This window comes from Gallinula chloropus (assembly GCF_964237585.1).
Source record: "Gallinula chloropus genome assembly, chromosome: 1".
NCBI lineage: Eukaryota > Metazoa > Chordata > Aves > Gruiformes > Rallidae > Gallinula > Gallinula chloropus.
In genome coordinates, this window is record NC_140085.1 from 188,475,708 (window position 1) to 188,544,729 (window position 69,022).

At 56.2% G+C, this 69,022-nt stretch overlaps 4 protein-coding genes across 4 annotated transcripts; all 4 read left to right on the plus strand.

The window, feature by feature from the left end:
• Positions 1 to 10,826: 10,826 nt before the first annotated feature.
• LOC311203990 (proteasomal ATPase-associated factor 1-like) lies at positions 10,827 to 24,059 on the plus strand (the record flags this gene model as incomplete). Its single annotated transcript, XM_084278829.1, has 12 exons — positions 10,827 to 10,873; positions 10,964 to 11,004; positions 12,183 to 12,286; positions 13,165 to 13,254; positions 14,287 to 14,385; positions 15,623 to 15,773; positions 17,485 to 17,679; positions 19,265 to 19,356; positions 20,843 to 20,958; positions 21,598 to 21,680; positions 22,514 to 22,596; positions 23,613 to 24,059. The coding sequence occupies 12 exons, from the start codon at positions 10,827 to 10,829 to the stop codon at positions 23,688 to 23,690; spliced, it is 1,179 nt and encodes a 392-aa protein (XP_084134955.1). The 3' UTR covers positions 23,691 to 24,059.
• A 636-nt stretch (positions 24,060 to 24,695) lies between these two features.
• LOC311198549 (dnaJ homolog subfamily B member 13-like) lies at positions 24,696 to 29,015 on the plus strand (the record flags this gene model as incomplete). Its single annotated transcript, XM_084272523.1, has 8 exons — positions 24,696 to 24,763; positions 25,051 to 25,154; positions 25,437 to 25,598; positions 26,103 to 26,260; positions 27,488 to 27,601; positions 27,785 to 27,898; positions 27,996 to 28,072; positions 28,805 to 29,015. 8 exons carry the CDS (start codon positions 24,696 to 24,698, stop codon positions 28,956 to 28,958), a joined length of 951 nt encoding a protein of 316 aa, XP_084128649.1. The 3' UTR covers positions 28,959 to 29,015.
• Positions 29,016 to 36,332: 7,317 nt separating this feature from the next.
• Positions 36,333 to 49,524, plus strand: LOC311204028 (proteasomal ATPase-associated factor 1-like; the record flags this gene model as incomplete). Its single annotated transcript, XM_084278870.1, has 12 exons — positions 36,333 to 36,379; positions 36,471 to 36,511; positions 37,688 to 37,791; positions 38,670 to 38,759; positions 39,792 to 39,890; positions 41,129 to 41,279; positions 42,991 to 43,185; positions 44,767 to 44,858; positions 46,335 to 46,450; positions 47,092 to 47,174; positions 48,008 to 48,090; positions 49,114 to 49,524. 12 exons carry the CDS (start codon positions 36,333 to 36,335, stop codon positions 49,189 to 49,191), a joined length of 1,179 nt encoding a protein of 392 aa, XP_084134996.1. The 3' UTR covers positions 49,192 to 49,524.
• A 669-nt stretch (positions 49,525 to 50,193) lies between these two features.
• On the plus strand, positions 50,194 to 54,481 carry LOC311195613 (dnaJ homolog subfamily B member 13-like; the record flags this gene model as incomplete). The annotated part of the gene is made up of 8 exons (XM_084269021.1): positions 50,194 to 50,261; positions 50,549 to 50,652; positions 50,936 to 51,097; positions 51,602 to 51,759; positions 52,987 to 53,100; positions 53,284 to 53,397; positions 53,495 to 53,571; positions 54,304 to 54,481. 8 exons carry the CDS (start codon positions 50,194 to 50,196, stop codon positions 54,455 to 54,457), a joined length of 951 nt encoding a protein of 316 aa, XP_084125147.1. The 3' UTR covers positions 54,458 to 54,481.
• Positions 54,482 to 69,022: the final 14,541 nt, after the last annotated feature.

Here is a 69,022-nt window from a genome sequence, read left to right on the forward strand (position 1 = left end):
CACGGGGAGAGAGTCAAGAGATGCCGATAGGCGTCCCGAGAGAGAGCCCGGGGAGCCCACAGATCCCAGCCGAGCACGCGGTGACAGGCTGTTCCGGCTCTTTGTGTCCTCGTTCTCCCTGCAGACGAGGAGAGAGAAGAGACTCAGTTTCAGCTTAGACCCTCTGGTGGGACCCCTGGGCAGCAGCCCCTCCTTGGCCAGCAGGTAGGCAGGGATATCTGAAATGGGCAGGGCACAGGTGGAGAGTCTGGGGCAGGAGCTGGGAGTCTCCCCAGCACTCACCACATGTCCTGGGGTGAGAGAGGCTTCTCTGCACCTCCGTTTGCTTGGGAAGAACCTGATGAGGGACGAGACATGAGTCAGAGGCTGGCAGCCCCCAGCACAGACGCGTGTCTGCGCTGCCATGGGGTATCGCCCCTTTACGGCGTGCTTGGTGCTGGGGCCACTCACTGCTCGGCTGCTCCTCATGGACCCTGGCCTTGCTCTTCCCAAATATCTTCGTCCACCACTTCTGCAAAAACCCCCAGAACGTGGGTGAGTGTGGAGCAGCTGCCAGCGCTATGCTACAGACCCACATGCTCCCCCCACACCACTCTATGTCATGACATGTTGTGGCACAGTGTGGTGCAGAGCAAGGGTCACCTACCTTGGGTCTGGTGGGGGAAGGCTGCACTTCCTTGGGGCTCTGCGCCGTGTCTCTGAGCAGTCCAGGTGACTGCTCTTGGTACGTCTCCAATGGCCGCTCTAGAGGGAGGTCTTGGTTAAGGACTGGCCCTGGCTCTGTCACCAGCCCCTCAGCAGTTTCAGGGGTCTGGAGGGCTGGGGATCGGTTCAGAGCTTCCAGCTCCACCATCGTACCAGCACTGGACTCGGGGAAGGAGTGGAGAGATGCCGATAGGTGTCTCGAGAGAGATCCCGGGGAGCCCAGGCGAGCACGCGGGGACAGGCTGTTCACGCTCTTTGTGTCCTCGATCTCCCTGCAGAGGAGGAGAGAGAAGGGACCATTTGCAGCCTGGGCCCTCCTCTGGGACCCCCGGGCAGCAGCCCCTCCTTGGCCGGCAGGCAGGCGGGGATGCCCGAAACGCGCAGGGCACAGGTGGAGAGTCTGGGGCAGGAGCTGAGCACTCACATGGCCTGGGGTGACGCAGGCTTCTTTGGATTTCCAGTTGCTTGGGAAGAACCTGATGAGGGACGAGACCAAGTGAGCGGCTGGCAGCCCCCAGCACAGCCCCGTGTCAGGGCTGCTGTGGGGTGTCAGCCCTTTCCAGGGCGCTCGATGCTGGGGCCACTCACAGCTTGGCTTCTCTGAAGACACTCTCGACCTGGTCTTCCCAAACCTCCTCCTCCACCTCTTCTGCAAAAACCCCCAGAACGTGGGTGAGTGTGGAGCAGCCCCCAGCCCTATGCTACAGGACTCCCCCATGCTCCACACTACTGCATGTCATGACATGGTGTGGCACAGTGTTCTGCGGAGCAAGAACCTTTGCCCTAAGAAATGCATAGAATACGTGTGATGTCACCCAATAAATGGCTTCACCTAAAATTCATATCGAATTGCTTGTTGCTCATCGCCGGTCTCCACAGCAAGACCCCCAGAACGTTGGTGAAATGGGAGCAGCTCCCAGCCACCCACACCCCCCGACACCACCCCATGTCAGGACTCGGCACGGCTCAGTGCGCTGCAACGTTCTCCTACCCGGCGCTTCCTGTCCCGTTGAAAGGTGGAGATGAACCGGAGATACATCGCCAGCATAATGAATGGCATCAGATCACCCACAGCCAGGGCGCCGAAGCAACCCATGGCTTGGGCTGAGCTACAGCTGTGTCCCTCCGGTCACCAATGAGTTCCAAGATCTCCAGTTATCTGCCAACCAAGACACTGACAAGCAATGGCTGAGGCTGCAGTCTGCAGTGACGCTGACAGACGACAGTGTCCAGTGCCAACTGCCCTGCGCCCCCTGACACCTGCCCGGCAGCCACACCCCCCTTTTGTGGCATCAGGGGCATGCTGAGCCCTCATTGGTGCTGAGCCCTCATTGGTGCCCTCAGAGGCAAGCAGAACTCTGATTGGATAAATCTGGTGGCACTCCAAGGCTCTTCCTCATGCCACTCCTGTCAGCCATACTTGGAAATGTGTCCCACCTGCGTAAGGAGAAGAGCAAGCACATCACGCCTTGCAAGAAACGTTTCAGGAGAGGGAAACTTCAGATTGCTCCTGACACCCCACAACCAGAACAAAATCGTTACCTTGAACACCCAAGATCCCACCTCTGGGTGCTTATTCCTTGGACCAAGCACCCTGCTTCCGAGATACAGACTCACAGAACTGTAGGGGTTGGAAGGGACCTCCAGAGCTCATGGGGTCCAAGCCCCCTGCCAAAGCAGCTCCCTAGGACAGGTCGCACAGGTCGGCGTCCAGACGGGGCTGGAATATCTCCAGAGAAGGAGACTCCACACCCCCCTGGGCAGCCTGTCCCAGGGCTCCCTCACCCTCACCAGGAAGAAGCTCTTCCCCAGATTGGTGCAGAACTTCCTGTGCTCCTACAGTCTCCAGTCTGCCTTCATAATTCATCTCTGCCAGTCGCTCAGGGCTTTTTATCAGGCAACGAGATGTCTCATCTGTAGGCCAGGCTCCATCTAAGGTAACTTCAGCTCACCTGCTAACGACAGACAAAAGCATACGAGATGACAGGGCTTTGAGGCAAAGCTGCTCCATGCAGGAGCTGGGAGCTGAACACGTGGCTCAAACCAGCGTCTAAACCCAGTTCCAGGCTCAGAAACCTGCAAGGTTAACTGTGTAACCCTCAGGTTTGGGTTTGGGTAGCTGTCCCCTCTCCCACCGCAGACAGCCAGGACTGTAAAGCCCATCCTCACTCGCCGCCGTCCCCACACAGCGCAGATTTAACCATGACCTATTGAAACCTTCACCAACAGGTGGTTTTCTTTCACCATCGGGGTAAACAATCACTTCTTTCCTACAGATATCTCCAATGTCCTCCAGATTTGAGTTAGATCTACTTCTTCTTCAAAGTAAATCGACCTGTAGCCTGCAAAACAAGCCAAAGCATCACAACTTGTCCATGAAAAGGCCTGCGTTCCCGCTATAGTCCTCCTCCTCCTTTCCCCACCTTGCCACCTAGCTCTGTCACATCTCCAGAACAGCACACTAGTGATGACCTTACTGGTGCCAGAGTGCAGAAGGCGTGTTACCAGCTTTGTTATACCCAGTTCTTTGGCACAGACCGATGGTTTTTGTTCTTGCTTCACACTGCCAACACAAACGCCAAGTGTGCCCTCAGCTATATAGCAGGTTTAGAAAAGGCTCTTTAAACCCAGTGTGCACCAGATGATTTTTCTTTCCTAAATAAAAGCAGGGAATAAGTCAGTTTGTGCTGAAGGTCCTTTGCTAGAGCTCAGCCAGCTCCAGCAGAGGCAGCAGCCGAATCAGAAGCAGCGATGATGGGTCCTGTGCCCATGCCCCACCAAGTCTGCACATCCCAATTTTCACATTTAAGGACAGAAAGTGTCTTAAAAAGCTACAGGCACCGGTGTTCTTCTCAAGCTTCTCAAGTCATCCCATACCACAGGCTGTGCGAGCTACCAATCCCAAAGATGATGAGCCTCAGATGCAAGCTGTTGGTGATGCCAGGGCACTGTTTGCAATCCTACTGAGTTCTGCGTGCTCAGACTTGGGTTGCAAAGCTCTGAAATCCCTGCTTCAACTTGAAGGAAGTAAGAAGCTGCAGGTCCCCCTGTGTCCCACACTTCAGGACCTATTGTGAAGTCCATCACAACACATTAGTTTCTGCCATTGGTAAATGTCTCCTGCTCCTCCATGGATGGGATGGTGTAATAGGACAGTTCTCAGGACAATTCCTGCCACAGAATCACAGACTCACAGAACCGTAGGGGTTGGAAGAGACCTCCAGAGCCCATCGGGTCCAACCCCCCTGCCAAAGCAGCTCCCTAGGACAGGTCGCACAGGTCGGCGTCCAGACAGGGCTGGAATATCTCCAGAGAAGGAGACTCCACACCCCCCTGGGCAGCCTGTCCCGGGGCTCCCTCACCCTCACCGGGAAGAAGCTCTATCCCAGATTGGTGTAGAACTTCCTGTGCTCCAACTTGAGGCCATCGCCCCTTGTCCTGTCCCCACAGACACTGAGAAGAGGCTGGCCATGTCCCCCTGCATCCCACCCTTCAGATACTGATAACCATTGATCAGATCCCCTCTCAGGCTTCTTTTCTCCAGGCTGAACAGCCCCAGTTCATTCAGCACTGAGAACTGGGGTGGCTCCCAGTGGCCAGCTTCAGTGTTCCAGAAGATTCACTCCATTTCTTTTGCAAGCCCCACGGACCCAAACGAGCCGAGAATCGGGGTAACAAAAGCAAGGGTGGAAATCAAAACACCTTAATTCCTTCATGGCAAATGTAAGACCGTTGCTCCAGCAGGATTTTCCCACCTAGCGACCTGTCCTCAGAGATCAGTGGAGGATGGGTGAGAAGAAAAATGCAAACACGTACGGCAACGCCTGACAGATACTCTCCCAGCTTTGATAGCCTGCAGGCTCAGGCGCCTGCTGACCAAGAGGCCTTTAATAGCCTCCGGTGTCTTTTCATCTACTAAATGGTCTAACAATCTTTAAAATCCACAAGAGCTTTCTACACCTTCAAGTTCTTGCCATTCGGACTTCCCAAGGCATTTCTTGTGGACGTGTCATAGAATCATAGAATCATAGAATGGTCTGGGTTGGAAGGGACCCCAAGGATCAGAGAGCTCCAACCCCCCTGCCACAGGCAGGGACACCAACCTCCAGGCCTGGAGCTACACAAGGCTGCCCAGGGCCCCATCCAACCTGGCCTTGAACACCTCCAGGGACCGGGAATCCACCCCCTCTCTGGGCAGCCTGTTCCAGCACCTCACCACTCTTTCTGTAAAAAACTTCCCCCTAATATCTAATCTAAACCTTCCCTCCTTAAGCTTTAGTCCATTCCCCCTTGTCCTGCCATTATCTGCTCTTTTAAAAAGTCGAATCCCCTCCTGCCTATAAGCTCCCTTCACGTACTGGAAGGCTGCAATGAGGTCCCCCCGCAGCCTTCTCTTCTCCAGGCTGAACAAGCCCAGTTCCCTCAGCCTCTCTTTGTAGGGCAGGTGCTCCAGCCCTCTAATCATCCTTGTGGCCCTCCTCTGAACCCTCTCCAACAGTTCCACATCCTTCTTGTATTGAGGGCCCCAGATCTGGACACAGGACTCCACGTGGGGCCTCACGAGGGCAGAGTAGAGAGGGACAATCACCTCCCTGTCCCTGCTGGCCACTCCTCTTCTGATGGAGCCCAGGATACCATTGGCCCTACGAGCTGCAAGAGCACACAGCTGGCTCATGTCAAGCTTCTCATCCACCACAATCCCCAAGTCCTTCTCAGCAGGGCTACTCTCAAGAAGCTCTTCTCCCAGTCTGTATCTGTGTCTGGGATTCTTCCGGCCCAAGTGCAACACCTGACACTTGGCAGTGTTGAACCTCATTAGGTTCCCTCGGGCCCATCTTTCCAGCCTGTCAAGATCCCTCTGCATGGCTTCCTTTCCTTCTGGGGTGTCGACCACACCACTCAGCTTGGTGTCATCCGCAAACTTGCTGAGGGTGCACTCAATTCCATCATCCATGTCATTGATAAAGATGTTAAAGATCACCGGTCCCAAGACAGACCCTTAGGGGACCCCGCTTGTCACCAGCCTCCACCTGGACATAGACCCATTGACCACCACCCTTTGGCTACGGTCTGTTAACCAGTTTCTTATCCAGTGGACGGTCCACCCATCAAATCCACTTCTCTCCAATTCAGAGACAAGGATGTGGTGGGGGACTGTGTCAAAGGCCTTGCACAAGTCCAAGTAGATGACATCGGTCGCCTTCCCTCTATCTACCGATGCTGTCACTCCATCATAGAAAGTCACCAGATTGGTGAGGCACGACCTTCCCTTGGTGAAGCCGTGCTGGCTGTCCCGGATCACATGCTCTTCCCTCATGTGCTCCAACATGTCGTCCAGGAGGATCTGTTCCATGATCTTCCCAGGCACAGAGGTGAGGCTCACCGGCCTGTAATTCCCTGGGTCTTCCTTGTTCCCTTTTTTATAAATGGGAGTGACATGACCTTTTTTCCAATCCCCAGGGACCTCTCCTGACAGCCACGACTTTTCAAATATGATGGAGAGCGGCTCGGCAACCACATCAGCCAGCTCCTTCAGGACCCTGGGATGCATGTCATCCGGCCCCAGAGACTTGTAGACATTCAGTCTCATGAGGCGGTCTCGGACTTGCTCTGCTCTTACAGTGGGGGGGGATTTACTCCCCCATTTCCCACCTTGAGTTTTAGGGATGCAAGGTTCTGGGATTTGAGAATTATGAGAATCCTGGCTGCCAGAGAAAACCGAGGCAAAGAACTCATTCAGTACTTCAGCCTTCTCCTCATCAGTCGCAGCCAATTCTCCTTTCTCATTTACCAAGGGGGGTACGTTCTCTTTGGCCTGTCTCTTCTGGCCAATGTACCTGTAAAATCCCTTCTTGTGATTTTTAACATCCCTTGCCAAGTTCAGTTCCATCTGCGCCTTGGCTTTCCTGATCCCATCTCTGCAAGTCCGAACAGCATCCCTGTATTCTTTCCAGGCTACACACCCTTGCTTCCAGAGCTTGTATTTGCCTTTCTTTTCCCTCAGTTTGACCAGCAGGTCCTTGCTTAGCCATGCTGGCCTCCTGCCCCTCTTGCCCGCTTTCTTATTCAGGGGGATAGAGAGTCTTTTAGCTCTCAGAAAGGCATCCTTAAAGAATAGCCAGCTGTCCTCAACATTTCTGTCTCTAAGGACCACCTCCCAGGAGATCTTGGCCAACAAGTCCTTAAACAGCCTAAAGTTTGCTCTCTTAAAGTTCAGTGTCCTGGTCCCACTTTTCGCCAGGCCCACATTCCTTGAGATTACAAACTCAACTAGGGCATGGTCACTGCAGCCCAGGCTGTCTCCAACCTTAAGACCTTTAATGATCTCCCCCACATTGGTGAGCACCAGGTCCAGCAGTGCATCGCCTCTGGTCAGTCTATCCACTATTTGAACCAGAAAGTTATCATCTACACACTCCAGGAGTCTCCTGGACCTCTTGCAGCTCGCCATGTGGTTTTCCCAGCAGATATCCGGGTGGTTAAAGTCCCCCATCAGGATGAGTGCCTGTGACCGTGATGCCTCCTGCAGATGAAGGAAGAAAGCCTCATCGGTAGTCTCTCCTTGATCAGGTGGCCTGTAGTAGACCCCTATCACCAGCTGCTCTTTATTAGCCCCATCCCTAATCCTGACCCACAGGCTTTCAACCTGCTCCTGGCCACCTTCCAGAGAGAGCTCCTCACAGTCTATCCACTTTTTAACATAGAGGGCAACCCTACCACCCTTCCTTCCTAGCCTATCCCTTCTAAAAAGGCGATACCCTTCTACGGGGGTATTCCAACTGTGGGAATCATCCCACCATGTTTCCGTGATTGCAACTAGATCATAATTCTCCAGTGACACCTGTAAATGTATTAGATGACACATTCTACCTGAAAGGAACAGCAAATCTTTTCCTCTTCACCTTCTGCAGATCACTCAGGAGTTTAAAAACCTAACACAGGCCCTCACCTCTTCACCAGCTACAAACTCGGTTAAGGGAAAGGTTCTCAAGACCTCTCCTCATGCTTTCACACTTCTTTATCTCTTCCAGCTTTTCTAAACCCTGAGACCAGCACTGAAGAGTGCTGAAAAGAGAGATCTACAGAGACTACCATCTACGGTCCCTTCCCAGTAAATTCTACAGTGCAGTTTGCACGTTGGTAACTCCTGAGCATCACATTTCTAACTCTAAGGTCTTGCTCCTCAACAACAGACAGTTACAGCTTGGGTCCTCCTCTTTCTCTCCCTTGCACATCTCACCATCAGGCCAAGGGGGATGGAGTGAAGCTGAAGAAGGGAAGGGTTGGGTTGGATATTAGGGGGAAGTTTTTTACAGAGAAAGTGGTGAGGGGCTGGAACAGGCAGCCCAGAGAGGTGGTGGGTGCCCCATCCCTGGAAGTGTTCAAGGCCAGGTTGGGTGGGTCCTTGTAGATCCATGCCTGGAGGTTGGTGGGCCTGCCTGTGGCTTGCCTGTGGCCCCCAACCTTTCCCTCCCCTGGTTGGGTTGCGAGCCCCTTAGTGCCCGACTCCTGCGAGCACAAGCTGGCCCCAGGCACCGCTGGCACCCCCAAAAGTGGGGTGGAGGTGGCTGGTATCCCAGTGGGTTTGCTGGTGCCTGGGGGTGTGGGTGGGCTCGGAATGGGGCCAGCAGCACCCACAGGGGACCCTCACCCAGGCCCCCTCATGCTGAGCAGCGTCTCAGGGGCTGCAGTGGAGATAGGCCCTGAAGCCCTGAGGCTCGACCCAGAGGCCCTGAAGCAAGGCTGACCTCTAGATGAGTCTCACACCCCAGCACCGTGTTCCCTCCACAGCGGTCGGGATGCCGCTGTCTCTCTCTTCACATCTCTCTCAGATGGGCTTTCACCAAGGCCCGCTACTCCTTCCCCGAGCCCTGGCCCGGTGCCATGGAGGAGCTGGAAGCTCTCAAGCCATTGCCAGCCCTCCAGACCCATCAAGATCCTGAGGGACTGGGGACAGAGCCAGGGTCAGCACTTCACCAAGACTTCCCACTGGATCTGCCACTGGAGACTGACCAAGAGCAGGGCCATGGACAGGTCTGGGACAGGCCATGAGCAGCACGGACATGGAGCCTTCTCCTAGCAGACACCCAGCCATGGACATGGACAAGGAGTAGCTGGTCCTCGAGGTCATCCACACTCTGTGCAGCATGGAGCGAGAGTGCTACAAGGAGCTACAGGCGTCTCTGGTCCTGTGGCAAGGGGCTATAAGGGGAGCCTGCAGTGTGATCCCACTTGGGGATCCCTCCCTCCAACCAATAGGAAGAAGGTGCTTGGCCAGATGAGTCTGCTGAAGCCCAGGCTGTGTCCCCGGTGTCTTGGAGAGGAGCAGCCAAGGCTGGACAAGGCTGCAGGGGAGGACTCAGTGAAGCAGGAAAACACATGTGATCCCCTGTGTGCCCAGCACCGCCATAAACAATACCTGCTGAACAGCCACCAAGGCTGGGGAGTTTAGATTCCTGCTTTTCAAGGTATCACCCTCAACTCGGAGTCCTGTGCCTGTTGTGATTTTTGGCTGGCAGCCCCTGTACCCAGCTCCCAAGGAGATGCCCTCAAAGTTTCTGCCCCCCGGGAGATGCCGTGGGCAGCCTGTCCTTTCCAGCTCCCCCAAATGCCTTTCTCTTTTCTTTTTCATAGCTTTGTTCCATGGAGGCAGCATCAGAGCAGCCTCTCACTCCTGAAGAGCACCTTCCCCACCCCCACGCGGCTTCCCACGAGAGAAATTCTGCCTTCCCCATTCCCCCCTCCCACCCCAATCCTCTCCTGTGGAACATGAGGTTATCACGCTGGAAGGACGGGATGCCATGCGGAGGGACCTGGAGAAGTGGGCCCAGGGGAACCTCATGAAGTTCCACAAGGACAAGTGCAGGGTCCTGGCCTTGGGTCGGGGAAATCCTCACTGTCAATCCAGGCTGGGAGAGGACGTGGTAGAGAGCTGGTGAGAGGTGTCCCTGCCCATGGCAGGGGGTGGGACTCAATGATCTTTGAGGTCCCTCGCAGCCCTGAGCAGTCTGTGACCGTTGCTGGAAAAGCTTTGGGACAGCACAGGGAAGGACACAGAGTAGAAATCCGTGGTAGGGCTGTTGCAGAGCCGAGCCTCAGCTTGGGTACCCCAAGCGCTCCCAGTTTGGGCTATTTTGGACCGGAAACACCCATCTGTCCCCAGAAGCATCCCCTCCCCCTGGTGGCACAGATAGAAAGGAGCCCTTTGGCCACCAACAGATTTAATTCCCCAGTGCTGCTGCCAGAAAATCGGGGTCAGGGGGGTGTGGCTGTCCCCCACACCTGGGCCACTGGGGGTGGGCTGGGTGACAGCACCAGCACCAAAGGTCCCCAGTGATTTCAGTTCCCAGGTGGTGAAGCAGGGTGGGCTTGGTGTGAGCCAGGTGCTGCTCCACGGGGCTGGGTGTCACGCTGCCGGCGTGCCATGCACTCGCCGAAAGCACGGACCTGGGGCTGGCAATGGCGCCAGTCCTGCCGCGCCGCCATGCAGTCCTGCAGCTCCCGGTGCTGCGCGGTGCAGCCCGTGCGTGAGATCAGGGCGTCCACTGGGTCCTCCTCCTCCTCAGTCTTCTCCAACGACGGAGAGTTCCTGGCGTGCCCGGGTCTCGCCATCGCTGAGCCAGGCTGGAGCAAGGAAGCAGGGTTTGGGGTGCTACCTTCCCCTTCTTTGGGGGCACAAATTTCCGGGTGCCCAACACCCCACCCGTGGGTGCTCAGCACCCTCCTCACCCCCCACCTGCCCTTTCGCCCCAGCACGAGCCGTGCACTTTCTATGCCACTCCCGCGGGGGTCCAGCACCGGCCCCCACGGCCCCCCTTTCCCTTTCCCTTCCCCTTTCATTGCCTGCCCCCTCCCCCTCCATTGCCTTGCCCGCGCCCGCCCCCGCCCCCGCCCCCGCCCCCGCCCCGCCCCCGCCCCCGCCCCCGCCCCCGCCCCCGCCCCCCCCCCCCCATACCCCTCCCCGTGCCTACCCAGCGGCGCAGCGCGGCCCCTTTAAGCCCGGTGACGGGGCGGGGCGCGGCTGTGGAAGCGCCCGCTCACTGGCGGCGTCTTTCCCTTTGCGCTTGGCGGGGGGCGGCGGGCAGGCCGGAGGCGGCAGAGGCGGCGTTGGCCGCGCTGGGATGGCGGCGGCGCTGCGGGTGCAGAGCGACTGGAGCCGGGCGCTGAGGTGGGCGCGGCCCTCGCCGTCCCCTTCCCCCGCTCCCTTCTCTGCTCTCTTTCCTCCGGCTCCGCTCACAGCCGCTCTTCCTCTCCGCAGGAGGGACGAGGGTGAGGCCTGGCTGAGCTGCCGCAGCCCTGGTGAGTGCTGAGGCGGTGTGGGGGGGCTCAGGGGGTGGCGGGCTGGGGCGAGAGGAGGCACACGGGGACACAGCACGGGCAGTGCTGTCAGGGACCGCAGAGATGGTTGAGTCCCGCCCCCTGCCATGGGCAGGGACACCTCTCACCAGCCCCAGCTGCTCAAGGCCCCATCCAACCCAGCCTTGGACACCTCCAGGGAGGGGGCAGCCACCACTTCCCTGGGCACCCTGTGCCAGGGCCTCACCACCCTCAGAGGGAAGAATTTCTTCCCATTATCCAATCTAAATTTCCCCCCTTCCAGTTTAAACCCGTCCCCCCTCGTCCTGTGTCTCCCTGCCCTTCTGAAAAGTCCCTCCCCAGCTTTCCTGTAGCCCCTTCAGGGACTGGAAGGTGCTGTAAGATCTCCCCAGAGCCTTCTCTTCCCCAGGCTGACCCAGACCACCTCTCCCAGCCTGGCTTCACAGCAGAGGTGCTCCAGCCCTCTGATCATTTCCGTGGCCTCCTCTGGGCTTGTTCCACCAGTCCCATGTGCTGCTTACGTTGGGGACTCCAGAGCTGGATGCAGTATTCAAGAAATTAATTAGGTTTTTATCTAGTATAAACAGGGCAAGTGAATAGTTTTCAACTCTGTGCTCATGTTTTGTTCTAAAATCTGTCTCTAAGGGCTAAATTATATGAAATGCTCCAGGCTGGGTTGGTGTAAAGAATTGCAGCAAAATTCCTTTCAGGTCCAGCTGAATCCATAACTTTTCCTTGTGTTTGTCAGGTTAATCAAGATCTTACTCACTTTTACAGTGCTAAACCCGAGGTTGAAACTAATAGCATTTACAGGATCCTAGAATCCCCTGGGTTAGAAGAGACCCTTGAGTTCACCGAGTCCAATCAGGGCCTGGTCCACCTCTAGATCATGTCCTTAAGCTCTTCATCTACACCCCTTTTAAATACCTCAAGTCTGGGGCTTAAGGGGGTGGAGGGGTGCTGTGGGTTAGGAGAGATGAGGGCAGTTGGGGGGCTGTGTAAGAAGGAGTGAGGGCGGTTGGGAGTGTTTCCTGTGTCTCAGGGAGGGCTGAGGGTGGTTGGGAGGGGTGCCCTGTGGTTTGGGGCGGGCTGAGGGGAAGATAAGCTGGGGAGGGGGTGGGGTTGAGACGTGGCTGAGCTGATGGCTGTTCTCCCCACAGGGAAGCCCACCCTGTACGGCAGCTTGACCCGCCATGGGCTCAGCACTGAGGGCGTCCCTGACATCGCTGCTTCCGAGGGCTTCGTGGTTGGGGAAGTCACCGAGGTGCTGGGGTGGGCTGGGGGATCGGTAACTGCCTTCTGTGTGTGAAGGGGTGGTACTGTTATACCAGCCAAAATAAGAGCCTAAAACTGTTTCCCAGTTCCCTGCATGGATTATCCAGCTGTCCTTGGCACCTCGCCTGTGCTGGGTCCTGGAGCTGGTCCGTAGCATCCGCTCATGAGTCTCCCTCTCTGGAGGTATTCAAGACCCATCTTGAGTTCCCAAGGTGAACTCAACTACAAGCCCCAAGCTGCTGTTCCCAGACTGCCACTGGTCACACACAGCCAAACTGGTGAGGTGGAACAGGTCTGGAACGAGGTGTACAGGGAAGGCAACAGCTCCCAGCAAAACAAAGTATATGGAGCAGGAGATCACCAGTATCTTCTCATGGAAGAACTTTTCCTGGTGAGGGTGAGGGAGCCCTGGGACAGGCTGCCCAGGGGGGTGTGGAGTCTCCTTCTCTGGAGATATTCCAGCCCTGTCTGGATGCCGACCTGTGCGCCCTGTCCTAGGGAGCTGCTTTGGCAGGGGGTTGGACCTGATGATCTCCTGAGGTTCCTTCCAACCCCTGGGATTTTGTGATCATGCTGGGGTCGTGTGTCCCATAATCTTAGCATCTCCTGACTTAGAAGGGACCCACATGGATCATAGAGTTCAACTCCTGGCTCTACACAGGCCCAGCCAACTCCTGTGGCCATAATGGCCATCACTTCCCACCCCAGGCTTTGTGTCTTGCAGCAGTAGAACGAAGCAAGCCCAACACTCTGCTTCATCCCTCCTCAGGCTCTTGAGAGACCACAGCCAGGTCCAAACCACAGTTCCACCTCGACAGCCTGACGGCCCTTCTAACTCTTCTTCTTCCCTTTTCTTCCCTCCTCTAGAAAAGCATTCTCATTTCTTGTCCACATGAAAATGCATCCACAAAGTTTCTGGCTCCTTACACAACTTTTTCCAGGATTCATCAGAAAAGTGTAAGTAACCTTGTGAAATGAGGTGGGGGGGAAACACATGGGACTGACCCCGAGCTTTCGCAGCGTGTCTCAGGCGTGTTGCATGCTTGGTCTGAGGGTTGACCAGCAGTGTGACTTCATATTTGAACTGGGTCATTAAATGTTATAGGATCAGAGAAACTTGGGGAAGTTGCTTGTGATTGGGAAAGCTGGAGAGCTGGGCAGGGAGAAACCAGGTGAGGTTTGATAAAAGCAAGTGGAGAGTCTTGCACTTGGGAAAGAATTGTACAGGCTGGGGGTGAGCTGCTGGAGAGGAGCTCTTCAGAGAAGGACTTGGAGGTCCTGGTGGGTGACAGGGTGGCCATGAGCCAGCAGTGTGCCCAAGGAGGCCAATGGGATCCTGGGGTGCATGAAGAGGAGCGTGGCCAGCAGGTCAAAGGAGGGGATCATCCCCCTCTGCTCTGCCCCGGTCAGGTCACACTTGGAGTGTTGTGTTCAGTTCTGGGCTCCCTGGTATAAAAGGGACAGGGATCTCCTGGAGAGAGTCCAGAGGAGGGACACGGAGATGATGAAAGGCCTGGAGCATCTCCCCTGTGAGGAAAGGCTGAGTGAGCTGGGGCTGTTCAGCCTGGAGAGAAGCAGCCTGAGAGGGGATCTGATCAATGGTTATCAATATCTGAAGGGTGGGACACAGGGGGACATGGCCAGCCTCTTCTCAGTGTCTGTGGGGACAGGACAGGGGGCGATGGCTTCAAGTTGGAAGTTTCTTGGGGTCCCTTCCAACCCAGACCAGTCTGTGATTCGATGATTCTTGTCCTTGTGTAAGGGTGTTAAGTGTTAGAAGAGCGTTACCAGGCTGGAACTGTGAAGCCGTGGTGATGGAAACTCTGCGAGGTGCTTTAAATCCCCCCAGCAGTGTATGTCTGGGGGTGACAGTAGCACCCGGGGATGTACTTAGCAGGTCTCCCCCAGCAAGGAATTAGGCTCTGGAGCAGAAAACCCTATGTAGGAGGTGACACAAAGCTAATGTTTGGTGTTTCCACCCTCCTGCAGGTTACCTGTCTCGACATTTCCAGCGGCGGTGGGCTCGGCGTGTCAACCAGCACAGATGGGACCATGAAAATCTGGCAGGCTGCAAATGGAGAAATAAGAGTAAGAGCATCTAGCTTTGATGTTGTGTGTTGGCTGTGACCTTAACAAAGTCCTTTGACCATGAATTCAGTCAGGCTACCCATACACTGTGGCCTAGGGAAGGTGGGAACCTGACTTTTGGTTGCAGAGCTAATTGAAATTATCCACCTGGGAGGTTTGAAGTTCAATCTCTTGGAAAGCCTGACTGCTCCCAAGGGAAATGATGGCTGGCAATCCAGAGGGAAATCCCAGGTTGAAAACGAGAAAGGGTGGTTAGGAATGACAGCTCCTAACCTGTGTGCTGCAAGCCCTGAATTGGCTTCTGCAGTAGAGAAGAGGTGAGGAAAAAGACTCCTGCCTGTGATGAATTAACTGGGTCGTGGCTAGAAACACCGGTTACTGTGGTTCTTGTGCAGCTTGACCTGTCAGCTGCTTGTTTAGCAATGGATAAAGACATTTCACCCGTTCTTAGAACCAAATGTAGCATCCTTTGCTGTGTAATTAGCGACTCCAGCAGTGGAGGGAGGCACAAAGTGGACCTGCCAGCTCTGTGCCTGCCTCAAATTGAGATGAGTTCCCTTGCAAGAACCCAGACCCAGAGGATTTGAGCTTAATCCACTGCCCACGTGGGAACACCAAGTTTTAGAATCCCAGACTGATCTGGGTTGGAAGGGACCCCAAGGATCACAGAGTTCCAACCGCCCTGCCACAGGCAGGGCCACCAACCTCCAGGCCTGGAGCTACACAAGGGTGCCCAGGGCCCCATCCAACCTGGCCTTGAACACCCCCAGGTACAGGGCACCCACCCCCTCTCTGGGCAGCCCGTTCCAGCCCCTCACCACTCTTTCTGGAAAGAACTTCCCCCTAATATCTAATTTAAACCTCCCCTCTGTTAGCTTTAATCCACCCCCCTTGTCCTGCCATTAATTACCCTTTTAATAAGCCATTTCCCCTCCTGTTTATCTGCTTCCTTTAGGGAAGGGAAGGCTGCAGTGAGGTGCCCCCAGCTCCTTAAGTCTCTCTCCGTAGGGGAGGTGCTCCAGCCCTCTGATCATCTCCATGGCTCCTCTGACCCCTCTCCAACAGTCCCACATCTTTCTTGTGTTGGGGCCCCAGCTCTGGACACAGGACTCCAGCTGGGGCCTCCCGAGGGCAGAGCAGAGAGGGACAATCCCCTCTTCTCCAGTGTCACAGCTCAAGAGTCGCTCTGTGTAAGGGTGATAACAATGGAACTAGCACGTAGTTCTTTGTTTTCCAGAGACTGTTGGAAGGCCATGTGTATGATGTGAATTGTTGCAGGTTTTTTCCATCGGGCCTGGTGGTTCTGAGTGGAGGAATGGATGCCCAGCTAAAGATCTGGTCAGCAGAAGATGCCAGCTGCGTAGTAACATTTAAAGGTCACAAAGGAGGTACAGAGTGCTCAGGCTTTAAATACTGCTTCATCTGCCATGTGTATAACTGTTTTGTGCCTGAGGGGTAACGGTCAGTCACCAGCCTACTGGAACAGGCTGCCCAGGAGGGGAGAAGCCTCCCTTGTAAGGCAAGACAAGACAACCCCTTTTTCCTTTTTCTCCTTTGGGTTTTGGGGAAATATTTTGACTCCTCCAAGTCTCAGGATGTCACCATGTGAAGATGCCCTGGCTGCAGGGCTAACCAAGGGTCAATAAAAGCTGGGACTTGGCTACAGAAGCCCAGCCAGAGGTAGATTTTGAGTGGCATGTGGTCAGGGCTGTGGGCTTTGGCTTCTGCCCCCTCAGAAATCTGAAATGCGTTTAAAAGATGTGCCGGTTCTGAGGATAAACCTGGCTGGACCTGTGTGGAGCCAGGAGTTGGACTCGGTGATCCATATGGGTCCCTTCCAAGTCAGGAGATTCTGGGATAAACAGCTCTAGGGTGAGGCTGAAGGCCACTCTCTACAGGGCGATGACAGGAAGAGTTTCATCTAGTGCAGTCACTACAGATATTTCTATTTGAGTTCTGGGAGCTTGATAGAATCACAAGGCTGGAAAAGACCTTAAGATCATCAAGTCCAACCATTCCCATCCTAAGCACAACCATAACCCTAAGTACCTCATCTACCCTTTTTTTAAAACACCCCCAGGGGTGGAGACTCAGCCCCCTCCCTGGGCAGCCTGTTCCACAGCCCCACAACTCTTCCAGGGAAGAACTTTTCCCTCCCATCTGAGCTGACCCTGCCCTGGTGCAGCTTGAGCCCATTTCTCTTTGTCCCATCTCCTGTCCCCTGGCTGAAGAGACCATCACCCACCTCTCTGCACCCTCCTGGCAGGTCAGTGGAGACACTGAGAAGGTCTCCCCTCAGCCTCCTGTTCCCCAGGCTCAACACCCCCAGCTCCCTCAGCTGCTCCTCAGATGATTTGCAAAGCATCAATTAAATCCTCTAACCATCATTTTTCAGATCCAGACTCAACATCCCCATGGTTAACTCTTTTGGGGATGTTAGCAACTGGAATGAACTGTGCTTCTGATGTTGCTGTAGCTGGATGATGTGGATGCTTCTTGCCCCACACAAGCCTTAGCATGATCCAGAGTTGGGCTGGGCTTGGACTTCTGTCCAAGTTAGAGGCTGATTTTGGAGCTGGAAACTCAGCTGTGATATCAGCTCAGTCTGAGGCAAGGTGTTGCCAATTATTTTACTGGTGATTCATGAAGTCACAGAAGCATAGGGGTTGGAAGGCACCTCCAGAGCCCATTGGGTCCAACCCCCCTGCCAAAGCAGCTCCCTAGGACAGATCACACAGGTCGGTGTCCAGCCGGGGCTGGAATATCTCCAGAGAAGGAGACTCCACACCCCCCGAGCAGCCTGTCCCAGGGCTCCCTCACCCTGACCATGAAAAGTTCTTCCATGATACTGGTGATAATCTGCCTTTGTGCCAGGTGATGGCTCCTGCTCCATATGCTTTGCTTTGCTGGGGGCTGTTGCCTTCCCCGTACACCTCGTTCCAGACTTGTTCCAGCTCAGCCAGTTTGGCTGTGTGTGACCGGTGGCAGTCTGGGATCAGCACTTTGGGGCTTGTAGCGCAGTTCACCTTGGGCAATGAGCTGCTGCGTCTGTCCGTCTTCCATGCTGTCTGTCTGACTGTGGCCTTTGCCTTGACACAGGTATTTTGGACACTGCCATTGTGGATCGGGGAAGAAATGTCCTCTCCTGCTCTAGGGATGGCACCGTGCTTCTCTGGGACTGCGGGAAATCCTCCTGCCTGGGTGTCATCGCTGACTGTGGCTCTCCTGTCAACGGCATCGCTGTGGGTGCTGCTGACAGCTCCCTCAACCTGGGCTCGCCTGAAAAAGCTCCTAGTAAGGATCTTGCTCTTAAAAATTCATATTTCTTCTCCTAGCCCAAACTGCTTAGGTTTGTCACCAATAATGCTGAGTGTGGAGCTTGCTTCTGTGCCCCTCCTATCTGGGGAAGGGACCCTGGGTGACCAGACCAGAGCACTCTGGTCCTGTGGAGGAGTTGAGCGTTATCAAGCAGGTTAAGACCGACTGAGTCTCTCTAATTGCTCCTGGGGTGTCTCAGTTACTGTTACACAGCCAGGGAATTTGAGTATTATAAAGGAAAAGCTTTATGTGGAGTGAACTGGAGACACATGGCTCTTTCCTTGTGGTGGTGTGGCTCTGGCTGGAGGCCAGACATCCACCAAAGCTGCTCTGTCAGTGCCCTTCTCAGCTGGACAGGGGGAAAATAGATATTGAGGGGCTCAGGAGTGGAGATAAGGGCAGGGAGAGATCATTCCACAATCAGCGTCAGGGGCAGAACAGACTCAACAGGGAATAAAGGAGAGAGACTCTAATTGATGGCACTGCCCTGCACCCCCAGTGACACCAGAGTTGGGTGATGAGAAGTGTGGCCAGATCTTAAAGCACCTCCCCCCACCCCTCCCTTGTCAGCAGACTGAGCTTTAGCCAGGATTTCACTCCCTTCTTCCCCCCATTGTGGAACGGGGAGGGTCAGGGACTGGGGGAATGGGGATTTGGGTCAGTTTCTCACGAGCTGTTTTCCTTCCTTCTTAGCTGGGGAGGGAGGGATGGGGGCATTCCTCACCCCCTCTCCCTGCTGCACTGTGGGGTCCCACCCACAGCAGACAGTCCTCCAGGAACTTCTCCCGACATGAATCCTTTCCTGTGGGGCTTGAGCTCCTCACCAAGTGCCTCAGCGTGGGTCCTTCCATGGGGAGCCGACCTTCAGGCCCACCCAGACTGCTCCAGCCTGGTCCCCTACAGGGTCACAAGCTTCCCTCCCTCCCACCCAGCAGACCTGCTTCGGTGTGGGTCTGTCTGTCCACAGGCTCCAGGTTTCACTGCCAGGAGCTTGCTCACACCTGGGATTCCTACGGGGTCACAGCGCCCTTCAGGTGTTCCCACCTGCTCCAGCACGGGATCGTCCATGGGCTGTAGATGGGATCTCTGCTCCCTGTCATCATCCATGGGCTGTGGGGGGACACCCACTCCACCATGGGTTTCTCCAGGGGCTGCAGGGGCATCTTTCTCTCCGGCACCTGGGGTGCCTCCTCCCCCCTTCCCTGCCCTTGGTAGCTGCACAGCTCCTCACATCTCCACTCCCTTCTCTGGGGGCACAAAGCAGCTGCTTGAGGGTTTGTTTCTCCTCACTGTGGTTCCCAGAGATGCTGTGACCATCGCTGATGGGCTCGGCCTTGGTCAGCAACGACTCCGGCCTTGAGCCATCTGGTGTTTGCTCTGTGGGGCCTGCAGAGAGCTTCTGGCTGCTTTTTGGCAGCCCCCCTTCTCCATGAGAACCCAGCCACCCAAAACTGTGAGACTCAGGGTACAGAGTTAACACCATTACGGGTTCAGCTGTCGGGTTTGGGTATCACCAAGGCTCATTCCGTCCCCCGCTGGAGTGAACTGATGTCTTTGTCAGGTGACCGTGAGGTTGGGACAGAAGGGAAAGTCCTGCTGCTGGCTCGAGAAGATAAGAAGCTTCAAGGAGTGGGACTGCAGAGCAGGCAGCCGGTAAGGGGACTCTCAGAGGTGTTTCCCTGGGGAAGGTGCTAGAAAATCCGCTCAGAGGCATCAGGCCTTTGGCTTCTGTTTCCTTGGGTTGGAAGCTGTGGGTTGTGTGGCTGTGCAGAGCACTGGGCTGAGGAATGAAACCAGGTTCAAAACAACCCAGATCAGTGAGGTGGTTAGTGTTAATCCTGTTCCTTTCCCCTGGTGAGGTCCCCCCCAGGCCACACAACGGGACAGAGCCAGGCCAGGTGGTGGTGGGGAGCTGATCCACCTGCCTTTGGGCTTGTGTGCTCCCCAGATATGCTCTAAACGAAACACCAGTACCACAAAGTGGTGCTGTCTGTGCTTCCCACTGGCCAGATTTATTTGAGAGGGGGGAGGTTAAGGATTAGGAATTGGCTCTGGAATTTAACCCAGGAACTGGGTTAAATGAAAGGCTCTTTAAACACTGGCCAGTAGATGTCACCGTGAGTGCAGGAACCGCAGGCTGCCTCCTGCATCCAGAGTGGAAAGCTGCTCTTGGTTCTGCCTGGTGTTTTAACCACGGTGTGAAGGGAACCTCAGGTGGTCAGCAGTCCATTGCTCTCCTTTTGGAGAGGGAAGATGGTGGTGAATGGAGTCACAAGTGGTGTTCCTCAGGGGTTGGTCCTCCAACCCACCCTCTTTAATATCTTCATTGATGATTTGGAGGAGGGAATTGTGTGCTCCTTCAGTAAGTTTGCAGATGACACCAAGTTAGGGGGAAGTGTGGATCTGGCAGAGGGTGGGAATGCCCTCCAGAGGGACCTGGGCAGCTTGGATCGATGGGGAGAGGCCAGTGGGATGGAGTTCAACACGGTGACACGACGGATCATGACGTGAGGAGGTCTCCCCTCAGCCTCCTCCAGGCTGAACACCCACAGCTCCCTCAGCCACTCCACGTAGGATCAAATCTCAGCCTTTTGGCTAAGAGTGTAGTGTCTCTTCTTATCAGTTTAATATCTGATACGTCCTTGATGAGAGGGTTTTATATTAAATGAATTTTTCGTCTTGGGAGTTGAACCCTGAATTTGCCTGTGGCAGGGGGGTGGGAACTTGGGGTCCCTTCCAACCCAGACCATTCTGTGATCCTGTGATTTGCCCTCCAGCCCCTTCCCCAGCCTGGTTGCCCTTCTCTGGACACATTCCAGGACCTCGGCGTCCTTCTTACGGTGAGGAGCCCAGAACTGGACCCAACAGTCGAGGTGCAGCCTCACCAGTGCCCAGTCCAGGGACACAGGATCATCGAGTCCAACCCCAGGATCCAGGAGCATTTCCTGACTGCGCCGTGTCTGCTGACTTGGCGAGACTGATCCTGGAGACCTGTTCTCCTGCCCATCTTGGAGCAGGGCTGAGGGGTTACTAACCTGGCTCTGGGTTTGCCAGTTTGTGCTGTGGCTCCTGGAACTTCTGGGTGTCCCGTGGCCTCATCTGTCAGTGTCTGACCCTTGCATTTGTTCTGTGTCCTCAGGTGTTCCTCTTCATCGGATCCGATGCGTTCAACTGCTGCACGTTCCTCTCTAGTACCTACATCCTAGCAGGGACTCAGGATGGGAACATCTATCAGCTGGATGTGAGAAATATTAGGTGAGTGTGTGCCAGGAGCTGGGAGTTATTGAACAACCAACATGATCTCCTACTGGAAGGCGACCTGCTCAGTAAAAGGATCATATAATCATAGACTGGTCTGGGTTGGAAGGGACCCCAAGGATCATAGAGTTCCCACCCCCTGCCACAGGCAGGGCCAACAACCTCCAGGCCTGGATCTACACAAGGTTGCCCAAGGCCCCAGACCAACCTGGCCTTGAACACACCCACGGATGGGCCACCCACCACCTCTCTGGGCAGCCTGTTCAAGAGGGCAAGGTGTGGATGTTGTCTACCTGGACTTAGTAAAGCCATTGATGCTGTTTGTTAGGGCACTCTCCTGGAGAACCTGGCTACTCAGGGCTTGGGTGGGCTTACGCTTCACTGGGTAAGAAAAAGAGCTGGATCCCCGGGCCCAAAGAGTTGTGGTGAATGGAGTTAAATCCAGTTGGTGGCCGGTCACAAGTGGTGTTCCCTGGGCTCAGTTCCCAGACACTCCTGGGTGATCACTGATCACACCCCCACGTCCTGCAGATGTTCCTCCTGTTATCTTCTAACCCTGAGCTCGTATTCACGCATTGGGGTGGGCTCCTGACTACAGCCTGTAACCACCTTCCTTGTTTCTTCTCCTCCTTCTAGTGCTCCAATCCAGGTGATCCATAGATCAGGAGCACCAGTGCTTTCGCTGCTCCCATACCGAGACGGATTTATCGCCAGCCAAGGTACCTCAAGTGTTCCCCTCTTCCAGTAGAAATTGTAGAAGCAAATTGAGGAGCTTTGTGCTCTTCGTTACCCTTTTACATATAAGCACAGTCTGTGTGGGCAGTGTGTCCCTGGCAATGAGTGAGGGGATGTAGCTGTGTTACATGGCTGCTGTTGGCATCATGAGTTCCGTTCCTCACCTTCCCTGTGTTCCTCCAGAATAGGGTCTGAGGGCGCCTCTCGGCTGCTAGAGCCTTTTCTCATCTCTCTGACATCTTCACAGCATGTTTCCCTCTGTACCCTGTGATCAGTGACCCTGTACTGGGCATTGGTGAGGCTGCTCCTCCAGTGCTGAGTCCAGTTCTGGGCTCTTCACCATCAGAAGGACATGGAGGTCCTGGAGCAAGTCCAGAGAAGGGCAGCCAGGCTGGGGAAGGGGCTGGAGGGCAAATCCTCTGAGGAGTGGGTGAGGGAGCTGGGGGTGTTGAGCCTGGAGAAGAGGAGGCTGAGGGGAGACCTTCTCAGCGCCTCCACTGACCTGCCAGGAGGGTGCAGAGAGGTGGGTGATGGTCTCTTCAGCCAGGGGACAGGAGATGGGACAAGGGGAAATGGGCTCAAGCTGCACCAGGGCAGGGTCAGCTCAGATGGGAGGGAAAAGTTCTTCCCTGGCAGAGTTGTGGGGCTGTGGAACAGGCTGCCCAGGAAGGGGGCTGCGTTGGACTTGATGAGCTTAAAGGTCTTTTCCAACCTCAGGATTCTGTGCCCAGGCCTTTTCACTGGGCCCACTGGAGCTGTCTGTAATTAAGAGCGTGGCTCACTTCACTAATCGCCCTGTTTTCCTTCCTCTGGCCAGGCGATGGAACCTGCTTCATCATTCAGCAAGACCTCGATTACATCCTGGATCTCACAGAAGCGGACTGTGACCCTGTGTACAAGGTGAGGGATGCTGTCTTATCACCCCAGGTAAGGGGTGTAGGGAAGCTTGATGCCAGGTAGCAGGCAGCTGCCCTTATCTCAGGACTTGGCAGCCTGCACCTCAGGTTCCTTCACACAGTTGCCTTTTAAGCTGGTTTCCCCCCCTCCCCCAAATAATCTAAATATTTGGCATAAACAAACCCTCTGGCCTCTTATCTGCATCATGCAGGAGCGATACCAAAGCAGCAGAGTAGCTTGGTTGTTGGAGCAGCTCTGGCAGAATTAACTGAGCTGTGAATTAATTGCTTGGAGGATCCTTGGGGGTAGAAGCAACAGCTGGCTGGGCACTGCTGCCTCTTCTCTTGCCCCCTGGTGACTCGGGACCCAAAAGCAGGCCTCTGGCTCCTGTGTTTCCGGACACCCCGCTGCCCTTGGGAGTGTGACACGGGTTCCCTCAGCTCTCAGCTTGGTGGTGCCAGTGGAAATGTGCTTTTGGTTTTAACCCACAGAATCACCAGGTTGGAAAAGTCCCTTAAGCTCAGGGAGTCCTGTCCTGTGCTGACCCAGATCTCTCAGTACCTCATCTCCCCATCTGTTAAACACCCCCTTGGGATGGGGACTCAGCCCCTTCCCTGGGCAGCCTGTTCCACAGCCCCACAACTCTGCCAGGGAAGAACTTTTCCCTCCCATCTGAGCTGACCCTGCCCTGGTGCAGCTTGAGCCCATTTCCCCTTGTCCCATCTCCTGTCCCCTGGCTGAAGAGACCATTGCCCACCTCTCTGCAGCCTCCTGTCAGGTAGCTGTAGGTGCTGAGAAGGTCTCCCCAACCCACTCCAGCTCTGCCAGCCAGTTTTCCCCCTTCTAAGTACCACTCCTGTGGAGGCTGAGATCTGACCCACACAACTCCTTGGTGTCTCACCCCCATTTTGCATTTAACAGAAGAACCTCTGGAATCAATGCCAGAAACAGGCTGTTAGCTGTCACTTGAGCAGCAACTCTCCTTAAATCCCACTCACTTTCCCCTCCCTCTTTTTCAGGTAGCTGCTTGGGAGAAGCAAATTTACACGTGCTGCAGAGATGGCATAGTGAGGAGATACCAACTTTCTGACCTTTAGTTGCCTGGATCAGTGTGGAGTTGCACCAAAGTAACTCTTCCAAGCTTATTTTCTGGGGTGGTGTGTTTGAGGTGCGTGTGTAGAAGCTTCTGAGGCCTGTGGAATCTTCTGAGGCTGTTGGGATGAGCGGGCTCTGTACAGCTGTTTTTGGGGATGTTTCTTACTGTGGGACAACTTTGGATTTTTTTTTTTTTTTATTGAGTGGGAGAGAGGGGCTCTGAGGTGTCAGGGAGGGTCTTGTGCTGCCACACATCTTCTCACTGCTGGCATGGGGCGTGGGGGGTGTGTGTGTAAAATAATAAAATATATTGGATGTGGGGGTGACCTTATGGCAGAATGGCCTGAAATAAAGCAACTGCTTTAGTAACACCATGTGGGAAATACATTTTCACAGACTCACAGAACTGCAGGGGTTGGAAGGGACCTCCAGAGCCCATCGGGTCCAACCCCCCTGCCAAAGCAGCTCCCTAGGACAGGTCGCACAGGTCGGCGTCCAGACGGGGCTGGAATATCTCCAGAGAAGGAGACTGCACACCCCCCTGGGCAGCCTGTCCCAGGGCTCCCTCACCCTCACTGGGAAGAAGCTCTTCCCCAGATTGGTGTGGAACTCCCTGTGCTCCAACTTGAGGCCATCGCCCCTTGTCCTGTCCCCACAGACAATGAGAAGAGGCTGGCCATGTCCCCCTGTGTCCCACCCTTCAGATATTGATACCCATTGATCAGATCCCCTCTCAGGCTGCTTCTCTCCAGGCTGAACAGCCCCAGCTCACTCAGCCTTTCCTCGAGGGGAGATGCTCCAGGCCTTTCATCCTCTCCGTGTGCCTCCCTCCTCTGGACTCTCTCCAGGAGCTCCAGGAAAACTCATTTTAAAAAGCCAAAGTGTTTTTAAAAGGAAATAGAAAGAACCCGCGGGCGAGGCGGGGCCCGGGGCGGGAGGGCAGAACTGCCCCTGCCGTGCTGCCCTGCGCGGCCCGGAAGCGCCGGGCTCCATGGCAACGGGACGCCATGGGGCAGAACTACTACGCCGTGCTGGGCCTGGAGCGGGGGGCCGCGGACGCCGACATCAAGAAGGCGTGAGGGGCTGCGGCCTGGCGGAGAGGGGAGCCCCAAGGCCGGCCGGCGCTGGGGGGGTGCGGGACGGGGGTGTTGGGGATGGGGGAAGCCCCGTGTGTCTCCGCAGCAGGGCCCTGAAGTGGGAGGTGGGGAGGAGGGAGGGGCCTGGGAGAAGCGGCAGGGCCACAAATCCTGGGAGAAGGAGGGAGGGAGCAGCCGGGGCTGGGGGTGTCCTGTCCCCGCGTCCCCGCCCCCCCAGGGCTGGCTGGCTGCAAGGCTGGCTTTTCCCTTCTTTTCCCCTCCATAGCTATCGGAAACTGGCCTTAGAGAATCATCCATTCAAATGCAAGGAGCCCTGGGCACCGGAGAGGTTCAGGCAGCTGGCAGAGGCCTATGATGTGCTCAGCGACCGTAAGTGTGGGGACAGTCCCTGCCCCTGGGTCTGGGGGGGGGGTGGGCCTGGCAGTGAGACGCCTCTGCTCCGGCCAGAGGTCTAAGCCCCCTGTCATTAGCACCCTATGGAGGTGGCATCAGCCCTTGAGCCCCAGCAGCTGGCAGCTCTTCCTGCTGCCATCCCACTTGGAGAGGGATGGAAGCCCTTCTCCAGCCTCTTCCCGATCGCAGCCTGGATCTCAGGCTCTTCCCCTGCTGTGGGAGACCATGGCCGGTGCTGACTCCTCCTTGTTCCCTAAGCCATGAAGAAAGGGATCTACGACAAGTATGGAGAAGAGGGTCTCAAAGGTGGCATCCCCTTGGAGTTTGGGGACGAGAACCCCTGGAGCGTGGGCTACGTGTTTCACAACAACCCTGACAAAGTCTTCAGGGAGTTCTTTGGTGGAGACAACCCCTTTGCAGGTAGGTGGGGGTGACACTCTCCTAACACATGAGCATGTGGCTGTGAAGTTTAACAGGGGCAAGTGCTGCATTCTGCCCCTGGGAAGGGGTGACTCTGGCTGCACACCCGGGCTGGGGGATGAGGCACTGGAGGCCAGTCGTGCTGAGAGGGGTTTGGGGGAGTCTTGGTTGATAACAAGTTACCCTTGAACCAGCAGCATGTGCAAGCAGCCAGGAGGGGCAACCACATCCTGGGGTGCTCTGACTTGACCTGTGTGGAGCCAGGGGTTGGACTCGATGGGCCTTATGGGTCCCTTCCAGCTCAGGAGGTCCTGGGATTCAAAATAAACACACTCCTAGGGAAAGACCACTTCAGCTGGAGCGGGAATGTGGTCACAAGCAGAAGGAGATGAGAGGTTCCTGTTTGCCTGGCATCCTTGGGGTGCTCCGTGATAAGGAGACCCCAGGGGACTCCCCGACCTCTGGTCAGAGTGAGGTGACCCCCTGCTCTGCTCACTCACCCAGAGTTCTTTGACAAGGATGGCTCGGAGCTGATCCTGCCCTTCGGAGGGCTGCGAGGAAGAGGAGCGATGAAGCAAGACCCCCCGATCGTGCGGGATCTCTACCTCTCCCTTGAAGACCTTTTCTATGGCTGCACCAAGAAGATTAAGATCTCCCGTAGGGTGGGTGGAGGTGGGGAGCTCAGCAGGGGGAGGAATTTGGGTCTGGACTCTGGCTGTAGGATGTTTTGGTGGCAGAACCTGAGGTTTTAGAGCTGGTCCTGCTCAGGGGGCTTGGCAGACCCCGGCACTCCGCATCTGTGCTGTGCCACAGAGAGGAATCTGAACCAGACTGAGCACAGATGCTGGAAGGATCTGAGCTGGTACCCTCCTCCTCTGGCTGGAGATGGGGAAATCAGCAGGAGGGGATGATGTAAAAGCTGATGGGAACAAGGGGCTTATTTTGGAGAGGGGACACAGCATTTCCTGGGCAACCACAGACTCATTTTCCCTTGGGGCTGCATCTCCTTCATGCTGTCAGCAATCTGTATCCCTCTTCCTGCTGTCACCATCTCCTGGTTCCAGCCCTGAGTGTCTCCTGCTCAGTCTGACTCCATTTGTCCCTGCCATGCTGTGGAGTTGGAGCCACCCTCACTCTCCTCTGCACCGGCTTGAACGCAGCTGGATGAGCAGAGCAGCTGTGACCCCCTCTCCGTGCTGTCCCTCAGGGTGTCACAGCCCTGAGGAGCAGGACTTGGGGGTACCAGTGGGTGAGAAACTGGCCATGACCTGTCACTGTGCGCTGGCAGCCCAGAAAGCCCCCCCTGTCCTGTGCTGCATCCCCAGCAGCAGGACCAGCAGGGCTGGGAAAGGGGGATTCTGCCCCTGTGTTTGGGGGTCCGCAGGACAAGGAGGACATGGAGCTGTGGGAGCCAGTCCCCAGGAGCCCCAGAGATGATGGGAGAGCTTGAGCCCCTCTGCTCTGGAGCCAGGCTGGGAGAGCTGGGCTGGCTGAGCCTGGAGGAGAGAAGGCTGCTTCTGGGGAGAGCTCCCAGCCCCTTCCCATCCCTCAAGGAGAGCTGGAGAGGGGCTGGTGCCCAGGGCAGGGAGGGCCGGGCCCAGGGAAATGGCCTTGAGCTGCAAGAGGGCAGCTGGAGAGGGGCTGGGGGGCAGAAATCCTTCCCAGGGAGGGGGGAGGCCCTGGCACAGGGTACCTGGAGAAGCTGGGGCTGCCCCTGGCTGCGTCTCAGGGTTCAAGGCCAGGTTGGATGGGGCCTGGGGCACGCTGTGCTGGTGGGGGTGTCCCTGCCCGTGGCAGGGAGGCACTGGGGGGGAATTGGAGGTCCCTTCCAAGCCAACCCAGTCTGTGATTCTCTGAGCCAGCTCTTCTGATCCCCTCATCTCCCCCAGGTGATGAATGAAGATGGTCAGACAAGCACCATGAGAGAGAAAATCCTGACGATCGAGGTGCAGCCGGGGTGGAAGCGGGGCACTCGCATCACCTTTGAGAAGGAAGGAGACCAGGTAATGGTCATGGTGGGAAGTTCTGGGCCGGGTTTCCTCAGGACCAACCATCTCTCCAGGCCATGGGCACTTTGTCACATGGCTCCCAGCACAATTCCCTGGTCCTGATAGAAAACCATTTGGTTTCTAGCAAACCATCCCCAGGTGTCTTTTCAGTTTGGGTTTTTCTCCCCTTAATTTTAGGGCCCAAACATCATCCCATCTGACATCACCTTTGTTGTCCAAGAGAAACTCCACCCGAGGTTTCAAAGAGTCAACGACAACCTCACCTATGTCAGCACCATCACCTTGGGAAAGGTAAAGAGCCAAGGGAGGCAACGGGGCCAAGCCCAAACCTCTGCTTTCCCTCTGGGGCTGCAGATGCAGCTCTGAGTCCCACTCCCGTGCCTTGCAGGCCCTCATCGGCTGCACGGTGGACGTGAAGACGCTGGACGGGCGGCTCCTCAACATCCCCATCAACGACATTGTGGAGTAAGTGCTGCTGGGCAGATGGATGGCTGGGCTGGGTGGCCAGATGGGGCCTTTCTGCAGAGCTCGGTGGCCAAGGAGATGAACAGGCGCTCGGGAAGAATCACAGAGTCACAGAGTCACAGGGTTGGAAAAGCCCTTAAAGCCTCAGCCTCCTCTTCTCCAGGCTGAACACCCCCAGCTCTCTCAGCCGCTCCTCAGAGGATTTGCCCTCCAGCCCCTTCCCCAGCCTGGTTGCCTATTTCTGACACAAGCCAGGATGCCATTGGCCTTCCTGGTCACCCGGGCACACTGCTGGCTCATGGTCAGTCACCCACCACCCCCAGGCCCTTCTCTGCCTGACAGCTCTCCAGCCAGTCTCCCCCAGCCTGTAGCACTGCTCGGGGTTGTTCTGTCCCATGTGCAGCACTCCAGCCTGTTCAGATCCCTCTGAAGAGCCTCCCTACCCTAAGGCTGATCAACACTTCCTCCCAGCTTAGTGTCATGACCTCAGGATTGACCTGGAAAAAGGTGGGAAAGGCAGTGAGGTGAAGGCTGGGTGGTAGAGCCCACAGGGCACGGGACGTGGGGATGTGAGGCTGGAGGAGGACGGGCTGTCAGTTGAAGCTGGAGGAGCAAAGTGACCTCCAGAAACCCCCTGAGAAGCGTGCATGGGGCTCTGTGCCGTGACACGTGGCTGTGGGCTCCAGGCCAGGATTGTCCTGTGGCTCCTCAGCCCCTTCCTTTGCTTTGCAGCCCCAAGTACTGCAAGGTGGTGCCAGGGGAGGGGATGCCGCTGCTCCACGACCCCAGGCGCAAGGGCGACCTCCTCATCTACTTCAACATCTGCTTTCCCAAGAACCTTACAGCTGAGCAGAAACTGCTCTTGCAAAGGGCTCTCCTCTCCTAGGGGACAATGTCCTTCCCCTTCCCCTCTCACCAATAAAGTGCTGGAGCCAGCACTGTCACAGGCCAGAGCTGGGTGCAGCCCTGGGATCCTTGAGGCTGTTTCTCCCGTCTCTCAGCTCCACCTTGTTTTCCCAACATGGTGCCAGCCTGCAGCAACCCAGAGGGTGATGGAGGATTCTTGTGGGGAGGGGGGGAGCAGGGGGGCTTGCAGTACTCCCAGCACAGCTTATGCATGAGGACAGGGAGGGTTTGGGCGTGCGGGGGTGGCAAGGGGAGTACTGGGGGGTAGCAGAAAAGATTTACTCCAAGCCTCGCTGTAGCCATGACAACGGTTGGGCTCTGGCAGATGTGATCCCTGAGGTGCCTCCAGGATGGTGGCGATGGCCTCAGGCGTTGGGCTCAGGAGGGGACCCCCTGCCCATGGCCATTGGGCCCCATTTCAGCTGCTCATAGGTGAGGAATGTCACAAGGCTCCAGGACCTGAGCAGCAGGAACCTTCCAGAGTGTCTGGGCTCAGGATGTCCTGTCCCATCTTCCTCCACTCCAGCAGCAGCTGCGTTTTGGAAGAGGATGGACAAGGGTGGCAAACCCCTTGTAGAAAGCCTCAGGGTCCGCCCCCTCCCCCCTCCCCCATGTTGGAGCAGGGCCAAGGCGCTGCAGCTGCCACCGTCCCCATCCTGCCCTGAGCTCAACTTAACCACCTCCATGGGGGGAGGAGGCAGCAATGGTTTTTGGGGTGCCTGCTCCCTGGTTCTCCCTGTCCATGGACACGGCGGGGGGTGACAACTCAGTCTTGGGGTGGAGAGAGGGGTGGGGGCTGTCTGCTGCAGGTGCCATGGCCCCCACAGGAGGTAGGGATGGAGGTTGGGGTCCCCACCTGAAGGGATGAGGGGTGTGGGTGAGGCCTGGAAACCCCTAGAACCCCACTTGGGGCTGGCGGGGCAGGGCAGTTAGGAGAGAATTGGGGGACTCCCCAAGGCAGCTGGAGGGGACAGGGTGCTCCACAGGGAGAGTGGAGGGCTGGGGCGGGGGGTCTGACACAGGATTGGGGTGTCCCAGGAGCAGACACAGAGCAGACCCTGTGCAAGGACACAGAGAGGCAGGGGGCTGGGCTGGGTGTGGCCATCGCTGTGGCATCAAGGCTGCACAGCCCACTTCAGGTGACTGGTCTCTTCTAAGGGCAGTGGGGGTGCCTCCCACCTGGAGTGGGGGGCAGTCGCTCTTTGCGCCCACATGTGGCAAGTCTGGCCAGGGACTTGCACCTCTGGCTGCAATGTTTTTCCTTTTTCCCTTCCCCTTCCCTCTTCCCCTTCCCTCTTCCCTTCCCCTTCCCCTTCCCCTTCCCCTTCCCCTTCCCCTTCCCCTTCCCTCCCCTTCCCTCACCTCCCTGCCTCTCCCCTCCCCGCCTCTCCCCAGTCATCCCCTTTCCCTTGGCCATTCCCAGGGGCACACCCAGGGTTGGGAGAACACCTCTAAACCCCCATGAGAGGCACAGGAGCCCCAAGCTCTGCTGTGACCAGGCCCCATAGGGGCAGTTTATTGGAAGCAGCAGGCAGGAATAACAGGAATCACTGTGGAAAACGCTGGGAAATGTTGCTTTTGCAAATTGAAAAGGGTTATTGTATTTTCTGCAGAAGAATTTAGGATATATAGAAACTCTTGGTAACTGAACAAAACTGAACTTTATTGGTGTACACAGCTGTAACAACAATAGAAACCAGCCACAACCAAAACCAAAACCAAAACAACAAGAGCTCCTCACAGTGCATAGAATTCTATCGTGCGGCATCGTTCACACATCGCCACGGCATCTGCAACCCTGCGACAAGAAGCATGGGGCCTCTGCCTAGAAGGAAAGCGATAACAGAACAGGAAAACCTTGATTCTTTCTAAACCAACTATCTGAGTTTGAAGAGACCTCTCAGTCTCAGCAACACCCACCTCTCTGGTTGCTGCGGGAGGTGAAACCGCACATGTTGGGTAGGCTGTGATGACCTGAAAGTCTAATAGCAGGGGAACAACACACCACTATAGCCATAGCAAGGACATTGTCCCTGCTGCCTGGCTAGAGTGCTGTAGAAAGGAAGCTCACGCATACGTGAATCCAGTGAACCCAGTATTTCCACCATGATGATGGTGCATGACAAAAAAAAGAAGACTCCAGCCGGTTTTGACCAGGCCTGGAGACCCACCTAAAGCTTAATTTGCTAAGTAATGGGTGATGGGGTGGGAAAGCTGTGGACTTATGTCTCCACATTGCTGAAATGTTGCATTAAGACACTTGTAAAGGGTTAAGGAATAGCTTGAAGTGCCACAGTGGTGACCTCCTATAAACAATGCCTCCCTTGAACGACTCTGCCTCACTGATAAAGAAGAAACACCAAGTGGGACATAAGTTTGAGCCTAATACCATATTTTAAGTAACTTACACACTCAAGGACTATGTGCTCTGTGGAAATAAAATGACTTCTTTGACAAGTTCCAGTACCCCCCTCCTCCTTATCTGTTCATGAATTCCGTGCTTGTCTCTAATGGGTCACAAATGCAGGCAAAGCATTTCATTGTAACTAGTTCAAGCTCCCCCTTGTCCTTGAAGGTACACAAAACCTGCTGAAACCCAACTTGGAGTTGGGATCAGAGTCAAGGGGTAACTGAGTCTGCGCAAGACCGAAGGTTACTTGCGGTGAGGAAGAGGAGCCATCTGACTTCGTGCCCACGACCCTCAACAACCACCATCAAACAGCAGTGCGCAGGCGCAGTGGGGAGGAGTTGATGGAAATCACTTCTTGGAACTCATTTTAATACAAAGCAGGACAGGTTATGAATATGTATACGTGTATCAGGTAACCTAATGATATTTGCATAAGGATGTGGTATAAAAGTGCTACAAACTGACCAAAGCTGTGCCTACTTTGCTAGGTCACCAGCACTTGCAAGAATGTATAATAAATTACTGTTTCACTAATGTGTCTACCTCAAGTCCTTTCTTTAGGACCATTGGCATTTCCCCACTCTCCCAAGCCTGGGGAGTTTTGATTCCTGCTTCTCAAGGCATCACCATCAGGACGAGCCGACAATCGGGGTAACAAAAGCAAGGGTGGAAATCAAAGCACCTTCATTCCTTCATGGCAAATGTAAGACCGTTGCTCCAGCAGGCTTTTCCCACCTAGCGACCTGTCCTCAGAGATCAGTGGAGGATGGGTGAGAAGAAAAATGCAAACACGTACGGCAACGCCTGACAGATACTCTCCCAGCTTTGATAGCCTGCAGGCTCAGGCACCTGCTGACCAAGAGGCCTTTAACAGCCTCCGGTGTCTTTTCATCTACTAAATGGTCTAACAATCTTTAAAATCCACAAGAGCTTTCTACACCTTCAAGTTCTTGCCATTAGGACTTCCCAAGGCATTTCTTGTGGACATGTCACCTGAAAATGTATTAGATGACACATTCTACCTGAAAGGAACAGCAAATCTTTTCCTCTTCACCTTCTGCAGATCACTCAGGAGTTTAAAAACCTAACACAGGCCCTCACCTCTTCACCAGCTACAAACTCGGTTAAGGGAAAGGTTCTCAAGACCTCTCCTCATGCTTTCACACTTCTCTATCTTTTCCAGCTTTTCTAAACCCTGAGACCAGCACTGAAGAGTGCTGAAAAGAGAGATCTACAGAGACTGCCATCTACGGTCCCTTCCCTTCCCAGTAAATTCTACAGTGCAGTTTGCACGTTGGTAACTCCTGAGCATCACATTTCTAACTCTAAGGTCTTGCTCCTCAACAACAGACAGTTACAGCTTGGGTCCTCCTCTTTCTCTCCCTTGCACATCTCACCATCAGGCCAAGGGGGATGGAGTGAAGCTGAAGAAGGGAAGGGTTAGGTTGGATATTAGGGGGAAGTTTTTTACAGAGAAAGTGGTGAGGGGCTGGAACAGGCAGCCCAGAGAGGTGGTGGGTGCCCCATCCCTGGAAGTGTTCAAGGCCAGGTTGGGTGGGGCCTTGTAGATACAGTCCTGGAGGTTGGTGGGCCTGCCTGTGGCAGGGGGTTGGAACTTCATGATCCGTGGTGAAGTGCTTCCCACTCTTGGTCCTTTCCAACCCAGACCATTCTATCATTTGATGAGTCTATGATTCTACTTTAAGAGGACTTGAACCTTAGGAGGTCAACCTGCTTCCACCAAACAGCTAAGACATCCCTGAAATCAGCTATGCATTCTACTAGCAATAATTGAGAGACTGGCATAACCAGTGTGCATGTCTTGTAAGCAGAACCACCTGAGCTGCTGCCAGCCTCTCTACGTGTGCTTCTCAAGGCCTGGGGGTGACACTGCGAAGAACAAGGCGAAGAACACGTTTCCCAGCTCCTGATCTGCCTCTGGCTTTGTGGCTGGGAATCCCCTGGGTCACCCCCCATCTGCAATGTTGGAGCAATAAATATTTTTCTGTTCCTAATGCTGTGGTCCATCCATCCATCCATCCATCCATCCATCCATCCATCCATCCATCCATCCATCCCCCAACCTTTCCCTCTATCCCTTCCTCCCTCCCTCCCCTGGTTGGGGTGCGAGCACCTTAGTGCCCGACCCCTGCGAGCACAAGCTGGCCTCAGGCACCGCTGGCACCCCCAGAAGTGGGGTGGAGGTGGCTGGTATCCCAGTGGGTGTGCTGGTGCCTGGGGATGTGGGTGGGCTCGGACCGGGGCCAGCAGCACCCACAGGGGACCCTCACCCAGGCCCCCGAATGCTGAGCAGCGTCTCAGGGGCTGCAGTGGAGATAGGCCCTGAAGCCCTGAGGCTCGACCCAGAGGCCCTGAAGCAAGGCTGACCTCTAGATGAGTCTCACACCCCAGCACCGTGTTCCCTCCACAGCGGTCGGGATGCCGCTGTCTCTCTCTTCACATCTCTCTCAGATGGGCTTTCACCAAGGCCCGCTACTCCTTCCCCGAGCCCTGGCCCGGTGCCATGGAGGAGCTGGAAGCTCTCAAGCCATCGCCAGCCCTCCAGACCCATCAAGATCCTGAGGGACTGGGGACAGAGCCAGGGCCAGCCCTTCACCAAGACTTCCCACTGGATCTGCCACTGGAGACTGACCAAGAGCAGGGCCATGGACAGGTCTGGGACAGGCCATGAGCAGCACGGACATGGAGCCTTCTCCTAGCAGACACCCAGCCATGGACATGGACAAGGAGTAGCTGGTCCTCGAGGTCATCCACACTCTGTGCAGCGTGGAGCGAGAGTGCTACAAGGAGCTACAGGCGTCTCTGGTCCTGTGGCAAGGGGCTACAAGGGGAGCCTGCAGTGTGATCCCACTTGGGGATCCCTCCCTCCAACCAATAGGAAGAAGGTGCTTGGCCAGATGAGTCTGCTGAAGCCCAGGCTGTGTCCCCGGTGTCTTGGAGAGGAGCAGCCAAGGCTGGACAAGGCTGCAGGGGAGGACTCAGTGAAGCAGGAAAACACATGTGATCCCCTGTGCGCCCAGCACCACCATAAACAATACCTGCTGAACAGCCACCAAGGCTGGGGAGTTTTGATTCCTGCTTTTCAAGGCATCACCCTCAACTCGGAGTCCTGTGCCAGTTGTGATTTTTGGCTGGCAGCCCCTGTACCCAGCTCCCAAGGAGATGCCCTCAAAGTTTCTGCCCCCCGGGAGATGCCGTGGGCAGCCTGTCCTTTCCAGCCCCCCCAAATGCCTTTTTCTTTTCTTTTTCATAGCTTTGTTCCATGGAGGCAGCATCAGAGCAGCCTCTCACTCCTGAAGAGCACCTTCCCCACCCCCACGCGGCTTCTCACGAGAGAAATTCTGCCTTCCCCGTTCCCCCCTCCCACCCCAATCCTCTCCTGTGGAACATGAGGTTATCACGCTGGAAGGACGGGATGCCATGCGGAGGGACCTGGAGAAGTGGGCCCAGGGGAACCTCATGAAGTTCCACAAGGACAAGTGCAGGGTCCTGCCCTTGGGTCGGGGAAATCCTCACTGTCAATGCAGGCTGGGAGAGGACGTGGTAGAGAGCTGGTGAGAGGTGTCCCTGCCCATGGCAGGGGGTGGGACTCAATGATCTTTGAGGTCCCTCGCAGCCCTGAGCAGTCTGTGACCATTGCTGGAAAAGCTTTGGGACAGCACAGGGAAGGACACAGAGTAGAAATCCGTGGTAGGGCTGTTGCAGAGCCGAGCCTCAGCTTGGGTACCCCAAGCGCTCCCAGTTTGGGCTATTTTGGACCGGAAACACCCATCTGTCCCCAGAAGCATCCCCTCCCCCTGGTGGCACAGACAGAAACGAGCCCTTTGGCCACCAACAGATTTAATTCCCCAGTGCTGCTGCCAGAAAATCGGGGTCAGGGGTGTGTGGCTGCCCCCCACACCTGGGCCACTGGGGGTGGGCTGGGTGACAGCACCAGCACCAAAGGTCCCCAGTGATTTCAGTTCCCAGGTGGTGAAGCAGGGTGGGCTTGGTGTGAGCCAGGTGCTGCTCCACGGGGCTGGGTGTCACGCTGCCGGCGTGCCATGCACTCGCCGAAAGCACGGACCTGGGGCTGGCAATGGCGCCAGTCCTGCCGCGCCGCCATGCGGTCCTGCAGCTCCCGGTGCTGCGCGGCGCAGCCCGTGCGTGAGATCATGGCGTCCACTGGGTCCTCCTCCTCCTCCTCAGCCTTCTCCAACGATGGAGGGTTCCTGGCGTGCCCGGGTCTCGCCATCGCTGAGCCAGGCTGGAGCAAGGAAGCAGGGTTTGGGGTGCTACCTCCCCCTTTTTTGGGGGCACCCTCCCGCCCTGCCCCTGTGGGTGTCCTCATGCAACCCCAGGAGGAGCTCAGCACCCCTCACACCCCATGCACCCTACCGCCCACTCATGGGGGCCCAGAACCTTCCCAAACCCACGGGTGCCTATCTCCCCTACTCCCACCCACGGGTGCCCAGCAACCTCCCAAATCTAGGTGTGCCTGTCTCCCCTGCCCCTGTTCCCCCTACACAAATTTCCGGGTGCCCAACACCCCACCCGTGGGTGCTCAGCACCCTCCTCACCCCCCACCCGCCCTTTCGCCCAGGCACGTGCCGTGCACTTTCTATGCCACTCCCGCGGGGGTCCAGCACCGCCCCCCACGGCCCCCGCATACCTCTCCCTCTCCCTCTCCCTCTCCCTCTCCCTCTCCCTCTCCCTCTCCCCCTCCCCCTCCCCCTCCCCCTCCCCCTCCCCCTCCCCCTCCCCCTCCCCCCCCATACCCCTCCCCGTGCCTACCCAGCGGCGCAGCGCGGCCCCTTTAAGCCCGGTGACGGGGCGGGGCGCGGCCGCGGAAGCGCCCGCTCACTGGCGGCGTCTTTCCCTTTGCGCTTGGTGGGGGGCGGCGGGCAGGCCGGAGGCGGCAGAGGCGGCGTCGGCCGCGCTGGGATGGCGGCGGCGCTCCGGGTGCAGAGCGACTGGAGCTGGGCGCTGAGGTGGGCGCGGCCCTCGCGGTCCCCTTCCCCCCGCTCCCTTCTCTGCTCTCTTTGCTCCGGCTCCGCTCACAGCCGCTCTTCCTCTCCGCAGGAGGGACGAGGGTGAGGCCTGGCTGAGCTGCCGCAGCCCTGGTGAGTGCTGAGGCGGTGTGGGGGGGCTCAGGGGGTGGCGGGCTGGGGCGAGAGGAGGCACACGGGGACACAGCACGGGCAGTGCTGTCAGGGACCGCAGAGATGGTTGAGTCCCGCCCCCTGCCATGGGCAGGGACACCTCTCACCAGCCCCAGCTGCTCAAGGCCCCATCCAACCCAGCCTTGGACACCTCCAGGGAGGGGGCAGCCACCACTTCCCTGGGCACCCTGTGCCAGGGCCTCACCACCCTCAGAGGGAAGAATTTCTTCCCATTATCCAATCTAAATCTCCCCCCTTCCGGTTTAAACCCATCCCCCCTCGTTCTGTGTCTCCCTGCCCTTCTGAAAAGTCCCTTCCCAGCTTTCCTGTAGCCCCTTCAGGGACTGGAAGGTGCTGTAAGATCTCCCCAGAGCCTTCTCTTCCCCAGGCTGACCCAGACCACCTCTCCCAGCCTGGCTTCACAGCAGAGGTGCTTCAGCCCTCTGATCATTTCTGTGGCCTCCTCTGGGCTTGTTCCTCCAGTCCCATGTGCTGCTTACGTTGTGGACTCCAGAGCTGGATGCAGTACTTAAGAAATTAATTAGGTTTTTATCTAGTATAAACAGGGCAAGTGAATAGTTTTCAACTCTGTGCTCATGTTTTGTTCTAAAATCTGTCTCTAAGGGCTAAATTATATGAAAATGCTCCAGGCTGGGTTGGTGTAAAGAATTGCAGCAAAATTCCTTTCAGGTCCAGCTGAATCCATAACTTTTCCTTGTGTTTGTCAGGTTAATCAAGATCTTACTCACTTTTACAGTGCTAAACCTGAGGTTGAAACTAATAGCATTTACAGGATCCTAGAATCCCCTGGGTTAGAAGAGACCCTTGAGTTCACCGAGTCCAATCAGGGCCTGGTCCACCTCTAGATCATGTCCTTAAGCTCTTCATCTACACCCCTTTTAAATACCTCAAGTCTGGGGCTTAAGGGGGTGGAGGGTTGCTGTGGGTTAGGAGAGGTGAGGGCAGTTGGGGGGCTGTGTAAGGAGTGAGGGCGGTTGGGAGTGTTTCCTGTGTCTCAGGGAGGGCTGAGGGTGGTTGGGAGGGGTGCCCTGTGGTTTGGGGAGGGCTGAGGGGAAGATAAGCTGGGGAGCGGGTGGGGTTGAGAGGTGGCTGAGCTGATGGCTGTTCTCCCCACAGGGAAGCCCACCCTGTACGGCAGCTTGACCCGCCGTGGGCTCAGCACTGAGGGCGTCCCTGACATCGCTGCTTCCGAGGGCTTCGTGGTTGGGGAAGTCACCGAGGTGCTGGGGTGGGCTGGGGGATCGGTAACTGCCTTCTGTGTGTGAAGGGGTGGTACTGTTATACCAGCCAAAATAAGAGCCTAAAACTGTTTCCCAGTTCCCTGCATGGATTATCCAGCTGTCCTTGGCACCTCGCCTGTGCTGGGTCCTGGAGCTGGTCCGTAGCATCCGCTCATGAGTCTCCCTCTCTGGAGGTATTCAAGACCCATCTTGAGTTCCCAAGGTGAACTCAACTACAAGCCCCAAGCTGCTGTTCCCAGACTGCCACTGGTCACACACAGCCAAACTGGTGAGGTGGAACAGGTCTGGAACGAGGTGTACAGGGAAGGCAACAGCTCCCAGCAAAACAAAGTATATGGAGCAGGAGATCACCAGTATCTTCTCATGGAAGAACTTTTCCTGGTGAGGGTGAGGGAGCCCTGGGACAGGCTGCCCAGGGGGGTGTGGAGTCTCCTTCCCTGGAGATATTCCAGCCCTGTCTGGATGCCGACCTGTGCGCCCTGTCCTAGGGAGCTGCTTTGGCAGGGGGTTGGACCTGATGATCTCCTGAGGTTCCTTCCAACCCCTGGGATTTTGTGATCATGCTGGGGTCGTGTGTCCCATAATCTTAGCATCTCCTGACTTAGAAGGGACCCACATGGATCATAGAGTTCAACTCCTGGCTCTACACAGGCCCAGCCAACTCCTGTGGCCATAATGGCCATCACTTCCCACCCCAGGCTTTGTGTCTTGCAGCAGTAGAACGAAGCAAGCCCAACACTCTGCTTCATCCCTCCTCAGGCTCTTGAGAGACCACAGCCAGGTCCAAACCACAGTTCCACCTCGACAGCCTGACGGCCCTTCTAACTCTTCTTCTTCCCTTTTCTTCCCTCCTCTAGAAAAGCATTCTCATTTCTTGTCCACATGAAAATGCATCCACAAAGTTTCTGGCTCCTTACACAACTTTTTCCAGGATTCATCAGAAAAGTGTAAGTAACCTTGTGAAATGAGGTGGGGGGGAAACACATGGGACTGACCCCGAGCTTTCGCAGCGTGTCTCAGGCGTGTTGCATGCTTGGTCTGAGGGTTGACCAGCAGTGTGACTTCATATTTGAACTGGGTCATTAAATGTTATAGGATCAGAGAAACTTGGGGAAGTTGCTTGTGATTGGGAAAGCTGGAGAGCTGGGCAGGGAGAAACCAGGTGAGGTTTGATAAAAGCAAGTGGAGAGTCTTGCACTTGGGAAAGAATTGTACAGGCTGGGGGTGAGCTGCTGGAGAGGAGCTCTTCAGAGAAGGACTTGGAGGTCCTGGTGGGTGACAGGGTGGCCATGAGCCAGCAGTGTGCCCAAGGAGGCCAATGGGATCCTGGGGTACATGAAGAGGAGCGTGGCCAGCAGGTCAAAGGAGGGGATCATCCCCCTCTGCTCTGCCCCGGTCAGGTCACACTTGGAGTGTTGTGTTCAGTTCTGGGCTCCCTGGTATAAAAGGGACAGGGATCTCCTGGAGAGAGTCCAGAGGAGGGACACGGAGATGATGAAAGGCCTGGAGCATCTCCCCTGTGAGGAAAGGCTGAGTGAGCTGGGGCTGTTCAGCCTGGAGAGAAGCAGCCTGAGAGGGGATCTGATCAATGGTTATCAATATCTGAAGGGTGGGACACAGGGGGACATGGCCAGCCTCTTCTCAGTGTCTGTGGGGACAGGACAGGGGGCGATGGCTTCAAGTTGGAAGTTTCTTGGGGTCCCTTCCAACCCAGACCAGTCTGTGATTCGATGATTCTTGTCCTTGTGTAAGGGTGTTAAGTGTTAGAAGAGCGTTACCAGGCTGGAACTGTGAAGCCGTGGTGATGGAAACTCTGCGAGGTGCTTTAAATCCCCCCAGCAGTGTATGTCTGGGGGTGACAGTAGCACCCGGGGATGTACTTAGCAGGTCTCCCCCAGCAAGGAATTAGGCTCTGGAGCAGAAAACCCTATGTAGGAGGTGACACAAAGCTAATGTTTGGTGTTTCCACCCTCCTGCAGGTTACCTGTCTTGATATTTCCAGCGGCGGTGGGCTCGGCGTGTCAACCAGCACAGATGGGACCATGAAAATCTGGCAGGCTGCAAATGGAGAAATAAGAGTAAGAGCATCTAGCTTTGATGTTGTGTGTTGGCTGTGACCTTAACAAAGTCCTTTGACCATGAATTCAGTCAGGCTACCCATACACTGTGGCCTAGGGAAGGTGGGAACCTGACTTTTGGTTGCAGAGCTAATTGAAATTATCCACCTGGGAGGTTTGAAGTTCAATCTCTTGGAAAGCCTGACTGCTCCCAAGGGAAATGATGGCTGGCAATCCAGAGGGAAATCCCAGGTTGAAAACGAGAAAGGGTGGTTAGGAATGACAGCTCCTAACCTGTGTGCTGCAAGCCCTGAATTGGCTTCTGCAGTAGAGAAGAGGTGAGGAAAAAGACTCCTGCCTGTGATGAATTAACTGGGTCGTGGCTAGAAACACCGGTTACTGTGGTTCTTGTGCAGCTTGACCTGTCAGCTGCTTGTTTAGCAATGGATAAAGACATTTCACCCGTTCTTAGAACCAAATGTAGCATCCTTTGCTGTGTAATTAGCGACTCCAGCAGTGGAGGGAGGCACAAAGTGGACCTGCCAGCTCTGTGCCTGCCTCAAATTGAGATGAGTTCCCTTGCAAGAACCCAGACCCAGAGGATTTGAGCTTAATCCACTGCCCACGTGGGAACACCAAGTTTTAGAATCCCAGACTGATCTGGGTTGGAAGGGACCCCAAGGATCACAGAGTTCCAACCGCCCTGCCACAGGCAGGGCCACCAACCTCCAGGCCTGGAGCTACACAAGGGTGCCCAGGGCCCCATCCAACCTGGCCTTGAACACCCCCAGGTACAGGGCACCCACCCCCTCTCTGGGCAGCCCGTTCCAGCCCCTCACCACTCTTTCTGGAAAGAACTTCCCCCTAATATCTAATTTAAACCTCCCCTCTGTTAGCTTTAATCCACCCCCCTTGTCCTGCCATTAATTACCCTTTTAATAAGCCATTTCCCCTCCTGTTTATCTGCTCCCTTTAGGGAAGGGAAGGCTGCAGTGAGGTGCCCCCAGCTCCTTAAGCCTTTCTCCGTAGGGGAGGTGCTCCAGCCCTCTAATCATCTTTGTGGCCTCCTCTGACCCCTCTCCAACAGTCCCACATCTTTCTTGTGTTGGGGCCCCAGCTCTGGACACAGGACTCCAGCTGGGGCCTCCCGAGGGCAGAGCAGAGAGGGACAATCCCCTCTTCTCCAGTGTCACAGCTCAAGAGTCGCTCTGTGTAAGGGTGATAACAATGGAACTAGCACGTAGTTCTTTGTTTTCCAGAGACTGTTGGAAGGCCATGTGTATGATGTGAATTGTTGCAGGTTTTTTCCATCGGGCCTGGTGGTTCTGAGTGGAGGAATGGATGCCCAGCTAAAGATCTGGTCAGCAGAAGATGCCAGCTGCGTAGTAACATTTAAAGGTCACAAAGGAGGTACAGAGTGCTCAGGCTTTAAATACTGCTTCATCTGCCATGTGTATAACTGTTTTGTGCCTGAGGGGTAACGGTCAGTCACCAGCCTACTGGAACAGGCTGCCCAGGAGGGGAGAAGCCTCCCTTGTGAGGCAAGATAACACAACCCCTTTTTCCTTTTTCTCCTTTGGGTTTTGGGGAAATATTTTGACTCCTCCAAGTCTCAGGATGTCACCATGTGAAGATGCCCTGGCTGCAGGGCAAACCAAGGGTCAATAAAAGCTGGGACTTGGCTACAGAACCCCAGCCAGAGGTAGATTTTGAGTGGCACGTGGCCAGGGCTGTGGGCTTTGGCTTCTGCCCCCTCAGAAATCTGAAATGCATTTAAAAGATGTGCCGGTTCTGAGGATAAACCTGGCTGGAGCTGTGTGGAGCCAGGAGTTGGACTCGGTGATCCATATGGGTCCCTTCCAAGTCAGGAGATTCTGGGATAAACAGCTCTAGGGTGAGGCTGAAGGCCACTCTCTACAGGGCGATGACAGGAAGAGTTTCATCTAGTGCAGTCACTACAGATATTTCTATTTGAGTTCTGGGAGCTTGATAGAATCACAAGGCTGGAAAAGACCTTAAGATCATCAAGTCCAACCATTCCCATCCTAAGCACAACCATAACCCTAAGTACCTCATCTACCCTTTTTTTAAAACACCCCCAGGGGTGGGGACTCAGCCCCCTCCCTGGGCAGCCTGTTCCACAGCCCCACAACTCTTCCAGGGAAGAACTTTTCCCTCCCATCTGAGCTGACCCTGCCCTGGTGCAGCTTGAGCCAATTTCTCTTTGTCCCATCTCCTGTCCCCTGGCTGAAGAGACCATCACCCACCTCTCTGCACCCTCCTGGCAGGTCAGTGGAGGCACTGAGAAGGTCTCCCCTCAGCCTCCTGTTCCCCAGGCTCAACACCCCCAGCTCCCTCAGCTGCTCCTCAGATGATTTGCAAAGCATCAATTAAATCCTCTAACCATCATTTTTCAGATCCAGACTCAACATCCCCATGGTTAACTCTTTTGGGGATGTTAGCAACTGGAATGAACTGTGCTTCTGATGTTGCTGTAGCTGGATGATGTGGATGCTTCTTGCCCCACACAAGCCTTAGCATGATCCAGAGTTGGGCTGGGCTTGGACTTCTGTCCAAGTTAGAGGCTGATTTTGGAGCTGGAAACTCAGCTGTGATATCAGCTCAGTCTGAGGCAAGGTGTTGCCAATTATTTTACTGGTGATTCATGAAGTCACAGAAGCATAGGGGTTGGAAGGCACCTCCAGAGCCCATTGGGTCCAACCCCCCTGCCAAAGCAGCTCCCTAGGACAGGTCACACAGGTCGGTGTCCAGCCGGGGCTGGAATATCTCCAGAGAAGGAGACTCCACACCCCCCGAGCAGCCTGTCCCAGGGCTCCGGCACCCTGACCATGAAAAGTTCTTCCACGATACTGGTGATAATCTGCCTTTGTGCCAGGTGATGGCTCCTGCTCCATATGCTTTGCTTTGCTGGGAGCTGTTGCCTTCCCCGTACACCTCGTTCCAGACTTGTTCCAGCTCAGCCAGTTTGGCTGCGTGTGACCGGTGACAGTCTGGGATCAGCACTTTGGGGCTTGTAGCGCAGTTCACCTTGGGCAATGAGCTGCGGCGTCTGTCTGTCTTCCATGCTGTCTGTCTGACTGTGGCCTTTGCCTTGACACAGGTATTTTGGACACTGCCATTGTGGATCGGGGAAGAAATGTCCTCTCCTGCTCTAGGGATGGCACCGTGCTTCTCTGGGACTGCGGGAAATCCTCCTGCCTGGGTGTCATCGCTGACTGTGGCTCTCCTGTCAACGGCATCGCTGTGGGTGCTGCTGACAGCTCCCTCAACCTGGGCTCGCCTGAAAAAGCTCCTAGTAAGGATCTTGCTCTTAAAAATTCGTATTTCTTCTCCTAGCCCAAACTGCTTAGGTTTGTCACCAATAATGCTGAGTGTGGGGCTTGCTTCTGTGCCCCTCCTATCTGGGGAAGGGACCCTGGGTGACCAGACCAGAGCACTCTGGTCCTGTGGAGGAGTTGAGCGTTATCAAGCAGGTTAAGACCGATTGAGTCTCTCTAATTGCTCCTGGGGTGTCTCAGTTACTGTTACACAGCCAGGGAATTTGAGTATTATAAAGGAAAAGCTTTATGTGGAGTGAACTGGAGACACATGGCTCTTTCCTTGTGGTGGTGTGGCTCTGGCTGGAGGCCAGACACCCACCAAAGCTGCTCTGTCAGTGCCCTTCTCAGCTGGACAGGGGGAAAATAGATATTGAGGGGCTCAGGAGTGGAGATAAGGGCAGGGAGAGATCATTCCACAATCAGCGTCACGGGCAGAACAGACTCAACAGGGAATAAAGGAGAGAGACTCTGGTTGATGGCACTGCCCTGCACCCCCAGTGACACCAGAGTCGGGTGATGAGAAGTGTGGCCAGATCTTAAAGCCCCTCCCCCCACCCCTCCCTTGTCAGCAGACTGAGCTTTAGCCAGGATTTCGCTCCCTTCTTCCCCAGATTGTGGCACGGGGAGGGTCAGGGACTGGGGGAATGGGGATTTGGGTCAGTTTCTCACGAGCTGTTTTCCTTCCTTCTTAGCTGGGGAGGGAGGGATGGGGGCATTCCTCACCCCCTCCCCCTGCTGCACTGTGGGGTCCCACCCACAGCAGACAGTCCTCCAGGAACTTCTCCCAACATGAATCCTTTCCTGTGGGGCTTGAGCTCCTCACCAAGTGCCTCAGCGTGGGTCCTTCCATGGGGAGCCGACCTTCAGGCCCAGACTGCTCCAGCCTGGTCCCCTACAGGGTCACAAGCTTCCCTCCCCCCTGCCCAGCAGACCTGCTTCGGTGTGGGTCTGTCTGTCCACGGGCTCCAGGTTTCACTGCCAGGAGCTTGCTCACACCTGGGATTCCTACGGGGTCACAGCGCCCTTCAGGTGTTCCCACCTGCTCCAGCACGGGATCGTCCATGGGCTGTAGATGGGATCTCTGCTCCCTGTCATCATCCATGGGCTGTGGGGGGACACCCACTCCACCATGGGTTTCTCCAGGGGCTGCAGGGGCATCTTTCTCTCCGGCACCTGGGGTGCCTCCTCCACCCTTCCCTGCCCTTGGTAGCTGCACAGCTCCTCACATCTTCACTCCCTTCTCTGGGGGCACAAAGCAGCTGCTTGAGGGTTTGTTTCTCCTCACTGTGGTTCCCAGAGGTGCTGTGACCATCGCTGATGGGCTCAGCCTTGGTCAGCAACGACTCCGGCCTTGAGCCATCTGGTGTTTGCTCTGTGGGGCCTGCAGAGAGCTTCTGGCTGCTTTTTTGCAGCCCCCCTTCTCCATGGGAACCCAGCCACCCAAAACTGTGAGACTCAGGGTACAGAGTTAACACCATTACGGGTTCAGCTGTCAGGTTTGGGTATCACCAAGGCTCATTCCATCCCCCGCTGGAGTGAACTGATGTCTTTGTCAGGTGACCGTGAGGTTGGGACAGAAGGGAAAGTCCTGCTGCTGGCTCGAGAAGATAAGAAGCTTCAAGGAGTGGGACTGCAGAGCAGGCAGCCGGTAAGGGGACTCTCAGAGGTGTTTCCCTGGGGAAGGTGCTAGAAAATCCGCTCAGAGGCATCAGGCCTTTGGCTTCTGTTTCCTTGGGTTGGAAGCTGTGGGTTGTGTGGCTGTGCAGAGCACTGGGCAGAGGAATGAAACCAGGTTCAAAACAACCCAGATCAGTGAGGTGGTTAGTGTTAATCCTGTTCCTTTCCCCTGGTGAGGTCCCCCCCAGGCCACACAACGGGACAGAGCCAGGCCAGGTGGTGGTGGGGAGCTGATCCACCTGCCTTTGGGCTTGTGTGCTCCCCAGATACGCTCTAAACGAAACCCCAGTACCACAAAGTACTTCCTACTGTGCCAGATTTATTTGAGAGCGGGGAGGTTAAGGATTAAGAATTGGCTCTGGAATTTAACCCAGGTACTGGGTTAAATGAAAGGCTCTTTAAACACTGGCCAGTAGATGTCATTGTGAGTGCAGGAACCACAGGCTGCCTCCTGCATCCAGAGTGGAAAGCTGCTCTTGGTTCTGCCTGGTGTTTTAACCACGGTGTGAAGGGAACCTCAGGTGGTCAGCAGTCCATTGCTCTCCTTTTGGAGAGGGAAGATGGTGGTGAATGGAGTCACAAGTGGTGTTCCTCAGGGGTTGGTCCTCCAACCCACCCTCTTTAATATCTTCATTGATGATTTGGAGGAGGGAATTGTGTGCTCCTTCAGTAAGTTTGCAGATGACACCAAGTTAGGGGGAAGTGTGGATCTGGCAGAGGGTGGGAATGCCCTCCAGAGGGACCTGGGCAGCTTGGATCGATGGGGAGAGGCCAGTGGGATGGAGTTCAACACGGTGACGCGACGGATCATGACGTGAGGAGGTCTCCCCTCAGCCTCCTCCAAGCTGAACACCCCCAGCTCCCTCAGCCACTCCACGCAGGATCAAATCTCGGCCTTTTGGCTAAGAGTGTAGTGTCTCTTCTTATCAGTTTAATATCTGATACGTCCTTGATGAGAGGCCTTTATATTAAATGAATTTTTGATCTTGGGAGTTGAACCCTGAATTTGCCTGTGGCAGGGGGGTGGGAACTTGGGGTCCCTTCCAACCCAGACCATTCTGTGATCCTGTGCGTTGCCCTCCAGCCCCTTCCCCAGCCTGGTTGCCCTTCTCTGGACACATTTCAGGACCTCGACGTCCTTCTTACGGTGAGGAGCCCAGAACTGGACCCAGCACTCGAGGTGCAGCCTCACTAGTGCCCAGTCTAGGGACACAGGATCATCGAGTCCAACCCCAGGATCCAGGAGCATTTCCTGACTGCGCCGTGTCTGCTGACTTGGCGAGACTGATTCTGGAGACCTGTTCTCCTGCCCATCTTGGAGCAGGGCTGAGGGGTTACTCACCTGGCTCTGGGTTTGCCAGTTTGTGCTGTGGCTCCTGGAACTTCTGGGTGTCCCGTGGCCTCATCTGTCAGTGTCTGACCCTTGCATTTGTTCCTGTGTCCTCAGGTGTTCCTCTTCATCGGATCCGATGCGTTCAACTGCTGCACGTTCCTCTCTAGTACCTACATCCTAGCAGGGACTCAGGATGGGAACATCTATCAGCTGGATGTGAGAAATATTAAGTGAGTGTGTGCCAGGAGCTGGGAGTTATTGAACAACCAACATGATCTCCTACTGGAAGGCGACCTGCTCAGTAAAAGGATCATATAATCATAGACTGGTCTGGGTTGGAAGGGACCCCAAGGATCATAGAGTTCCCACCCCCTCGCCACAGGCAGGGCCACCAACCTCCAGGCCTGGATCTACACAAGGTTGCCCAAGGCCCCAGACCATCCTGGCCTTGAACACCCCCAGGGACGGGGCACCCACCACCTCTCTGGGCAGCCTGTTCAAGAGGGCAAGGTGTGGATGTTGTCTACCTGGACTTCAGTAAAGCCATTGATGCTGTTTGTTAGGGCATTCTCCTGGAGAACCTGGCTACTCAGGGCTTGGGTGGGCTTACGCTTCACTGGGTAAGAAAAAGAGCTGGATCCCCGGGCCCAAAGAGTTGTGGTGAATGGAGTTAAATCCAGTTGGTGGCCGGTCACAAGTGGTGTTCCCTGGGCTCAGTTCCCAGACACTCCTGGGTGATCACTGATCACACCCCCACGTCCTGCAGATGTTCCTCCTGTTATCTTCTAACCCTGAGCTCGTATTCACGCATTGGGGTGGGCTCCTGACTACAGCCTGTAACCACCTTCCTTGTTTCTTCTCCTCCTTCTAGTGCTCCAATCCAGGTGATCCATAGATCAGGAGCACCAGTGCTTTCGCTGCTCCCATACCGAGACGGATTTATCGCCAGCCAAGGTACCTCAAGTGTTCCCCTCTTCCAGTAGAAATTGTAGAAGCAAATTGAGGAGCTTTGTGCTCTTCGTTACCCTTTTACATATAAGCACAGTCTGTGTGGGCAGTGTGTCCCTGGCAATGAGTGAGGGGATGTAGCTGTGTTACGTGGCTGCTGTTGGCATCGTGAGTTCCGTTCCTCACCTTCCCTGTGTTCCTCCAGAATAGGGTCTGAGGGCGCCTCTCGGCTGCTAGAGCCTTTTCTCATCTCTCTGACATCTTCACAGCATGTTTCCCTCTGTACCCTGTGATCAGTGACCCTGTACTGGGCATTGGTGAGGCTGCTCCTCCAGTGCTGAGTCCAGTTCTGGGCTCTTCACCATAAGAAGGACATGGAGGTCCTGGAGCGAGTCCAGAGAAGGGCAGCCAGGCTGTGGAAGGGGCTGGAGGGCAAATCCTCTGAGGAGTGGCTGAGGGAGCTGGGGGTGTTGAGTCTGGAGAAGAGGAGGCTGAGGGGAGACCTTCTCAGCACCTCCACTGACCTGCCAGGAGGGTGCAGAGAGGTGGGCGATGGTCTCTTCAGCCGGGGGACAGGAGATGGAACAAAGTGAAATGGGCTCAAGCTGCGCCAGGGCAGGGTCAGCTCAGATGGGAGGGAAAAGTTCTTTCCTGGCAGAGTTGTGGGGCTGTGGAACAGGCTGCCCAGGAAGGGGACTGCGTTGGACTTGATGAGCTTAAAGGTCTTTTCCAACCTCAGGATTCTGTGCCCAGGCCTTTTCACTGGGCCCACTGGAGCTGTCTGTAATTAAGAGCGTGGCTCACTTCACTAATCGCCCTGTTTTCCTTCCTCTGGCCAGGCGATGGAACCTGCTTCATCATTCAGCAAGACCTCGATTACATCCTGGATCTCACAGAAGCGGACTGTGACCCTGTGTACAAGGTGAGGGATGCTGTCTTATCACCCCAGGTAAGGGGTGTAGGGAAGCTTGATGCCAGGTAGCAGGCAGCTGCCCTTATCTCAGGACTTGGCAGCCTGCACCTCAGGTTCCTTCACACAGTTGCCTTTTAAGCTGGTTTCCCCCCCTCCCCCAAATAATCTAAATATTTGGCATAAACAAACCCTCTGGCCTCTTATCTGCATCATGCAGGAGCGATACCAAAGCAGCAGAGTAGCTTGGTTGTTGGAGCAGCTCTGGCAGAATTAACTGAGCTGTGAATTAATTGCTTGGAGGATCCTTGGGGGTAGAAGCAACAGCTGGCTGGGCACTGCTGCCTCTTCTCTTGCCCCCTGGTGACTCGGGACCCAAAAGCAGGCCTCTGGCTCCTGTGTTTCCGGACACCCCGCTGCCCTTGGGAGTGTGACACGGGTTCCCTCAGCTCTCAGCTTGGTGGTGCCAGTGGAAATGTGCTTTTGGTTTTAACCCACAGAATCACCAGGTTGGAAAAGTCCCTTAAGCTCAGGGAGTCCTGTCCTGTGCTGACCCAGATCTCTCAGTACCTCATCTCCCCATCTGTTAAACACCCCCTTGGGATGGGGACTCAGCCCCTTCCCTGGGCAGCCTGTTCCACAGCCCCACAACTCTGCCAGGGAAGAACTTTTCCCTCCCATCTGAGCTGACCCTGCCCTGGTGCAGCTTGAGCCCATTTCCCCTTGTCCCATCTCCTGTCCCCTGGCTGAAGAGACCATTGCCCACCTCTCTGCAGCCTCCTGTCAGGTAGCTGTAGGTGCTGAGAAGGTCTCCCCAACCCACTCCAGCTCTGCCAGCCAGTTTTCCCCCTTCTAAGTACCACTCCTGTGGAGGCTGAGATCTGACCCACACAACTCCTTGGTGTCTCACCCCCTTTTTGCATTTAACAGAAGAACCTCTGTTTGAGGGAATCAATGCCAGAAACAGGCTGTTAGCTGTCACTTGAGCAGCAACTCTCCTTAAATCCCACTCACTTTCCCCTCCCTCTTTTTCAGGTAGCTGCTTGGGAGAAGCAAATTTACACGTGCTGCAGAGATGGCATAGTGAGGAGATACCAACTTTCTGACCTTTAGTTGCCTGGATCAGTGTGGAGTTGCACCAAAGTAACTCTTCCAAGCTTATTTTCTGGGGTGGTGTGTTTGAGGTGCGTGTGTAGAAGCTTCTGAGGCCTGTGGAATCTTCTGAGGCTGTTGGGATGAGCGGGCTCTGTACAGCTGTTTTTGGGGATGTTTCTTACTGTGGGACAACTTTGGATTTTTTTTTTTTTTATTGAGTGGGAGAGAGGGGCTCTGAGGTGTCAGGGAGGGTCTTGTGCTGCCACACATCTTCTCACTGCTGGCATGGGGCGTGGGGGGTGTGTGTAAAATAATAAAATATATTGGATGTGGGGGTGACCTTATGGCAGAATGGCCTGAAATAAAGCAACTGCTTTAGTAACACCATGTGGGAAATACATTTTCACAGACTCACAGAACTGCAGGGGTTGGAAGGGACCTCCAGAGCCCATCGGGTCCAACCCCCCTGCCAAAGCAGCTCCCTAGGACAGGTCGCACAGGTCGGCGTCCAGACGGGGCTGGAATATCTCCAGAGAAGGAGACTGCACACCCCCCTGGGCAGCCTGTCCCAGGGCTCCCTCACCCTCACTGGGAAGAAGCTCTTCCCCAGATTGGTGTGGAACTCCCTGTGCTCCAACTTGAGGCCATCGCCCCTTGTCCTGTCCCCACAGACAATGAGAAGAGGCTGGCCATGTCCCCCTGTGTCCCACCCTTCAGATATTGATACCCATTGATCAGATCCCCTCTCAGGCTGCTTCTCTCCAGGCTGAACAGCCCCAGCTCACTCAGCCTTTCCTCGAGGGGAGATGCTCCAGGCCTTTCATCCTCTCCGTGTGCCTCCCTCCTCTGGACTCTCTCCAGGAGCTCCAGGAAAACTCATTTTAAAAAGCCAAAGTGTTTTTAAAAGGAAATAGAAAGAACCCGCGGGCGAGGCGGGGCCCGGGGCGGGAGGGCAGAACTGCCCCTGCCGTGCTGCCCTGCGCGGCCCGGAAGCGCCGGGCTCCATGGCAACGGGACGCCATGGGGCAGAACTACTACGCCGTGCTGGGCCTGGAGCGGGGGGCCGCGGACGCCGACATCAAGAAGGCGTGAGGGGCTGCGGCCTGGCGGAGAGGGGAGCCCCAAGGCCGGCCGGCGCTGGGGGGGTGCGGGACGGGGGTGTTGGGGATGGGGGAAGCCCCGTGTGTCTCCGCAGCAGGGCCCTGAAGTGGGAGGTGGGGAGGAGGGAGGGGCCTGGGAGAAGCGGCAGGGCCACAAATCCTGGGAGAAGGAGGGAGGGAGCAGCCGGGGCTGGGGGTGTCCTGTCCCCGCGTCCCCGCCCCCCCAGGGCTGGCTGGCTGCAAGGCTGGCTTTTCCCTTCTTTTCCCCTCCATAGCTATCGGAAACTGGCCTTAGAGAATCATCCATTCAAATGCAAGGAGCCCTGGGCACCGGAGAGGTTCAGGCAGCTGGCAGAGGCCTATGATGTGCTCAGCGACCGTAAGTGTGGGGACAGTCCCTGCCCCTGGGTCTGGGGGGGGGGGTGGGCCTGGCAGTGAGACGCCTCTGCTCCGGCCAGAGGTCTAAGCCCCCTGTCATTAGCACCCTATGGAGGTGGCATCAGCCCTTGAGCCCCAGCAGCTGGCAGCTCTTCCTGCTGCCATCCCACTTGGAGAGGGATGGAAGCCCTTCTCCAGCCTCTTCCCGATCACAGCCTGGATCTCAGGCTCTTCCCCTGCTGTGGGAGACCATGGCCGGTGCTGACTCCTCCTTGTTCCCTAAGCCATGAAGAAAGGGATCTACGACAAGTATGGAGAAGAGGGTCTCAAAGGTGGCATCCCCTTGGAGTTTGGGGACGAGAACCCCTGGAGCGTGGGCTACGTGTTTCACAACAACCCTGACAAAGTCTTCAGGGAGTTCTTTGGTGGAGACAACCCCTTTGCAGGTAGGTGGGGGTGACACTCTCCTAACACATGAGCATGTGGCTGTGAAGTTTAACAGGGGCAAGTGCTGCATTCTGCCCCTGGGAAGGGGTGACTCTGGCTGCACACCCAGGCTGGGGGATGAGACACTGGAGGCCAGTCGTGCTGAGAGGGGTTTGGGGGAGTCTTGGTTGATAGCAAGTTACCCTTGAACCAGCAGCATGTGCAAGCAGCCAGGAGGGGCAACCACATCCTGGGGTGCTCTGACTTGACCTGTGTGGAGCCAGGGGTTGGACTCGATGGGCCTTATGGGTCCCTTCCAGCTCAGGAGGTCCTGGGATTCAAAATAAACACACTCCTAGGGAAAGACCACTTCAGCTGGAGCGGGAATGTGGTCACAAGCAGAAGGAGATGAGAGGTTCCTGTTTGCCTGGCATCCTTGGGGTGCTCCGTGATAAGGAGACCCCAGGGGACTCCCCGACCTCTGGTCAGAGTGAGGTGACCCCCTGCTCTGCTCACTCACCCAGAGTTCTTTGACAAGGATGGCTCGGAGCTGATCCTGCCCTTCGGAGGGCTGCGAGGAAGAGGAGCGATGAAGCAAGACCCCCCGATCGTGCGGGATCTCTACCTCTCCCTTGAAGACCTTTTCCATGGCTGCACCAAGAAGATTAAGATCTCCCGTAGGGTGGGTGGAGGTGGGGAGCTCAGCAGGGGGAGGAATTTGGGTCTGGACTCTGGCTGTAGGATGTTTTGGTGGCAGAACCTGAGGTTTTAGAGCTGGTCCTGCTCAGGGGGCTTGGCAGACCCCGGCACTCCGCATCTGTGCTGTGCCACAGAGAGGAATCTGAACCAGACTGAGCACAGATGCTGGAAGGATCTGAGCTGGTACCCTCCTCCTCTGGCTGGAGATGGGGAAATCAGCAGGAGGGGATGATGTAAAAGCTGATGGGAACAAGGGGCTTATTTTGGAGAGGGGACACAGCATTACCTGGGCAACCACAGACTCATTTTCCCTTGGGGCTGCATCTCCTTCATGCTGTCAGCAATCTGTATCCCTCTTCCTGCTGTCACCATCTCCTGGTTCCAGCCCTGAGTGTCTCCTGCTCAGTCTGACTCCATTTGTCCCTGCCATGCTGTGGAGTTGGAGCCACCCTCACTCTCCTCTGCACCGGCTTGAACGCAGCTGGATGAGCAGAGCAGCTGTGACCCCCTCTCCGTGCTGTCCCTCAGGGTGTCACAGCCCTGAGGAGCAGGACTTGGGGGTACCAGTGGGTGAGAAACTGGCCATGACCTGTCACTGTGCGCTGGCAGCCCAGAAAGCCCCCCCTGTCCTGTGCTGCATCCCCAGCAGCAGGACCAGCAGGGCTGGGAAAGGGGGATTCTGCCCCTGTGTTTGGGGGTCCGCAGGACAAGGAGGACATGGAGCTGTGGGAGCCAGTCCCCAGGAGCCCCAGAGATGATGGGAGAGCTTGAGCCCCTCTGCTCTGGAGCCAGGCTGGGAGAGCTGGGCTGGCTGAGCCTGGAGGAGAGAAGGCTGCTTCTGGGGAGAGCTCCCAGCCCCTTCCCATCCCTCAAGGAGAGCTGGAGAGGGGCTGGTGCCCAGGGCAGGGAGGGCCGGGCCCAGGGAAATGGCCTTGAGCTGCAAGAGGGCAGCTGGAGAGGGGCTGGGGGGCAGAAATCCTTCCCAGGGAGGGGGGAGGCCCTGGCACAGGGTACCTGGAGAAGCTGGGGCTGCCCCTGGCTGCGTCTCAGGGTTCAAGGCCAGGTTGGATGGGGCCTGGGGCACGCTGTGCTGGTGGGGGTGTCCCTGCCCGTGGCAAGGAGGCACTGGGGGGGAATTGGAGGTCCCTTCCAAGCCAACCCAGTCTGTGATTCTCTGAGCCAGCTCTTCTGATCCCCTCATCTCCCCCAGGTGATGAATGAAGATGGTCAGACAAGCACCATGAGAGAGAAAATCCTGACGATCGAGGTGCAGCCGGGGTGGAAGCGGGGCACTCGCATCACCTTTGAGAAGGAAGGAGACCAGGTAATGGTCATGGTGGGAAGTTCTGGGCCGGGTTTCCTCAGGACCAACCATCTCTCCAGGCCATGGGCACTTTGTCACATGGCTCCCAGCACAATTCCCTGGTCCTGATAGAAAACCATTTGGTTTCTAGCAAACCATCCCCAGGTGTCTTTTCAGTTTGGGTTTTTCTCCCCTTAATTTTAGGGCCCAAACATCATCCCATCTGACATCACCTTTGTTGTCCAAGAGAAACTCCACCCGAGGTTTCAAAGAGTCAACGACAACCTCACCTATGTCAGCACCATCACCTTGGGAAAGGTAAAGAGCCAAGGGAGGCAACGGGGCCAAGCCCAAACCTCTGCTTTCCCTCTGGGGCTGCAGATGCAGCTCTGAGTCCCACTCCCGTGCCTTGCAGGCCCTCATCGGCTGCACGGTGGACGTGAAGACGCTGGACGGGCGGCTCCTCAACATCCCCATCAACGACATTGTGGAGTAAGTGCTGCTGGGCAGATGGATGGTTGGGCTGGGTGGCCAGATGGGGCCTTTCTGCAGAGCTCGGTGGCCAAGGAGATGAACAGGCGCTCGGGAAGAATCACAGAGTCACAGAGTCACAGGGTTGGAAAAGCCCTTAAAGCCTCAGCCTCCTCTTCTCCAGGCTCAACACCCCCAGCTCTCTCAGCCGCTCCCCAGAGGATTTGCCCTCCAGCCCCTTCCCCAGCCTGGTTGCCTATTTCTGACACAAGCCAGGATGCCATTGGCCTTCCTGGTCACCCGGGCACACTGCTGGCTCATGGTCAGTCACCCACCACCCCCAGGCCCTTCTCTGCCTGACAGCTCTCCAGCCAGTCTCCCCCAGCCTGTAGCACTGCTCGGGGTTGTTCTGTCCCATGTGCAGCACTCCAGCCTGTTCAGATCCCTCTGAAGAGCCTCCCTACCCTAAGGCTGATCAACACTTCCTCCCAGCTTAGTGTCATGACCTCAGGATTGACCTGGAAAAAGGTGGGAAAGGCAGTGAGGTGAAGGCTGGGTGGTAGAGCCCACAGGGCACGGGACGTGGGGATGTGAGGCTGGAGGAGGACGGGCTGTCAGTTGAAGCTGGAGGAGCAAAGTGACCTCCAGAAACCCCCTGAGAAGCGTGCATGGGGCTCTGTGCCGTGACACGTGGCTGTGGGCTCCAGGCCAGGATTGTCCTGTGGCTCCTCAGCCCCTTCCTTTGCTTTGCAGCCCCAAGTACTGCAAGGTGGTGCCAGGGGAGGGGATGCCGCTGCTCCACGACCCCAGGCGCAAGGGCGACCTCCTCATCTACTTCAACATCTGCTTTCCCAAGAACCTTACAGCTGAGCAGAAACTGCTCTTGCAAAGGGCTCTCCTCTCCTAGGGGACAATGTCCTTCCCCTTCCCCTCTCACCGATAAAGTGCTGGAGCCAGCACTGTCACAGGCCAGAGCTGGGTGCAGCCCTGGGATCCTTGAGGCTGTTTCTCCCGTCTCTCAGATCCACCTTGTTTTCCCAACATGGTGCCAGCCTGCAGCAACCCAGAGGGTGATGGAGGATTCTTGTGGGGAGGGGGGGAGCAGGGGGGCTTGCAGTACTCCCAGCACAGCTCATGCATGAGGACAGGGAGGGTTTGGGCGTGCGGGGATGGCAAGGGGAGTACTGGGAGGTAGGGGAAAAGATTTACTCCAAGCCTCGCTGTAGCCATGACAACGGTTGGGCTCTGGCAGATGTGATCCCTGAGGTGCCTCCAGGATGGTGGCGATGGCCTCAGGCGTTGGGCTCAGGAGGGGACCCCCTGCCCATGGCCATTGGGCCCCATTTCAGCTGCTCATAGGTGAGGAATGTCACAAGGCTCCAGGACCTGAGCAGCAGGAACCTTCCAGAGTGTCTGGGCTCAGGATGTCCTGTCCCATCTTCCTCCACTCCAGCAGCAGCTGCGTTTTGGAAGAGGATGGACAAGGGTGGCAAACCCCTTGTAGAAAGCCTCAGGGTCCGCCCCCTCCCCCCTCCCCCATGTTGGAGCAGGGCCAAGGCGCTGCAGCTGCCACCGTCCCCATCCTGCCCTGAGCTCAACTTAACCACCTCCATGGGGGGAGGAGGCAGCAATGGTTTTTGGGGTGCCTGCTCCCTGGTTCTCCCTGTCCATGGACACGGCGGGGGGTGACAACTCAGTCTTGGGGTGGAGAGAGGGGTGGGGGCTGTCTGCTGCAGGTGCCACGGCCCCCACAGGAGGCAGGGATGGAGGTTGGGGTGCCCACCTGAAGGGATGAGGGGTGTGGGTGAGGCCTGGAAACCCCTAGAACCCCACTTGGGGCTGGCGGGGCAGGGCAGTTAGGAGAGAATTGGGGGACTCCCCAAGGCAGCTGGAGGGGACAGGGTGCTCCACAGGGAGAGTGGAGGGCTGGGGCGGGGGGTCTGACACAGGATTGGGGTGTCCCAGGAGCAGACACAGAGCAGACCCTGTGCAAGGACACAGAGAGGCAGGGGGCTGGGGGGTGGGCTGGGTGTGGCCATCGCTGTGGCATCAAGGCTGCACAGCCCACTTCAGGTGACTGGTCTCTTCTAAGGGCAGTGGGGGTGCCTCCCACCTGGAGTGGGGGGCAGTCGCTCTTTGCGCCCACATGTGGCAAGTCTGGCCAGGGACTTGCACCTCTGGCTGCAATGTTTTTCCTTTTTCCCTTCCCCTTCCCTCTTCCCCTTCCCTCTTCCCTTCCCCTTCCCCTTCCCCTTCCCCTTCCCTCCCCTTCCCTCACCTCCCTGCCTCTCCCCTCCCCGCCTCTCCCCAGTCATCCCCTTTCCCTTGGCCATTCCCAGGGGCACACCCAGGGTTGGGAGAACACCTCTAAACCCCCATGAGAGGCACAGGAGCCCCAAGCTCTGCTGTGACCAGGCCCCATAGGGGCAGTTTATTGGAAGCAGCAGGCAGGAATAACAGGAATCACTGTGGAAAACGCTGGGAAATGTTGCTTTTGCAAATTGAAAAGGGTTATTGTATTTTCTGCAGAAGAATTTAGGATATATAGAAACTCTTGGTAACTGAACAAAACTGAACTTTATTGGTGTACACAGCTGTAACAACAATAGAAACCAGCCACAACCAAAACCAAAACCAAAACAACAAGAGCTCCTCACAGTGCATAGAATTCTATCATGCGGCATCGTTCACACATCGCCACGGCATCTGCAACCCTGCGACAAGAAGCATGGGGCCTCTGCCTAGAAGGAAAGCGATAACAGAACAGGAAAACCTTGATTCTTTCTAAACCAACTATCTGAGTTTGAAGAGACCTCTCAGTCTCAGCAACACCCACCTCTCTGGTTGCTGCGGGAGGTGAAACCGCACATGTTGGGTAGGCTGTGATGACCTGAAAGTCTAATAGCAGGGGAACAATACACCACTATAGCCATAGCAAGGACATTGTCCCTGCTGCCTGGCTAGAGTGCTGTAGAAAGGAAGCTCACGCATATGTGAATCCAGTGAACCCAGTATTTCCACCATGATGATGGTGCATGACAAAAAAAAGAAGACTCCAGCCGGTTTTGACCAGGCCTGGAGACCCACCTAAAGCTTAATTTGCTAAGTAATGGGTGATGGGGTGGGAAAGCTGTGGACTTATATCTCCACATTGCTGAAATGTTGCATTAAGACACTTGTAAAGGGTTAAGGAAGACTTGCTAACAGGATAGCTTGAAGTGCCACAGTGGTGACCTCCTATAAACAATGCCTCCCTTGAACGACTCTGCCTCACTGATAAAGAAGAAACACCAAGTGGGACATAAGTTTGAGCCTAACACCATATTTTAAGTAACTTACACACTCAAGGACTATGTGCTCTGTGGAAATAAAATGACTTGTTTGACAAGTTCCAGTACCCCCCTCCTCCTTATCTGTTCATGAATTCCGTGCTTGTCTCTAATGGGTCACAAATGCAGGCAAAGCATTTCATTGTAACTAGTTCAAGCTCCCCCTTGTCCTTGAAGGTACACAAAACCTGCTGAAACCCAACTTGGAGTTGGGATCAGAGTCAAGGGGTAACTGAGTCTGCTCAAGACCGAAGGTTACTTGCGGTGAGGAAGAGGAGCCATCTGACTTCGTGCCCACGACCCTCAACAACCACCATCAAACAGCAGTGCGCAGGCGCAGTGGGGAGGAGTTGATGGAAATCACTTCTTGGAACTCATTTTAATACAAAGCAGGACAGGTTATGAATATGTATACGTGTATCAGGTAACCTAATGATATTTGAATAAGGATGTGGTATAAAAGTGCTACAAACTGACCACAGCTGTGCCTACTTCGTTAGGTCACCTGCTCTTGCAAGAATGTATAATAAATTACTGTTTCACTAATGTGTCTACCTCAAGTCCTTTCTTTAGGACCATTGGCATTTCCCCACTCTCCCAAGCCTGGGGAGTTTTGATTCCTGCTTCTCAAGGCATCACCATCAGGACGAGCCGACAATCGGGGTAACAAAAGCAAGGGTGGAAATCAAAGCACCTTCATTCCTTCATGGCAAATGTAAGACCGTTGCTCCAGCAGGATTTTCCCACCTAGCGACCTGTCCTCAGAGATCAGTGGAGGATGGGTGAGAAGAAAAATGCAAACACGTACGGCAACGCCTGACAGATACTCTCCCAGCTTTGATAGCCTGCAGGCTCAGGCGCCTGCTGACCAAGAGGCCTTTAACAGCCTCCGGTGTCTTTTCATCTACTAAATGGTCTAACAATCTTTAAAATCCACAAGAGCTTTCTACACCTTCAAGTTCTTGCCATTAGGACTTCCCAAGGCATTTCTTGTGGACATGTCACCTGAAAATGTATTAGATGACACATTCTACCTGAAAGGAACAGCAAACCTTTTCCTCTTCACCTTCTGCAGATCACTCAGGAGTTTAAAAACCTAACACAGGCCCTCACCTCTTCACCAGCTACAAACTCGGTTAAGGGAAACGTTCTCAAGACCTCTCATCGTGTTTTCACACTTCTCTATCTTTTCCAGCTTTCCTAAACCCTGAGACCAGCACTGAAGAGTGCTGAAAAGAGAGATCTACAGAGACTACCATCTACGGTCCCTTCCCTTCCCAGTAAATTCTACAGTGCAGTTTGCACGTTGGTAACTCCTGAGCATCACATTTCTAACTCTAAGGTCTTGCTCCTCAACAACAGACAGTTACAGCTTGGGTCCTCCTCTTTCTCTCCCTTGCACATCTCACCATCAGGCCAAGGGGGATGGAGTGAAGCTGAAGAAGGGAAGGGTTAGGTTGGATATTAGGGGGAAGTTTTTTACAGAGAAAGTGGTGAGGAGCAGGAACAGGCAGCCCAGAGAGGTGGTGGGTGCCCCATCCCTGGAAGTGTTCAAGGCCAGGTTGGGTGGGGCCTTGTAGAGCCAGTCCTGGAGGTTGGTGGGCCTGCCTGTGGCAGGGGGTTGGAACTTCATGATCCGTGGTGAAGTGCTTCCCACTCTTGGTCCCTTCCAACCCAGACCATTCTATCATTTGATGAGTCTATGATTCTACTTTAAGAGGACTTGAACCTTAGGAGGTCAACCTGCTTCCACCAAACAGCTAAGACATCCCTGAAATCAGCTATGTATTCTACTAGCAATAATTGAGAGACTGGCATAACCAGTGTGCATGTCTTGTAAGCATAACCACCTGAGCTGCTGCCAGCCTCTCTACGTGTGCTTCACAAGGCCTGGGGGTGACACTGCGAAGAACAAGGCGAAGAACACGTTTCCCAGCTCCTGATCTGCCGCTGGCTTTGTGGCTGGGAATCCCCTGGGTCACCCCCCATCTGCAATGTTGGAGCAATAAATATTTTTCTGTTCCTAATGCTGTGGTCCATCCATCCATCCATCCATCCATCCATCCATCCATCCATCCATCCATCCATCCATCCCCCAACCTTTCCCTCTATCCCTTCCTCCCTCCCTCCCCTGGTTGGGGTGCGAGCACCTTAGTGCCCGACCCCTGCGAGCACAAGCTGGCCTCAGGCACCGCTGGCACCCCCAGAAGTGGGGTGGAGGTGGCTGGTATCCCAGTGGGTGTGCTGGTGCCTGGGGATGTGGGTGGGCTCGGACCGGGGCCAGCAGCACCCACAGGGGACCCTCACCCAGGCCGCCGAATGCTGAGCAGCGTCTCAGGGGCTGCAGTGGAGATAGGCCCTGAAGCCCTGAGGCTCGACCCAGAGGCCCTGAAGCAAGGCTGACCTCTAGATGAGTCTCACACCCCAGCACCGTGTTCCCTCCACAGCGGTCGGGATGCCGCTGTCTCTCTCTTCACATCTCTCTCAGATGGGCTTTCACCAAGGCCCGCTACTCCTTCCCCGAGCCCTGGCCCGGTGCCATGGAGGAGCTGGAAGCTCTCAAGCCATCGCCAGCCCTCCAGACCCATCAAGATCCTGAGGGACTGGGGACAGAGCCAGGGCCAGCCCTTCACCAAGACTTCCCACTGGATCTGCCACTGGAGACTGACCAAGAGCAGGGCCATGGACAGGTCTGGGACAGGCCATGAGCAGCACGGACATGGAGCCTTCTCCTAGCAGACACCCAGCCATGGACATGGACAAGGAGTAGCTGGTCCTCGAGGTCATCCACACTCTGTGCAGCGTGGAGCGAGAGTGCTACAAGGAGCTACAGGCGTCTCTGGTCCTGTGGCAAGGGGCTACAAGGGGAGCCTGCAGTGTGATCCCACTTGGGGATCCCTCCCTCCAACCAATAGGAAGAAGGTGCTTGGCCAGATGAGTCTGCTGAAGCCCAGGCTGTGTCCCCGGTGTCTTGGAGAGGAGCAGCCAAGGCTGGACAAGGCTGCAGGGGAGGACTCAGTGAAGCAGGAAAACACATGTGATCCCCTGTGTGCCCAGCACCGCCATAAAGAATACCTGCTGAACAGCCACCAAGGCTGGGGAGTTTTGATTCCTGCTTTTCAAGGCATCACCCTCAACTCGGAGTCCTGTGCCAGTTGTGATTTTTGGCTGGCAGCCCCTGTACCCAGCTCCCAAGGAGATGCCCTCAAAGTTTCTGCCCCCCGGGAGATGCCGTGGGCAGCCTGTCCTTTCCAGCCCCCCCAAATGCCTTTTTCTTTTCTTTTTCATAGCTTTGTTCCATGGAGGCAGCATCAGAGCAGCCTCTCACTCCTGAAGAGCACCTTCCCCACCCCCACGCGGCTTCTCACGAGAGAAATTCTGACTTCCCCGTTCCCCCCTCCCACCCCAATCCTCTCCTGTGGAACATGAGGTTATCACGCTGGAAGGACGGGATGCCATGCGGAGGGACCTGGAGAAGTGGGCCCAGGGGAACCTCATGAAGTTCCACAAGGACAAGTGCAGGGTCCTGCCTTTGGGTCAGGGAAATCCTCACTGTCAATCCAGGCTGGGAGAGGACGTGGTAGAGAGCTGGTGAGAGGTGTCCCTGCCCATGGCAGGGGGTGGGACTCAATGATCTTTGAGGTCCCTCCCAGCCCTGAGCAGTCTGTGACCATTGCTGGAAAAGCTTTGGGACAGCACAGGGAAGGACACAGAGTAGAAATCCGTGGTAGGGCTGTTGCAGAGCCGAGCCTCAGCTTGGGTACCCCAAGCGCTCCCAGTTTGGGCTATTTTGGACCAGAAACACCCATCTGTGCCCAGAAGCATCCCCTCCCCCTGGTGGCACAGACAGAAACGAGCCCTTTGGCCACCAACAGATTTAATTCCCCAGTGCTGCTGCCAGAAAATCGGGGTCAGGGGGGTGTGGCTGCCCCCCACACCTGGGCCACTGGGGGTGGGCTGGGTGACAGCACCAGCACCAAAGGTCCCCAGTGATTTCAGTTCCCAGGTGGTGAAACAGGGTGGGCTTGGTGTGAGCCAGGTGCTGCTCCACGGGGCTGGGTGTCACGCTGCCGGCGTGCCATGCACTCGCCGAAAGCACGGACCTGGGGCTGGCAATGGCGCCAGTCCTGCCGCGCCGCCATGCAGTCCTGCAGCTCCCGGTGCTGCGCGGCGCAGCCCGTGCGTGAGATCAGGGCGTCCACTGGGTCCTCCTCCTCAGCCTTCTCCAACGATGGAGGGTTCCTGGCCTTCGCTGAGCCAGGCTGGAGCAAGGAAGCAGGGTTTGGGGTGCTACCTTCCCCTTCTTTGTGGGCACCAACCCGCCCTGCCCCTGTGGGTGTCCTCATGCAACCCCAGGAGGAGCTCAGCACCCCTCACACCCCATGCAGCCTACCGCCCACTCATGGGGGCCCAGAACCTTCCCAAACCCACGGGTGCCTATCTCTCCTACTCCCACCCATGGGTGCTCAGTGCCTCCCCCATGAATCCCATCCCTTAGTATTGGCTTTAGAAAACAGAGAAAAACAGAGAGAAAGAGAAACAACGGAAGAGGTGCTGCTCTGCTTGGAAAATCTGGGAGTGTGGTACACGGAAAGGGGCTTCTAGAAGAAAAGGGGGGATGAAATACCAGAATCTTGATGGGTCTGGAGGGCTCACGATGGGTTGAGAGCTTCCAGCTCCGCCATCGCACCAGCCAGGGCTCCAGGAAAGAGTAGAGAGACACAGATCTGGTGTCCAAGAGGGAGCCCAGGGAGCTCACGGAGGTTGATGATTGGCATCTCGATAATGATATCGAGTGTTGTTCTGGTTTGGATTTATCATCCAAAGAACTTGTGCAGGTGGGACTGAGACGTTCAAGTAAGCACCAAGTGAGTGTGGAGTGCTGCTGTGTCTGTCTGTAACCGCATCCTGCTCTGTGGGTCAGCAGGAGAACTCCTGCCTGTCATGCAGGAGTTTGATTCCCAACGGAGTGGCTGCTCTGCTGGCACTGATTGGTTGGTCTTGATTTTGGAGCTGAGTATTGAAAATTGATTTAGATTTGATGAACTGTTGGTGTGAGTGAAATGAGTCAACTCTGGTGGGAGTGGTGAGCAACTGAGTGGCAGCAAATCTGGGAGAGAGAGAAATACTGACCACTAGAAACTCCAGGTTTGTTGTTTTGGGTTTGTATATTTGATGTAAGCAATGGGGAACTGAGAATGGGTTAGAGAGATGGGAGTTGGGTTATAAACAAGAACAGGGATCAAGAGAAACTCTAACAATAGCGGGGTGGGGGGGGTGGGGGAACAAAAGGAGTGAAATCTCCAAGAAAAAACCAGAAATGCCATATAAGGGGTGAAGGGATGAACTGGCTCTGTCACCGGTCCTCAAAAGCTTGATGGGTCTGGAAGGCTCACAGTCAGTTGAGAGCTTCCAGCTCCACCAGGGCTGGACTCGGGGAAGGAATCCAGGCAGACGGATCCTCTGTCCAAGCATGAGCCCAGGTTGTTCAGTGAGGCATGCGGGGACAGGCCCTTCATGCTCAATGTCTCCTCGTTCTCCTGGCTGAGGAGGAGAGAGAAGAGACCCAGTTGCAGCCTGGGCCCTCCTCTGGGACCCCCGGGCAGCAGCCCCTGCTCGGGCAGCAAGCAGGGCTGCCCACTCTGGGCAAAGACAGGGCACAGGCAGAGAGTCTGGGACAGGAGCTGGGCATCTCCCCAGCACTCACCACATGCCCTGGGGTGACAGAGGCTTCTCTGCACCTCCGGTTGCTTGGGAAGAACCTGTCGAGGGACGAGACAGGAGTAAGAGGCTGGCAGCCCCCAGCACAGCCCGGTGGCAGGGCTGCATTGGGGTGTCAGCCCTGACACAGGTGCTCGGTGCCGGGGCCACTCACTGCTTGGCTGCTCCTGATGCACTCTGGCCTTGCTCTTCCCAAACATCATCTTCCACCACTTCTGCAAAAAACCCCAGAACATGGGTGAGTGTGGAGCAGCTCCCAGCACTATGCTACAGACCTCCATGCTCCCCCCACACCACTCCATATGAAGACATGGTGTGGCCCGGTGTTCTGCAGAGTAACAGTCACCTACCTTGGGTCTGCTGCGGGAAGGCTCCACATCCATGGGGCTCTGCGCCCTGTCTCTGAGCAGTCCAGGTGACTGCTCTTGGTCCGTCTCCAATGGCCGCTCTAGAGGGAGAACTTGGTCAAGGGCTGGCCCTGGCTCTGTCACTGGACCCTCAACAGTTTCAAGGTTCTGGAGGGCTGGGGATCGTCTCGGAGCTTCCAGCTCCGCCATCGTACCAGCACTGGACTCGGGGAAGGAGTTGGGAGATGAGGATGTACTGCTCAAATCCCAGTGCAGAGAGCCCGGGGAGGGCAGCTGAACACATGGGGACGGGCTGTTCAGGGTCATTGTGTCCTTGTTCTCCCTGCAGAGGAGGAGTAAAAGGAGACCCAGTTTCAGCTTAGACCCTCTGGTGGGACCCCTGGGCAGCAGCCCCTCCTTGGCCGGCAGGCAGAGATACCCGCACCGGCCAGGGCACAGGTGGAAAGTATGGGGCAGGATCTGGGCATCTCCCCAGCACTCACCACATGTCCTGGGCTGATGCAGGCTCCTCTGCACCTCCAGTTGCTTGGGAAGAACCTGATGAGGGAGGACACATGAGTAAGAGGCTGGCAGCCCCCAGCACAGCCGCTTGTCAGGGCTGCCGTGGGGTGTCAGCTCTTTGAAGGGCGCTCGGTGCCGGGGCCACTCACTGCTCGGCTGCTCTGGATAGACTCTCGCCTGGCGCTTCCCATACATCATCTTCCACCACTTCTGCAAGACCCCCAGAATGTGGGTGAGTGTGGAGCAGCTCCCAGCACTATGCTACAGACCTCCATGGTCCACAGCACTCCATGTCATGACATGGTGCAGCGCAGTGTGGTGCAGAGTCACGGTCACCTACCTTGAGTCTGCTGGGGGAAGGCTCCACATCCCTGGGCCACCGTGCCCTGCCCCTGACCTGTCCAGGGAACTGCTCTTGGTCGGTGTCCATCAGCAGCTCCAGAGGAGGGCAAAGGTCAAGGACTGGCCCTGGCTCTGTCACCAGCTCCTCAACGGTTTCCGGGATCTGCAGGGCTGGGGATCGTCTCGGAGCTTCCAGCTCCGCCATCGTACCAGCACTGGACTCGGGGAAGGAGTTGGGAGATGAGGATGTACTGCTCATGTCCCAGTGCAGGGAGCCCGGGGAGGGCAGCTGAACATTCGGGGACGGGCTGTTCAGACTCATTGTGTCCTTGTTCTCCCTGCAGAGGAGGAGAGAAAAGAGACCCAGTTTCAGGTTAGACCCTCTGGTGGGACCCCTGGGCAGCAGCCCCTCCTTGGCCGGCAGGCAGAGATACCCGCACCGGCCAGGGCACAGGTGGAAAGTATGGGGCAGGATCTGGGCATCTCCCCAGCACTCACCACATGTCCTGGGCTGATGCAGGCTCCTCTGCACCTCCAGTTGCTTGGGAAGAACCTGATGAGGGAGGACACATGAGTAAGAGGCTGGCACCCCCCAGCACAGCCACTTGTCAGGGCTGCCGTGGGGTGTCAGCTCTTTGAAGGGGGCTCGGTGCCGGGGCCACTCACTGCTCGGCTTCTTTGAATAGACTCTCGCCTGGCGCTTCCCATACATCATCTTCCACCACTTCTGCAAGACCCCCAGAATGTGGGTGAGTGTGGAGCAGCTCCCAGCACTATGCTACAGACCTCCATGGTCCACAGCACTCCATGTCATGACATGGTGCAGGGCGGTGTGGTGCTGAGTAACGGTCACCTACCTTGAGTCTGCTGGGGGAAGGCTCCACATCCCTGGGCCACCGTGCCCTGCCCCTGACCTGTCCAGGGAACTGCTCTTGGTCGGTGTCCATCAGCAGCTCCAGAGGGGGGCAAAGGTCAAGGACTGGCCCTGGCTCTCTCACCGGCTCCTCAACGGTTTCCGGGATCTGGGGGGCTGGGGATCGGCTCAGAGCTTCCAGCTCCGCCATCGCACCAGCGCTGGACACGGGGAAAGACAAGAGATGCGGATGTGCTGCTCGAGACAGAGCCCAGGGAGCCCAGCCGAGCACACAGGGACAGGCTGTACAGGCTCATTGTCTCCTCGTTCTCCCGGGTTAGGAGGAGAGAGAAGAGACCTGGTTTCAGCTCGGCCATTCTGGTGGGACCCCCGGGCGGCAGCCCCTCCTTCGCCGGCAGGCAGGTGGGGATACCCGAAACAGGCAGGGCACAGGGCACCGGCAGAGAGTCTGAGGCAGGAGCTGGGAGTCTCCCCAGCACTCACCACGTGTCCTGGGGTGACAGAGGCTTGTTTGCATCTCCAGTTGATTGGGAAGAACCTGATGAGGAATGAGACATCAGTCAGAGGCTGGCAGCCACCAGCACAGACGTGTGCCTGCGCTGCAGTGGGGTATCACCCCTTTACAGGGTGCTCGGTGCCGGGGCCACTCACTGCTTGGCCGCTCCTCATGGACTCTGGCCTTGCTCTTCCCAAATATCTTCGTCCACCACTTCTGCAAAAACCCCCAGAACGTGGGTGAGTGTGGAGCAGCTCCCAGCCCTATCTACAGACACCCATGCTCCCCCCACACCACTCCATGTCATGAATGGTGCGGCGCAGTATGGTGCAGAGTAACGGTCACCTACCTGGGAACTGCTAGGGGAAGGCTGCACTTCCATGGGGCTCTGCGCCCTGTCTCTGAGCAGTGCAGGTGACTGCCCTTGGTCTGTCTCCAATGGCCGCTCTAGAGGGAGATCTTGGTCAAGGGCTGGCCCTGGCTCTCTCACCAGCCCCTCAACAGTTTCAGGGGTCTGGAGGGCTGGGGATCGGCTCGGAGCTTCCAGCTCCACCATCGTACCAGCACTGGACTCGGGGAAGGAGTTGGGAGATGAGGATGTACTGCTCACGTCCCAGTGCAGGGAGCCCGGGGAGGGCAGCTGAACACTCGGGGACGGGCTGTTCAGACTCATTGTGTCCTCCTCCTCCCTGCAGAGGAGGAGAGAGAATAGACCCAGTTTCAGGTTAGACCCTCTGGTGGGACCCCTGGGCAGCAGCCCCTCCTTGGCCGGCAGGCAGAGATACCCGCACCGGCCAGGGCACAGGTGGAAAGTATGGGGCAGGATCTGGGCATCTCCCCAGCACTCACCACATGTCCTGGGCTGATGCAGGCTCCTCTGCACTTCCAGTTGCTTGGGAAGAACCTGATGAGGGAGGACACATGAGTAAGAGGCTGGCAGCCCCCAGCACAGCCACTTCTCAGGGCTGCCGTGGGGTGTCAGCAATTTGAAGGGCGCTCAGTGCCAGGGCCACTCACTGCTCGGCTGCTCTGGATAGACTCTCGCCTGGCGCTTCCCATACATCATCTTCCACCACTTCTGCAAGACCCCCAGAATGTGGGTGAGTGTGGAGCAGCTCCCAGCACTATGCTACAGACCTCCATGGTCCACAGCACTCCATGTCATGACATGGTGCAGCGCAGTGTGGTGCTGAGTAACGGTCACCTACCTTGAGTCTGCTGGGGGAAGGCTCCACATCCCTGGGCCACCGTGCCCTGCCCCTGACCTGTCCAGGGAACTGCTCTTGGTCGGTGTCCATCAGCAGCTCCAGAGGGGGGCAAAGGTCAAGGACTGGCCCTGGCTCTGTCACCGGCTCCTCAACGGTTTCAGGTGTCTGGAGGGCTGGGGATTGGTTCAGAGCTTCCAGCTCCGCCATCGCACCAGCGCTGGACACGGGGAGAGAGTCAAGAGATGCCGATAGGCGTCTCGAGAGAGAGCCCGGGGAGCCCACAGATCCCAGCCGAGCACGCGGTGACAGGCTGTTCCGGCTCTTTGTGTCCTCGTTCTCCCTGCAGACGAGGAGAGAGAAGAGACTCAGTTTCAGCTTAGACCCTCTGGTGGGACCCCTGGGCAGCAGCCCCTCCTTGGCCAGCAGGTAGGCAGGGATATCTGAAATGGGCAGGGCACAGGTGGAGAGTCTGGGGCAGGAGCTGGGAGTCTCCCCAGCACTCACCACATGTCCTGGGGTGAGAGAGGCTTCTCTGCACCTCCGTTTGCTTGGGAAGAACCTGATGAGGGACGAGACATGAGTCAGAGGCTGGCAGCCCCCAGCACAGACGCGTGTCTGCGCTGCCATGGGGTATCGCCCCTTTACGGCTTGCTTGGTGCTGGGGCCACTCACTGCTCGGCTGCTCCTCATGGACCCTGGCCTTGCTCTTCCCAAATATCTTCGTCCACCACTTCTGCAAAAACCCCCAGAACGTGGGTGAGTGTGGAGCAGCTGCCAGCGCTATGCTACAGACCCACATGCTCCCCCCACACCACTCTATGTCATGACATGTTGTGGCACAGTGTGGTGCAGAGCAAGGGTCACCTACCTTGGGTCTGGTGGGGGAAGGCTGCACTTCCTTGGGGCTCTGCGCCGTGTCTCTGAGCAGTCCAGGTGACTGCTCTTGGTACGTCTCCAATGGCCGCTCTAGAGGGAGGTCTTGGTTAAGGACTGGCCCTGGCTCTGTCACCAGACCCTCAGCAGTTTCAGGGGTCTGGAGGGCTGGGGATCGGTTCAGAGCTTCCAGCTCCACCATCGTACCAGCACTGGACTCGGGGAAGGAGTGGAGAGATGCCGATAGGTGTCTCGAGAGAGATCCCGGGGAGCCCAGGCGAGCACGCGGGGACAGGCTGTTCACGCTCTTTGTGTCCTCGATCTCCCTGCAGAGGAGGAGAGAGAAGGGACCATTTGCAGCCTGGGCCCTCCTCTGGGACCCCCGGGCAGCAGCCCCTCCTTGGCCGGCAGGCAGGCGGGGATGCCCGAAACGCGCAGGGCACAGGTGGAGAGTCTGGGGCAGGAGCTGAGCACTCACATGGCCTGGGGTGACGCAGGCTTCTTTGGATTTCCAGTTGCTTGGGAAGAACCTGATGAGGGACGAGACCAAGTGAGCGGCTGGCAGCCCCCAGCACAGCCCCGTGTCAGGGCTGCTGTGGGGTGTCAGCCCTTTCCAGGGCGCTCGATGCTGGGGCCACTCACAGCTTGGCTTCTCTGAAGATACTCTCGACCTGGTCTTCCCAAACCTCCTCCTCCACCTCTTCTGCAAAAACCCCCAGAACGTGGGTGAGTGTGGAGCAGCCCCCAGCCCTATGCTACAGGACTCCCCCATGCTCCACACTACTCCATGTCATGACATGGTGTGGCACAGTGTTCTGCGGAGCAAGAACCTTTGCCCTAAGAAATGCATAGAATACGTGTGATGTCACCCAATAAATGGCTTCACCTAAAATTCATATCGAATTGCTTGTTGCTCATCGCCGGTCTCCACAGCAAGACCCCCAGAACGTTGGTGAAATGGGAGCAGCTCCCAGCCACCCACACCCCCCGACACCACCCCATGTCAGGACTCGGCACGGCTCAGTGCGCTGCAACGTTCTCCTACCCGGCGCTTCCTGTCCCGTTGAAAGGTGGAGATGAACCGGAGATACATCGCCAGCATAATGAATGGCATCAGATCACCCACAGCCAGGGCGCCGAAGCAACCCATGGCTTGGGCTGAGCTACAGCTGTGTCCCTCCGGTCACCAATGAGTTCCAAGATCTCCAGTTATCTGCCAACCAAGACACTGACAAGCAATGGCTGAGGCTGCAGTCTGCAGTGACGCTGACAGACGACAGTGTCCAGTGCCAACTGCCCTGCGCCCCCTGACACCTGCCCGGCAGCCACACCCCCCTTTTGTGGCATCAGGGGCATGCTGAGCCCTCATTGGTGCTGAGCCCTCATTGGTGCCCTCAGAGGCAAGCAGAACTCTGATTGGATAAATCTGGTGGCACTCCAAGGCTCTTCCTCATGCCACTCCTGTCAGCCATACTTGGAAATGTGTCCCACCTGCGTAAGGAGAAGAGCAAGCACATCACGCCTTGCAAGAAACGTTTCAGGAGAGGGAAACTTCAGATTGCTCCTGACACCCCACAACCAGAACAAAATCGTTACCTTGAACACCCAAGATCCCACCTCTGGGTGCTTATTCCTTGGACCAAGCACCCTGCTTCCGAGATACAGAGTCACAGAACTGTAGGGGTTGGAAGGGACCTCCAGAGCTCATGGGGTCCAAGCCCCCTGCCAAAGCAGCTCCCTAGGACAGGTCGCACAGGTCG